Source organism: Ornithorhynchus anatinus, chromosome 7, assembly GCF_004115215.2.
Source record: "Ornithorhynchus anatinus isolate Pmale09 chromosome 7, mOrnAna1.pri.v4, whole genome shotgun sequence".
Lineage (NCBI taxonomy): Eukaryota > Metazoa > Chordata > Mammalia > Monotremata > Ornithorhynchidae > Ornithorhynchus > Ornithorhynchus anatinus.
In genome coordinates, this window is record NC_041734.1 from 41663269 (window position 1) to 41728936 (window position 65668).

Below are 65668 nucleotides of genomic sequence, written 5' to 3' on the forward strand. Positions count from 1 at the left end.
TCAAATCCCAGTTTAGCCACTTAGCAGCTGTGTGACTTGGGGCAAGTCACTTCTCTGCATCTCAGTTACCTCATCTGTAAAATGGGGATTAGGACTGGGAGCCCCACGTGGGTCAACCTGATTACCTTGTATCCACCCCAGTGCTTGAAACAGTGCTTGGCACATAGTAAGCGCTTAACAGATACCATCATCATCATCATCATCATCATGAGCTCCCCCCACCTCTTTAGCTGGGAGGGTGGTCCTGGGTAGCCAGCCTCGGAATGGAAAGCCTCCTGGCCAGGTGACAATCAGTTAAGCTGCAGATGAGGCTCCAGTTTCATCATTATGCAATAATAATAATAATAATAATAATGGTATTTATGAAGCGCTTATTATGTGCCAACCACTGTTCTAAGCACTGGGGTAGATACAAGGTAATCAGGTGGTCCCACGTGGGGCTCAGTCTTAACCCCCATTTTACAGATGAGATAACAGAGGCACAGAGAAGCAAGTGACTTGCCCAAAGTCATACAACTGATAAATTGGTGGAGCCGGGATTAGATCCCATGACCTCTGATTCTTCCAAATGCTTAGTACAGTGCTCTGCACATAGTAAGCGCTCAATAAATACTATTGAATGAATGAATGAATGAATGACTCCCAGGCCCGGGCTCTTTCCACTAAGCCATGCTGTTTCTGAAGCAGTTTATGTAGCACGGCATAGTGACATTACTGGTCATAGCCATGAATCCCAGACTATCCGGGGAGGATAAGTAAGCGCTGCCAGAGGAGCGGCATGGCTTAGTGGAAAGAACACGGGCTTGGAAGTCGGAGGTCATGGGTTCTAATTCCCGCTCTGCCGCTTGTCAGCTGTGTGATTTGGGTCAAGTCACGTAACGTCTCTGCGCCTCAGTTACCACATCTGTAAAATGGGGATTAAGTCTGTGAGCCTCACGGGGGACAACCTGATTACCTTGTATCTACCCCAGTGCCTAGAACAGTGCTTGGCACGTAGTGAGCGCTTAACAAATATCATCATTATTATTCTTATCCGTCCTGGTGTTTAGGAATGTGACACTTCAACATCTTTAAATCCCCTTCCATTGTGGATCACTCATCCATGAAATGATCAAATCACTGTTATTGTCTGCCTACGTCAACATATTCACGCACTTTCCGTCGGCAGCATGAAGTGTTTCCTTTGGTGTTGAACCCAGTGAACATCATGTGGGACTGTGTCCAAACTGATTATCTTCTGTCTACCCCAGTGCTTTGTAAAGTGCTCGGCACATAGTATGGGCCTAAGAACCACCGTTTTGTTTGGGCTTTTTTAAGGCTCAGTTTGGATCTCTTCAACCCGATGTTGTGTGATGTGGTGAACATTTCTCCGTACATCTTGTCCACCTCATTCATAATTTTATAGACTTCAGTTATGTTTTCACTTTCACTTGCCTTTGTCTTCCCAAAGCTGAGTCCTAACGCTTTTAGCCTGTGCTCATAAGGACCTCATCTGTCAAATGGGGATGAAGACCGTGAGCCTCCCATGGGACAACCTGATGACCCTGTATCTCCCCCAGCGCTTAGAACGGTGCTCTGTACATAGTAAACGCTTAACAGATACCAACATTATTATGGTCAGAGACAGAACATGGGGCTGGAAAGATCATTATGGGTGTGAACATGGCATTACTAATGTTTTAATAGTCTAACAGTGGCTATTTCCCCAATAATGTCTCCAGAATTGTTTATGTGTCTGTGCGTGTGTGCCTGCCATATTCCTAATTACTTACTCGAATGGAGTGAAGAAAAAGTATCATTGGTAAAATTTCGATAATGTTTTTGTTTCTAGGCAGATGTTGAGATTTGCTTCTCAGTGTAGGAAATTCAGCAAGCCGGCAGAGGTTGACACACCAGGACCAGAATCTAGCATATTTTTTGCTCCTTACCAAGTAGTTGCTCCCAGTTCTCAGTCTGCCTTCAGTCTTTTAAGTGGTTTGTGGTCTTTAAGTATTTGTGGTCTCACTCCCAAGGAACATCTGAGAACATCCCTGGGGGTTGATTACACTGTTAATGGGAAGTGTGTTCTTATAAGCGCTCAACTTCAAATCGGTTCTCTGAGTCTGACTGTAGAAAGGTGGAAAGTATCCTAGGGTCCCTTTCCTTCCCAAGAAAGGAAAGACCAACTCTGCAAAGATCCATGGATTTAAATGAGTGGAGAAGACAAGAATTTCTTCTGCATTTTCCCCAGCGTGTGAACTCCGAGTGGGCTCACAGGGACATTGCGGGTGGGGTTGGGCCAGTTTCCGCTTGCTGGAAACCATCCTGTTGCTCGGTGTGGGCAGGGAACGGAGCCGCTTGTAACGTACTCTCCCAAGTGCTTAGTATGGTGCTCTGCACATAGTAAATCCTCAATGAATACCACTGATGATCATGATAATGATTTTGCCAGTTCTTTAACCAGCAAGACCTTCTCCCCAAATGGCTCTAACCACGTGCCATCATCCAGGGCCGCGCTGCTAAGGACAGTTTCTGGGTCCCATGACACACTTATGTGGTTCAGGCTCCATCATTCAGTAGTATTTGTTGAGCACCTAGTGTAGACCCACGTGTTTTAACGGTTAGAGCACGGGCCTGGGAGGCAGAAGAACCTGGGTTCTAGTCCAGACTCCATCACTTGTCTGCTGTGTGACCTCGGGGAAGTCACTTCACTTTTCTGTGCCACAGTTACTTCATCTGTAAAATGGGGATTATGACTGTGAACCCCTTGAGGAACGTGAAATGCGTCAGCCTGATTATCCTGTATCCATCCCAGCTTTTAGAGCAGTGCCTGGCACATAGTAAGCCCTCAACAAATACCGTAAATAATATACGATAGAAGTAGAAGGCTTGGCAGTCAGAGGTGGTGGGTTCTAATCCCGGTTCCGCCGCTTGCCAGCTGTGTGACTTTGGGCAAGTCACTTAACTTCTCTGTGTCTCAGTTACCTCATCTGTAAAATGGGGATTAAAACTGTGAGCCCCATGTGGGACAATCTGATCACCTTGTATTCCCCAGCGCTTAGAAAAGTGCTTTGCACATAGTAAGCACTTAAATACCACCATTTATTATTTTTTTAATTTATCCCTGTCCACCAAGAGGTTTTTTCTTTGTTTGTAGGGTTTTTTTTTTGTATTTGTTAAGCACTTACTAAGTGCCGGGCACTGTACTACTGATTTTTCTACTAGAGAACTGAATAGGATTTGCAGGAACATTGTATTTCTCTAGTGAGTTCCTAAAGGTGTTTTTGCTGTAGTTCTCAGCACCACCTAGGGGGAAACCAAGTTAAGCATCACTTTTTTTACACATTAAGAGACTGAGACACTTCACAGGATGATTCTACAGTGGCCAAGTCAGAAGTCAAAATGGAACCCCTCACCCCCGTCACCCCCGCCGATTGTTCCGGACCTTTAACTCTCTCCTTAGGCCCCCTGTTCCTCCCCCTCCCCCATCTCTCACCCCCAATGATCTGGCCACCTATTTCCTCACGAAAATCAACACGATCAGGTCTGAGCTCCCCAAAGTCACCCCTCCGCCTCTCCCCTCCCCCCCACCGACCCCCTCCCCTACTTCCCCATCCTTCCCTGCAGTATCCTCAGAGGAGATCTCCTCCCTCCTCACAAGTGCCACCCCCTCCACCTGCGCCTCGGACCCCATTCCCTCTCACCTTCTTAAAACCGTCACCCCTGCCCTCCTCCCTTCCTTAACTTCTATTTTTAACCACTCGATCTCCAAGGGCTCCTTCCCCTCTGCCTTCAAACATGCCCACGTCTCCCCCATCCTAAAAAAACCCGCTCTCGACCCCACTTCCCCCTCCAGTTATCGTCCTATCTCCCTACTACCCTTCCTTTCCAAAATCCTAGAATGAGTCGTCTACAATCGATGCCTAGAATTCCTTAACTCCCATTCTCTCCTAGACCCCCTCCGATCTGGCTTCCGTCCCCTCCACTCTACCGAGACTGCTCTCTCTAAGGTCACCCGTGACCTCCTTCTTGCCAAATCCAATGGCTCCTACTCCGTTCTGATCCTCCTTGACCTCTCTGCTGCCTTTGACACTGTCGACCATCCCCTCCTCCTCCATACCTTATCTCACCTCGGCTTCACGGACTCCGTCCTCTCCCGGTTCTCCTCTCACCTCTCTGGCCGATCATTCTCGGTCTCCTACGCTGGAGCCTCCTCCCCCTCCCATCCTTTAACTGTTGGAGTTCCTCAAGGGTCAGTTCTCGGCCCTCTTCCGTTCTCCATTTACACTCACTCCCTCGGTGAACTCATCCGCTCTCACGGCTTTGACTACCATCTCTACGCAGACGACACGCAGATCTACATCTCCGCCCCTGTCCTCTCCCCCTCCCTTCGGGCTCGCATCTCCTCCCGCCTCCGGGACGTCTCCACCTGGATGTCGGCCCGCCACCTAAAACTCAACGTGAGCGAGACTGAGCTCCTCATCTTCCCTCCCAAACCCGGTCCGCTCCCAGACTTCTCTATCACCGTGGATGGCACGACCATCCTTCCCGTCCCTCAGGCCCGCAATCTCGGTGTCATCCTTGACTCGTCCCTCTCGTTCACCCCACGCATCCTATCCGTTACCGAGACCTGCCGGTTTCACCTCTACGATATCGCCAAGATCCGCCCTTTCCTCTCCACCCAGACGGCTACCTTACTGTTACGGGCTCTCGTTATATCCCGGCTAGACTACCGTGTCAGCCTTCTCTCTGACCTCCCTTCCTCCTCTCTCGCCCCGCTCCGGTCTATTCTTCACTCCGCTGCCCGGCTCATCTTCCTGCAGAAACGATCTGGGCGTGTCACTCCCCTTCTTAAACAACTCCAGTGGTTGCCTATCGACCTCCGCTCCAAACAAAAACTCCTCACTCTAGGCTTCGAGGCTCTCCATCACCTCGCCCCTTCCTACCTCTCCTCCCTTCTCTCTTTCTACCGCCCACCCCGCATGCTCCGCTCCTCCGCCGCCCACCTCCTCGCCGTCCCTCGGTCCCGCCCATCCCGCCGTCGACCCCCGGGTCACGTCCTCCCGCGGTCCCGGAACGCCCTCCCTCCTCACCTCCGCCAAACTGATTCTCTTTCCCTCTTCAAAACCTTACTTAAAAATCACCTCCTCCAAGAGGCCTTCCCAGACTGAGCTCCTCTTCCCCCTCTACTCCCTCTGCCATCCCCCCTTCACCTCTCCGCAGCTAAAACCTCATTTTCCCCTTTTCCCTCTGCTCCTCCACCTCTCCCTTCCCATCCCCACAGCACTGTACTCGTCCGCTCGACCGTATATATTTTCGTTACCCTATTTATTTTGTTAATGAATTGTACATCGCCTCGATTCTATTTAGTCGCCATCGGTTTTTACGAGATGTTCTTCCCCTTGACGCTGTTTAGTGCCATCGTTCTCGTCTGTCCGTCTCCCCCGATTAGACCGTAAGCCCGTCAAACGGCAGGGACTGTCTCTATCTGTTGCCGACTTGTTCATCCCAAGCGCTTAGTACAGTGCTCTGCACATAGTAAGCGCTCAATAAATACTATTGAATGAATGAATGAATGAATGAACCCCTCTCTCCTGAATCCCCCTCTACACTATAGCTTGTTGTGGGCAGGGAACATCTCCCAACTCTATTTTGTACTCTCCCAAATGGTTAGTACAATGCTCTGCATACAGTAAGCGCTGAGTAAATACCATTGATGGTGATGATGAATCCAGTGCTCATCTTTCCAGCCCAAGAAAGCCAGTTCCCGTGACTTTTTTGGATGGGGTTTTAGGAGTAAAACTTCCATTTTGTTTTGGCAACAATGCAGCAAGGAGAGAGTTCAATTTCCATCTCTTGCTCGCCAATCTTTCAGCGTCAGATGGCTAAGTCTAAACAAGGTTTCGGATTGCTTACTAAAAATAAATTAAAAGGAACCCATTTACCTGCCGGCCACATGATTATTACACAAAAGCTATGTTTAATCAACATAGCACAACACTGCCATTTGACAGGGAAACGCGATACCGCCCAGCAAACCCAGATGGTTAAAGAAGGGGGGGTATGCAAGAGGAGATCCTAAGGAAAGTGTCTTCTACATTACGGGAGGGGTGCCTCATTCATTCAATCATTTGTACTTATTGAGCACTTCCTGTGTGCAGAGCACCAGACTAAGCGCGTGGGAGAGTATTTCTGAACAGTGTTCATGAAAAAGTGTTTATGCAAACGTCAGACATTTTAAGCCATATGTAGAATTAAACGGATAGAATGAAGACTTCAGCTAGTTTGAATTTTAAGGCTATTGACTACATGATCGGTTTTCAGTAGGCATGTCCATTTTTGACCCAAATATTTATGAGGAATCCTATCAAATGCTAACCGTATGCTAGTGGAGATTGTGCCCAAACAGAAAATGATTAAGAGTCTTTAAATCATGTACTAGTTCTGCCTCCAAATCCAGAAAGACATTCATCTAAATGAGACCATTCCTTCCAATCGTAAGGGTGGGGATCTTCTTTAACCAGCTTCCTCTGTCTAATGGGTGACATTCCATTTGGACAGACACCACCTTCTATAATTTAAAACCATTCTGATCACTAAACTAATATCACTAAACCCTGTTTCCCCCGATTTCTCCCCCAGCCACCCCCCCCCCCACCTTCCATAGACAAAGATTTTAAAAGGCGACACCAACAGTTTTCAGCTTATTGCTGCCTACAAATGCTGTTATTTAGCTAATGAATGAAGGCATTTACTGTATGTCTTTCCCGGAGGAATTCCCTGTAATCTTTTGATACTATCTAATGGAACAATATCACCTTCCTGAGAACACCTCCTCCAAGAGGCCTTCCCAGACTGAGCTCCTCTTCCCCCTCTACTCCCTCTGCCATCCCCCCTTTACCTCTCCGCAGCTAAAGCCTCATTTTCCCCTTTTCCCTCTGCTCCTCCACCTCTCCCTTCCCATCCCCACAGCACCGTACTCGTCCGCTCAACTGTATATATTTTCGTTACCCTATTTATTTTGTTAATGAATTGTACATCGCCTCGATTCTATTTAGTCGCCATTGTTTTTACGAGATGTTCTTCCCCTTGACGCTGTTTAGTGCCATCGTTCTCGTCTGTCCGTCTCCCCCGATTAGACCGTAAGCCCGTCAAACGGCAGGGACCGTCTCTATCTGTTGCCGACTTGTTCATCCCAAGCGCTTAGTACAGTGCTCTGCACATAGTAAGCGCTCAATAAATACTATTGAATGAATGAATAATTTTTTTTTAATGGTATTTGTTAAGTAGCTATTATGTTCCAGGCTGTTATAAGTGCTAGGGTACATAAAAAGTAATCAGGTTGGACACAGTCCATGTCCCACATGGGGCTCATAGTCTTAATCCCTATTTTACAGGTGAGGGAACTGAGGCACAGAGAAGTTGTGACTTGCCCAAGGTCAAAGAGCAGAGAAGTGGCAGAGCTAAGATTAGAACCCAGGTCCTTCTGACTCCCAGGCCCATGCTTTATCCACTAGGCAACACTGCTTCTCAGTTGGCATTACCTCCATCATACAAATGGAGAAAGTTGAACTTCTTAATTCTCCTCCGTTCTATTTCAATCTACTCTTCACTAGACCCGTTATCTTTCAGATTTGGCAGCGTCATCTCTCTAGACTGTAGCTCGCTGTGGGCAGGGAACATGTTTACCTATTCCGTTACATTGTACTCCCTCAAGTACTGTCTGAAGAGGGCCTGTCCATGGAGTCAGAAACTACACGCTGGCATTTGAAGATTTGAAGATAGCCATCATGATGCTCTTATTTTAGTCCATTTTTGCTATAGGGCTATGGAATTTTAATGACTTGCAAATTTCACCTTGGCTTAACCCCATCCCCTCCCTCCCTCGAGGTATTTTGACTGACTTAGTAGAATGATTAAAGCCCGTTTCAATTCAATATTAGACCATGACATCTGGTTAGCATAGATTGTGGTAGAACTTTTAATTCCAGCTATCTTTGGGCTAAACAGAATGTGAAAGATAATGGTTTTAAAATTAAGTTCTGTATTTCCACATGTTTAGAAAAATTCTAATTCAAAATCTTTGGTTGCTAGCACATATTCACCAATAAACACAATTTATTTTGTTTTATAACTTTTAATATATATATTGTTTCGGTCAGTATTTTGGGATTTTAGTAAGGCATTAATGTACGTCACATTATTTCCTATGGAAAACTATAAGTCGGCACCCTTTCACTCCATTTTCAGGGAACCTTTGAAGTGTGCTAACCAGAATATAGCAGTAGAGTTAGTCAATCAGTAGTACAGAGAACTGTACTAAGCACTTGGAAGAGTACAATAGAACAAAGTTGATAGACCATCTAGAGTGGGAGATGGGCATTAAAATAAATTCTGGCTATGCACACAAGTGTTTTGGGGTTGAGAGTAGGGTAACTATCAGTTGCTTAAAGGGTAATGTCAATATTAATATGAAATATTTCCTAATGGTTCATGTTAAAGGATCAATCAGTCAATGGCATTGAGTGCTTACTGTGTGTAGAGCACTGTACTAAGTGCCAGGGAGAGTACACTCTAACTACAACAGAATTAGTCGACATGGTCCCCGCCCACAAGGGGTTTACAGTCTCCACACTCTTCAGTAACTTTCCAGGGCAATCCTGGAGCCATCACAGTGTGGATGGGAACTGGGCCAGAACTGAACTTGCTTCACAGGGAAGAACAGAGAGGATCCTTTTTATTTCTCAGGTGCATTTGCCGTCTGTAGAATTTCTTGTTTTCTTGACAGACTAGTCATTCCAAAAGGTAACGAATGAACATTTCCAAAAGGGTGGGGTAGTGTCTACCTTTCTCTTCTCGCAGACCTCCTTCTCCCTCAGAGGACTTCCCAAATATGTAATCAATGTAAATAAGGTTTCTGGACTCAGTCTTTGTTGAAGGATATGACTGATGATAAGCTTTCATAGATTTAGAAGAAAAAAGAGATTCAAATTCTGATTTAACAATTGCCTGAGAAGCCCTTATCGGGACTAGGCTAAATTTTCTCATTCAGTCTTGCCTCATAGCACAGTATTCGTGAGGACATCAAAAGGTGGGTGTGGCGAATAGTGTTACAGAACTGTAATTGCCTTTTTTTGGCATGGTTTTTAAACAGCCGGCCAGGTTAACTATGCCTGAGGTGTGGGTGTAAGACTGATGCCTCCATTTATCAGATGTACAGTTTATGATTCTCTAAATGGCCTTGTCATTCCCTGAGGCTATATGTTTGTTGCATGTCTAAGAATAGACATTCATTATTTTTTATATCAAAATTCAAGCCCCTAAATAACACTCTGATTGAAACTTGGAACACCCAAGGCATGAAATGCACAAATTAAAGTTCTCGTTAATTGACCCTTTACCAAAAATATGCTAAACACTGTAGGTGCCTAGCAATGGTAAAAATAGCACACTAACAATCTAAATTGAACAAAATTGGTAACTGAAGATTAAAGCGTTTTTTGTTGTCGTTTTTGTATTGTTTCACCTGAAACCGGGACCTGATCACATCTGCTTCTCAATGATAGTAATAACTGTTGTATTTGTTAGTATTTGTACTTATTAGGTACCCATACTGTACTAAGCACTGGGAGGGAAAAATGGCAATCTTAGACACAGTGCCTGTCTCACATGAGCTCAGAGTTTGTGTAGGAGAGAGGAGAGGTATTGAATTCCCATTTAACAGAGAAGGAAATTGAGACACAGAGTTCATTCATTCCTTCATTCAATCTGTATTTAGTGAACTCTTATTGTGTGCGGAGCACTGTACTAAGCACTTGGGAAAGTACAATATAACAATAAATAGTGGCATTCCCCACCCACAGTGAGCTCACAGTCTCGAGGGGGAGCTCACAATCTAGAACAATGATAATAATAATAATAATTACTATTATTATGGTATTTAAGTGCTTACTACGTGCCAGGCACTGTAGATACAAGAAACTCAGGTTAGACAGTCCCTGTCCTTCGTAGGGCTCACTGTTTTTATCCCCGTTTTACAGATGAGGGAACTGAGGCACAGAGAAGTGAAGTGCCTTGCCCAAAGTCTCACAGTAGGCAAATGGCAGAGTCAGGATTAGAATGCAGGGCCTCTAACTCTCAGACGTGCTCTTCCACTAAATCAAGAGAGTAGAGTCAACAGGCACGATCCCTGCCCATAGGGAATATACAGTGACAACAGTCTGTTCTGTGCCATTCTGGGGATCTTATCCTGAATGTTTCATGTACCAGATGCCGACGAGCATACTGCCCAGGCTACCGTTCATCTGAAGCTCTTGAAGTAGTTCGCGGTTTTTCTGCAAAGATTTTTGTGGGTGTATTTTCAGAGCACATTAATCACAGCGGGGAAGCAGTGGGGCCTAGTGAAAAGAGTACGAATGGGAGAATCAAAGGACCTGGGATCTAAACCCTACTGTTTCACTCCTTTGCTGTTTGACTTCGGGTGATCACTTATCTTTCTGAGCCTGTTAGCTCATCTGTAAAATGGGGATTAAGACCATGAGCCCCCCGTGGGAGAGGGAGTGTGTCTAATCTGATTATCCTCTATCTACCCTAGCACTTAGAATAGTGCCAGGTACATAGTAAGGGCTTGAGAAATACCATTAAAAAAATCGCGGGAGATTCCGAGTGAGACTTTGAAGGACTTTCGAAAATGTTACCCTCCTTTTGAATTGAAAGAGTTTATTGAAGGAGCAGACCTGTTGACGTGGACATTTTGATTCCTCGTAGCATTCTCATGTATGGCTTTACTGAAAAGATTGAACAAGACTGTCTTTAAGGAATTAGTACACAGTCCTACCTTGCTCTGGGGTGATGGGGAAAGGATCATTCATTCATTCAATAGTATTTATTGAGCGCTTACTATGTGCGGAGCACTGTACTAATCGCTTGGAATATACAATTCGGCAACAGACAGAGACAATCCCTGCCCACTGACGGGCTTACAGTCTAATCGGATCAGACAAGGCCTCTCCAATTCTGACCTGGCTAGTTGTATTAGGATCTTTATAAAAAAAATTCTCAAGGCAGCCAAACCTTTTGAGTACTTGCCTGACCCCAAGCCTGCTTATGCTTTTCATATTCCTATAAATACAATTTAGAATAATAATAGTAGAAATCCTTATTAAAGATTATGCACCGGGCTGATTTGTCATGCATAAGTCCCTTGCAGACAGAGAATGCGTCTACCATTTCTGTTGTATTGTACTCTTCTGAGTGTTTAGTACAGTGGTCGGCACACAGTAAATGCTCATTCACACCACTGACAGGTTGATTGATAAGATCGATCTGACTCTTTCGGGAAGATAACATGCAATCCGACAATCCAGGAATGACCCATCTTTGGGATGTGTTTGGCACAGATCTACGTCCTTTGGACATTCTGTCGGAAGTGGTCCCTTCTAATGGAAGAACAACTGGAATAAGGATCATCCAGACCCAGGGAGCCCGCGGATTCCAGTTCTCGGCGTCCACTCCCCATACCCTCAGCTTTCCCGCCTCACGGATTTTCCTCCACTGTGACCTCTTCCCCGAGGAATTTTCCATCGTTGTCACCTTGAAAGTTATGAAGCTTCCGCCCAAGGTAAGTGAATTCTGGACATGGAGTCTGGTAAGCGCAGGTTGACACTGGACAATTACTGAGTTCAGATTTTAGTATCCGGGCTAATGGTTTAGAGCTTGGTTCCCAGGAGAAAAACAAAGTCACTCCAGCTGTGGTTCCCTAATATTGTCATAATAACTTTCATCCTCCAGGATCATTAGTAAATGTTACCAGATAAAATGAATACGCTCTCGACTTCTGTGAGTAGAAATTCTATACTTTAAAATATTGTGGTAGGATCGTACCGTAAAATACCCGATCAGGATATGGAGGATGAGTCTGGGGAAACCGTAAAATTAAGGCCGGAAGTAATAGTGCAAGATTTTGGTTATCTGCAGCATATAGACTGCAGAATTACATATCAGAATGTGAAGAGGTAAGATTTTGGGGTGGGATTCAAAACCTGGAACAACTAGCCCTGGAACCCACCCAAAGATGATAGATTGAATTCTGATCAGTGGACAGGAACTGAGGCAGAAGATAGATATTAAAGAACCATTCTGCAATATTACATTCAACATTTTAGCCGAGAGGGGATGACTGAAAAAATCCCCAACATACAGTATTAACTTTTAGTAAAGGCCACTGCTGAAATGGAAATTTTAGTTGAGAGAGAGGCTGAAGATACCAACTAAAAACAAAATATAGCCGGATGTCTACTTAAATCTATAAGCCTATAGGGCGGAAGCCTATTTAAAAGTACTAGATTAGAAGCTCAGGTAAAATGTAGACCAGAGTCGGACAAATCTAGGCGATCCAACAGAAACTAAATAGCTCATCGGCAAAGTAGCAGTGTGATTACTACTAATATTACAATTATTACTAGTAGTACTGTTACTCCATGAGAAGCACTGTGACCTAGCGGAAAGAGTACAGGCCTGGGAGTGAAAGGACATGAGTTCTAGTCCTGACCCCATCACCTGCCTGCTGTGTGTCCTTGGGTAAGTCACTTCACTTCTCTGTGCTTCAGTTAGCTCATCTAGAAAAGGGGGATTAAGACTGTGAGCCCTATGTGGGACATGAACTGTGTCCAACCTGATTAGCTTGAATCTATCCCAACCCTCAGTATTGTGCCTGGCACATAGTAAGTACTTAAATACCGTAAAAAAAAAAAATACAAAAGCTAATGAAAAATTCCTCAAATATATTCAATTCCCCTGTAATGCAGGGGTTACCTTCCTAATGAATCCCACTTTAAAGGGATAATTGCTCTGTGATATACATTTGTCTAATGGCACAGCACAACCACTCCTTCCAGGCTTGTGCTGTCAGAAGTCCCACTGAGAAGCAGCGTGGCCTTGTGGTTAGAGCGTGGGCCTGGGAGTCAGAAAGACCTGGGTTCTAATCCCAGCTCTGCTACTTGCCCGCTGAGTGACCTTGAGCAACTCACTCTATTTCTCTGTGCCTTGGTTACCCCATCTGTAAAATGGGGATTAAGATTGTGAGCCTCATCGTAATGTTGGTATTTGTTAAGCGCTTACTATGTGCCGAGCACTGTTCTAAGCGCTGGGGTAGACACAGGGGAATCAGGTTGTCCCACGTGGGGCTCACAGTCTTGATCCCCATTTTACAGATGAGGTAACTGAGGCACAGAGAAGTGAAGTGACTTGCCCACAGTCACTCAGCTGACAAGTGGCAGAGCAGGGATTCGAACTCATGACCTCTGACTCCAAAGCCCGTGCTCTTTCCACCGAGCCACACTGCTTCTCTAAATACCTGTCTCATGTGAGACAGGGTCTGTGTCTAACCTGATTACCTCGCACCTACCTCGGTGCTTAGGACAGTGCCTGGCACATAGTAAGCGCTTACAAATATCATAAAAAAAGTCCCTCGTTCCCCAACAGCATTTTATAGAAAGCAAGAAATAAAAATGAAGAGCGTGGGCCTAGGAGTCAGAGAACCTGGGTTCTAATCCCAATTCCACTACTTGTCTAGAGTCTCACCACCTTGGGCAAATCACTGAACTTCTTACCTCATCTGGAAAACGGGGATTAAATCCTCCTCCCTCCCTCCAGTTTAGACTGTGAGCCCCATGTGAGACAGGGACTGTGCCCAACCTGGTTATCATGTGCTTACTGTAGTGCTTAGTATAGTGTCTGGCATCGAGTGAAGCACTTAACCTGTACAGTTAAAAGAATGAGAACTGGATAAAGTTCAAAAGTAGGAAGCACGTAAAGAGCCACATAATGACCTTGTATAAAACTATAGCTCGCTGTTCACACCTGGAATACTGCATGCAGCTCTGGTCGCCACATGATAGTAAGACCAAGGGCCCCCTATGATACGGGGACTGTGACCAACTTGTAACTAACCCAGTGCTTAGAACAGTGCTTGACACATAGTAAGCACTTCACAAATATCATTTTTTTTAAAAAAGACATTGTTGAGCAGAAGGGGTACAGAGAAGACCACCCAAAATGCTCCAGGGGATGGAGATGCTTTTTTATGATAATCAGCTAAAAAGATTACCGGGTTCATCCTGAAAAAATTGAAGGTTGAAACGGGAAGCACGATGGAGTCTCCAAAATCATGAAGGTCATAGACAGGACGAGCAACAATTTTTGTATTCGCCAAATCCCACAACTGGATCAGGGGCTACTTTGAAGGTGGTAGATTTCAAACAAAGAAAAAGCAACACTTCTTCACATAACTTGAGTGGGAAGCATTTGGAATTAGTTAGGGTGTGAAGCTCTGCAAACAGAAAATACCTATAGGTGACGAGGGGTACTCTGGATGAATTTGTGGATGAGCAGTTCATAGTGAGTTACCAGGGAAGTTAGATGTATGTCACATCCTGAAGCATTAAGATCAGTATCAAAGAGGGCATCCATTACATGGTACCCCCTAATATCCAGATACTACTTTCGGGAACCGAAAACCACAGATACCACCGGCTGGAGGGTTCTTTGACCTGAGCCAGTAATGATATTTACTGCTTCCTATGTCGTTAGAGCTTATCAATCAACTCATTCATCATTTTCTCAAATTCCTACAGAAAAATGAATACATCTTTACTGTGATGGAAGAGCAGAGCAACACTCTGATTCTAGGACTCCGGTACTCTCGAAATAAATTCCACTTTCTTTTCTGGAGCAAAGAAAGTTCCGGTGGTTGGCAGACTCGGGTCACTTTCCGTGACATTACCTTGATGGACAACCAGTGGCACACGCTGATTTTGGCCGTGTCCGAAGGGTCCTTTTCTCTCACTGTGGACTGCGACTTACCCACGGACATGTAGGTACAGTATAAGTCTCGAAGAAATAATGCGTTGAAAAATGTTTTCCTATCAAGCAGGAGGGCTTGAAAGGACATGACTTCTCTGTACTAGACACCGCTCCTTTAAAGCTCAGTAAAGGACTGCATTTCCAATGACTAAATCTATACGGGGCAAACTAATGCTCAATTTTGGGGGGGGGGGGGAAGAGCAAATCCAGGCTTCATAGGAACGCCAGTGGAAGAAGCCACATAAAAGGGGCGTAGGCCACTTGCTTTTTTGTTCTCATAAATTTTCCAGGGCAATGAAAGCCGTTTGTTTGAGCCTGTGGAGACCTGGATTGCGTATGAGCAGCTGCTGATTGGTTCATAAGGCCTCTGAACTAGGGGGTGTCTCCTGCGACTTAAAAAACAATATCCTTAACTTCCGTTTAGTTTAATGAAGATCATTCCTGTTATTGCTGAACCCTCCCTGTGAGACGGTCAAGTCAGTGAGGGCAGGAATTGTGTCTACTACATCAATTGCATCGCCCAAGCACTCTATCCTAGAACTATTGTTTATTGTTGGTGAGCTTGATCTCACAGTTAACCGGTTTATAGATATTTTCTGGTCATGTCGATTCTCTAATCATCATCTGGACAATTTGGGGTTTGAATTATCCAAAATGACCACAGATACCAATCAAAGATACTAATTATCCAGTCAATCTGGATGATTCAAACCCTTAAATTTACCTAACCTCCACTTCGTATTATGATAAATAGGTCTAATCCCAGGGAACAAACTATTGGAATGTTAAGTCTTATTCAGCCCAATTTTTCCCAACTCACAGGAAGCAATGTGTGTTTCTTGATTTTAGAAAGAGCAAACCCTAATCCTTTCCCATTCCAGTACTCTCATTCAGTGCTATTTATTGAGCACCTATTGAGTGATAGGCTTTTGGAAGAATACAACACATATTATGGTATTTGTTTAGTTGTTAAAGGTATTTGTTAAGTGCTTATTATGTTCTAGGCACTGTACTAAGTGCTGCGGTAAATGCAAGATGATCAGGTTGGACACAGTCCATGTCCCACATGGGGCTCTCAGTCCTAATTTCCATTTTACACATGAGGGAACTGAAGCACGGAGTAAATTGACTTGCACAGGGTCACACAGCAAGCAAGTAGCGAAGCGAAATTAGAATCCAGGTCCTTCTGACTTTCAGGCTCGTGGTCTATCCACTAAGCCACACTACTTCTCTTAATGCTTATTCTGTGCTGAGAGCCAATGTAAATACAAGTTAATCAGGACTGTGTCCCTGTCCCACATGGGACTCACAGTCAAGGGTAGGAGGGAGAACAGGAATATAGGCTCCATTTTCAGATGAAGAAACTGAGGAACAGAGAAGTTAAGCAACTCGCCCAAGGCCATACAGCAAACAGGTGGCAGAGCCGGCAATAGAACCCAGGACGTCTGACTTCCAGTCCTGGGCTCTTTCCTCCAGGTCATGCTGCTTTCTCAACGTTCTTTTTGTTCTTGAGGAATTTATAGTGTAAAGGGGGAGTTGGACAGAACAAAATCTCCAAATAGGGGGAGCAGGAGGAAGAACGAGATACGGCAGGAAGTAGAACAGTGAAAAGTTCCAAGGTGCAGGGGTATGTAATGATTGAAATACAGCATTTGGCAAGTTCAGAGAGCCTTGAAAGGCAATATGTCATCTCAGTCACAAAGAATGTGCTAAGTGAAACATTCCGGAAGCTTCACTCCCCCCCCCCCCCCGAAACTCCTGGGCAATAATTCCTATTTCCAAGATTGAGATACCCCTCTTACGCTAATCCTGATGATATTTGTCAGGTCAGGGCTGGAGAGGTGGACTTGGGAGTCATCCACAAAGAGTAGTGATAGTATTTATTAGTGTTTAGTATTTAATAGGGGCAGGAGATGAAGAGATGGTTCTGCAGCCTATCTTTCCGTTTTCTTCTGAGCTAAGAGGAGTCCCGGCGGCTCTGGAGTGCATCTTTTCATATAATAATAATAATAATAATAATTGTGGTATTTGTTAAGCACTTACTTTGTGCCAGGCACCTGTACTAAGCGCTGGAGTGGATATAAGCAAATCGGATTGGACACAATCCCTATCCCACATGGGACTCGCAGTCTCAATCCCCATTCTACAGATGCGGAAACTAAGGCCAAGAGAAGTGAAGTGACTTGGCCAGCACCACACAGAAGATAAGTGGCAGATAAATGGATTAGAGCCCATGACCTTCTGACTCCCACACCCATGCTCTATCCACTACTCCATGCTGCTTCTTGGCCCCGGCCTGGTGCCCAGCTCACCCCTGCTTACCTCAGCGCGTGCGTCGCCCATCACCCAGGGTGGGGATGAGCTATATCCCCTTACCCACCTGACCGGGCCGACCCACCTCAGGGCCACCACCACTGCTTACACAGGATTCAGGAGTCGAGGAGGGAGAGGGCAGCTCCAGCCCTCCCTGATTTTGATTTTGGGGGAGGGATGGTCCCCGGGCAAAAAGGGACCCTGCCGGTTCGGCCGGCAGAGACCAAGGCGTGGACCCACCGTCTGGACTCCCCCTCAGCTCCTTTCCGGCTCGGAGGGACAGGACCAGTTAGTTACATCCAGTCCAGAAAGTAGAGAGGTGGAAAGGAATGGCATAGACTTCGTGATGCAGAGTCTCCTCACCTGTAGGTTCCTATAATTCATTCATTCATTCAATAGTATTTATTGAGCACTTACTATGTGCAGAGCACTGTACTAAGCGCTTGGAATGGACAATTCGGCAACAGATAGAGACGATCCCTGCCCAGTGATGGGCTTACAGTCTAATCGGGGGAGACAAGACAACATAATTACGATAAATAGAATCAAGGGCATGAATGCCTCATTAACAAAATAAATAGGATAATAAAAATATACAGAAATGAGCACAGTGCTGAGGGGAGGGGAAGGGAGAGGGGAAGGAGCAGAGGAAAAGGCTTAGCTGAGGAGAGATGAAGGGGGGAAGGGGAAGGGAGCAGAGGGTGGAGGGGGAGCAGAGAGGGATCAGAGGGAAAAGGGGACGCTCAGTTTGGGAAGGCCTCTTGGAGGAGGTGAGCTATAATAATAATAATGTTAATAATAGTGGTATTTGTTAAGCACTTACTTTGTGCCAGGCACTGTACTAAGTGCTGGGATAGATACAAGCTAATCGGTTTGGACAGTCCCTGTCCCACAGAGAGCTCCCAGTCTTAATCCCCATTTTACACATGAGGTAACTGAGGCACAGAGAAGCAAAGTGACTTCCCCAAGGCTACACAGAAGAAGTGGCAGAGCCAGGATTAGAACCCATGACCTATGTCTCCCAGACCCGTGCTAGGATTATTCTCCTCACTCCAAATGAGGAAGTTGCCCTGAAATTTGCCAGCTTCAGGGAAAATAATCATTTGGTCATGGAACAGAGGTACAGAACAGTAGTCGCCTATTGCCTGCCCGTGAACTTCCCAGATACAGAGCTAACTGTGGCTTTGAGAAAAACCAGGTTACCTAATGAAGAACGATTTCTTGAGAGAGGTCCCGGAGTCATCATTTTCTGAAAAGGTCTCCTCTCTTCAGATGTTGTCTGTCAGTTTCGGGATTTGCAAGCAGATTTAGGCACAAGACTCCCAAATAGACCCAGAGGCATAAATAACGAACTGAAAACCTGTCTCTAAAACAAAAGTACTTTCCTTTTTTTTAAAAAAAATGGTGTTTGTTAAGCACTTACTATGTGCCAAGCATTGTTCTAAGCACTTGGGTAGATATAAATTAGTCAGTCTCTGTCCTACAGGGTGCTCAGAGTTTAAGTCTTCCAACATCTGCACGTTTGTTTCCACGATGATAAATACCGGCCAAAGCAGAGGCAATTTCTCTAAGAAGCTGGATAGGCTAATCACATCTGAATCACTGAAGCAGCGTGGCTTAGTGGCAAGATCAAGGGCTTAGGAGTTAGAGGTCATGGTTTCTAATCCTGGTTCTGCCCCTTGTCAGCTGTGTGACTTTGGGCAAGTCAGTTAGCTTCTCTGTGCCTCTGTTACCTCATCTGTCAAATGGGGATTAAGACTGGGAGCCCCCCCGTGGGACACCCTGAGAATCTTGTATCTATCCCAGTGCTTGGAACAGTGCTTGGCAGATAGTAAGTGCTTACCAATACCATCGTCAGATTATTATTATTATCTGACACCTACGTTCTAAGGTGATTTCAGTTACAGATATGAAAAGTAACTGAAACTTGAAAAAATATCACAGAACTGCATGGGACTCTGAATGCGCAAAATAGCAGCTTCAATTACCAATGCTATTTTTCACCTACTTCCTAAGAGACAGACGTGGATACACCCCAGTTCTAAACAATGGTATTTCTCTGATTAGAGAGCACTGTCTCGGCAGCTTGACCACAGTGGAAAAAATACAGGTCTGAGAGACAGGGAATCTGAGTTTTAACCTGGGCTCTGCTACGTGCCTGCTGTGTGATCCTGGACAAGTCACTTAACTTCTCTGTGCCTCAGACTCTTCATCTTTAAAAGAGAGTTAAGATACTGTTCTCCCTCTACCTTTGACAGTGAACCCCAAGTGAGACAGGGACTGCATCTGGCCTGATAATCTTGTTTCTTCCTTAGTGCTTAGTGCAGTGCTTGGCACGAGGTAAACATTTAATAAATACAATTATTTTTATTGGAGGAAATCAAAAGTGAACACCTCATTTGAGCCACGGAAGCTGCAGAGTGGGACTCGGGGCATTACAATACTCTACAAATTTGCACTAGGACTTCAACTACGGATCTGCCCTTTGTTTTTGAAGATGAAGGTGAAGCCCTACATAAGCACGTGTGTGTGGCTGAAAAACAAAACAAAAAAGAGTGTCTGTTGTTCTTTGCCACATTATGTGCACAAAAAGATAGGCCCTTGACAATAATGTGTTGGTTCTATTTAGGGCCTAGCTCTCTTTTGGAACCTACCTCTTTATTTTCCAATCATCACAAAGACTTGGCTCAAGAAGAGCAGCCCCTCTCCCACACATTCATCGGGCAAGCAAATCGGTGAACCGCAATGCCTTACCAACTGTCCTCTGCTATGTCACATTGCTTGAGACTGTGCTTCATTATGTCCTCAAATCATTTTCCTATGGTATTTGTTAAGTGCTTACTATAAGCCAGACACTATACTAAGCATTGGAGTAGATACAAACTAATCAGTTTGGACACAGTCCGTGTCCCATATGAGACTCACAGTCTTAATCCCCAATATTGTGGTAAGTGAGGCACAAAGAAGTAAAGTGACTTGTCCAAGGTCACTCAGCAGACAAGTGGCGGAGCCAGGATTAGAACCGGGTCCTCTCGCTTCCAGGCTGTGTTCTAATAGGCCAAACTGCTACTTGCATGAACACCTTTTTAATTTATCATTAAACAGCTTCTAGATATTCTGTTTTTATCCATTCTCCTGACATTTCAGCCCATTGAAGATGTGCTTTTGTGAGCATTATCTCAACACTGGGAGAACATTTCTGGACCTCATTATTTGTAATCCTGGTCCACAATTTGATGTTGAGTATGGTGTCACTATTGAAACTTCTTAAGAAACTGGATGCATCTTCTGTAGTAGGTCCCAGTCCCATCAGCGCTTAGAACAGTGCTTGGCACATAGTAAGCGCTTAACAAATACCATCATCATCATTATTATTATTCTATATGGAAGACTGGGGACCAGAACAGTTGTATAGACCTTCAACTTGGATCTTGATGCCCGTATAATCACCAAATCCCGACTGTTTCTACCAAAATCCATAGTGCCCTCTTGGATTCTTTTTTTCCACTTCTCTGTTTCCTGGAATTTTGAATAATGTATTGTCTAGGTAGCAGAATTTGGTGATGGAAAAAAGTTCTGGGTTGCCAGGGAAGATTTTTGGTTGTCATTTGGTAGAGCTTCCCAGTTGCAGGCGAGCTTTTCTCTAGAACTAATTGACAGTCTACAGTGCTGTGCAGAGTCCGCAAAGCAATCTGCAATCATTTGCCTGCCTTCTTAAGTAGGTACAGGAGAACAATTGTCAATGTAGAGTAATTGCTAGGTATTTATCTCAAAGACTTTTGATAACCCTCAAAGCCTGTTGAACTATAATGCATTACAATTCACCAGGAAAATTGGGAGGTTTCCTTGGGAAAGGTAGAGAACCCAAATGGGGTGTAGCGAAAAAAAGCAGATAAATAACAGAGAGAAATGCTGATGAAGAACCTACAAGCTAATGATCAGCTTTTGGCTTATGCAGAAAGATTTGGAGCTTTTGGAAATTTTGGTCGAGAACATTGATATGCTCCAGTGAGTGATTTAGAAAAATGGTACCTGCATCTCTGTGTGAGAGATAGATTGAAGAGGAGAGAGACTGGAGCTAGCAAAGCCAGTAAGGGGACTCTGACAAGAATCCAGGTGGAGATGATGCTACCTTGAACCAGAACTCATACTGGTGACATAGTTGAAAAGACGGGGAAAGGAAGATGGAAAAGAGCAGAGATTCCACGTTACGCCCCTGGGAGGCATCTAGAGAAGAAGTGAGTGAAACCAGAGTAGGAAATATTCACACTAGAGAGTTATTTTAATTGTTCTGAACGAATTTCCCTGAACCTGCCCCAGTGCTTACTACAGTGGTTGGCACAAAGAAAGCAATTGACAAATACCGCAATTAATAATAATTATTATTATGATGGACTCATTCAGGAAACAGTGATGAGAATTAAGTGTTTTTACATATAGTCAGCCCAACTTCTTGTATTCATGTAATTCCTATTTTAACATTTTCAGGATTGTTGATACACCCTTTCCAATGACACTAAGTATGAAAGGATCCAGGTTTTTCATTGGAAGCAGGAGACGAAAGAAAGGCTCCTTTACTGTAAGTATGATATGAGGATATGGACTATTGAAGTATAAATTTCAGAATGCAAGAATGAGATTTATTCTTACTCGTGACCTGCACCACAGTCCCTGACCACCTCTTGTGAAGGCAGGCGTTACAAGAGAAAGGATTCAAGCCAAGTGGGATGTGGTGTTTCCATTTTCCTATCGTCACCACCTCTTGACTTCAAAATAGTTGTTTCCCCGCCACCTCCTCCACCCTCCAGGTGAATGGATCAAGAGGGATTTCCACTTTCTTAAGTAACTCCTAGGTACATTTCCTTGGTAACCCTTGGGGCCCGAGTCCTTAACTTCGGAAAGACCTTAAGTCTGTTTCTCCAGGCAAAGGTAGGGCAGCTTTTAAGAACTGGCTTCCCAATCACCTTCCCGCCTAACAGAGCAAAGGAGCTGGGAATTATAAAACATTTTAAGAAATCAAAGATACTTGAAACTATAATCTTCCTATGAAAGCCAGAAACGTGAAATCATTCCAAAGAGAACTGCCCAGTTTCTGTTCTAAAATGTTCTCACTTCCTCGTTCTTGGTTGTTAGCCCGTTGGGGAGAGGGGACAGGCAACAAGATGTAAGGAAAGGGGAAACAATAAAATCATAAAAATCACATAAAGGATAAGGACAAGGATAAATTCAGAAAACAAAAATTGCAGTAGATTACAGAGGCAAGAGAAGCAGAGGTCCAGGCTTTTGGCAGCTCAGTGTTCAGAAGTCACAACCACAGCAGGACCCAAAGTCACAGTCATCACCATAATTCTAACATTTTGGGAAAAGCATACGCAATTCCAAGAAGCACTCAACTTTCACTCTTGCTCCCGAATCCGGCCCGCTGTGAAGGTGGCACTTCCCATGAAGAGTCGGTTTCATTTTTTATTCTTTCTTCCTCTTCTTTTTAGGGTTTGTTAAGACAACTGGTTCTGTTACCAGGCTCCGATGCTACCTCGATAATGTGTCCTAGCATGAACCCCAAGCTGGCTGTGCTCTCCATCCCTGCAATTCTACAAGATCTCCCAAGGAAACAGGAGGACAATGAGGTGCTAAAATATCCTTATGGTTAGTAAACCGGAATGACGATCCTACACCAATCCTGGGAGGGGTTATGGTGAATTTGGAAGGGTTAATTAGAGAACAGTGAAGAGAGAGGGTTGGAAAATTGGAAATATGATGAAAGGATAAAACACTGTGACAGTTTATTGTGGAGAAAAAGTTGGTAAAGGGGTCAACTGTAAACTTGCTCTGGGCAGGGAACATCTCTGCTTATTCTGTTATACTGTACTCAGTGCTCTGCACACAGTAAGCGCTCACTAAATGCCACTGATTGATACTGGGGGAGAATTAACCGATGTGTATGAAGGTAGGAATTTGTTTCTTAACAGGGGCATATAGTTCTATCCCAAGAAACATGTCTCGAATTATATGTCTGGTTTTCCACCCTCTCCCTTAGTGAAGAGCACTGATACAGAGGAAGGAAAAAACAGCATAATTTGATCCAAATGATATAGCATGACTGAAAAATTCCTGTTTCAGTCAGGCCAAGTTTTAGCAGCATTTTAAAACGTAAAGAACTCTATGGAGAATGTCCTGCTATCCAGGGACAACCCTCCAAGCTCACACAGGAAGAGCCTAAAATATCAACAAAACCCCCAAAGATTTGGGTTAGTTATAAAGAATTTTCCAACTGAATGTTATCATACTCAGAAAAGGCATTTTCTCGATGTGTGGCAAGATTTAATCTATCAGGTTTTCAAAATGTCATAAACTGTGTGTTTGATGATCAGAAACACTAACGGACAGTGAAACCGCCAGAAGTGAACTCACCAGAGAATAATCCTCAGGTTTCATTTTGCTCATCTGCGTCCGATGTCTTCACATAGTGGCCAAGATCAAATTTTTAGTCAGGTTTGAGTTGGAACTTCTTGTACCGTGTTACAGACTTGGAGATATTTTTGGAAGAAAACGCTGTGTATTTTTTGGGCTACCTGGAAAGGAAATGGCCTAAAAATGATCTTTTTCATAGACTACTTTTTATAAGCACACCACATATGGGCAGTGATTATGGCCAGATAATCTGCAGATTATTGAGGTGCAGAAGGAGTTCATACTTAAGTCCACCTTGTTTGACCTTTCTGATGAGAACTTTGGGAAGAAGCCAGCTCGACTCCACTGTGTTTCTGGACCGGCCCAGATAAAGTCAGTCAGGAACATATAGCATTTATGGCTATTCCAGCCACACCCCACTATTCTATCCGTGCCCTGCGATTCCGTCTACACTCGGCTATTCCGCCCACACTCATGTCCTCGGCTTTCCGGGACCTGCATCTGGAGCTGGCTCGTAGCCGGATAGGAGCCCCATGGGCAGAAATGTCTGACTTAGAGCCAGACTGGAACCAGCCCACACAGTTTTAAGGCCCAAATGGTGATTTACGGAGGTTGTGTGATAGTCCAAGGAATGTACTCTCCAGTGTCTCCCAGTTGAGAAATGGAGCATCTCTGTTTCATAACTGCTAACCTAAACCTTCTCAGTGAAATTGCTTGATTTGACTTTCCTCAAATCAAAAGAAAGTCTTGAAATAATGCATACTGCCTTTGGATGATTCTCGTAGGAATTGCGGGATCCTCTAATTCACGGTCAGATGTATTCCTAATTCACTCTTTCTCCCATGTACATTGAAAAATAAGATGGTTTTTGCTTTGATATTGTATTTAGAAGCTGATATGAAAGTAACCCTTGGATCCCGCCCTCACTGCACCAAAATGGAAAGTGCCCAATTTTGGTTTGATGTTTCTAAAAAGGGGCTGTATTTATGTGATGGAAATGAGTGGATTCCCATGATAGAAGGTAAGCAGAGCAACTCATTTGGCTAACAAGTCAGTTTGAGGTCTAGGGCTTCTAAAATGTAGTTACACGCACAAACCCTGACGTGACCAGGCCCTGTGTAGGTCATATTAGTCAAATAGTTATTCCCTGCTAAGTTACTAAAGGGAAAGCACAATTCACTGTCGGCTTCTGGGTTTATGAAATCTTTCCGTCATAGCTATGACTAGGCCTGTACCTGTTATGCCCTTAAAGCCAGTAAATAGGAGATCTGTGTATGACTGAGAAAGATTCCCAGTGAGAGAAGTGAATTTTACATTAAGGTGATAGTGTTAGATCCAAACTAAAGATTTCCATTTTTCTCTGTGCTTGCTAGGAGCTTCAAGTGTCTCCTTCTCCCTCTTCTTTCCCTCTCCCTCTCTCCCCCATCACTCTTTTCTGTCTCCCTTTGTTTTTATCCCTCGCTGTCCTCCCATTTTCTCTTTCCCTCTCTTCCCCATCTCTTTCGTGCTATCCTTAACTGCCTTTGCAAAGGAAGATTCTGTTGCCAAATACGTATTTACCCAAGGAAAGTTAAGTTTATTCTCTAATCATCATCTCTAAACCTTTAACCTCCTTTCATTTGCCTTAAAAGTGGAATGTAGTACTGGTTGACAAAATTGAAATTTTGCAGGGTGTCATCTTGTTTGTAGAAAGAGAGAAGCATTGATCCACTGAGGTGCCAGTCAGTCTTCTGCTACTCTTTCTACAGGGTCAATAGCTGGAGCTGTATCGTAGGAATTGGTACTGAGGGTCACCGAACTTTTAGACAGGGGCCGTGGGAGGTGGAAAGAGGAACCTTAGAGCAGCTTGTGGGCCGGTAGGAAGAAAGGCAAGACGGACCACCTGCCCAGCCTAAAAATGTCGGCTTTGCCCAGGTCAGACTGAGCTCCGGAATAACGGGTTCTGGTTGTAGCTCAAGGTTGGCTAGAACTAAAAGAATCCGAGGCCTCACTTCCTGGGGAGGTGACTCATGCTGTAAATCGATACGTGCTCGGTTAGCCCCCGTGGCCTGCTGAGCCTGGTAGTTCCGGCAACCTTGAGGAACGATTGCACCTGCTCCACCACACTGTGTCCATCCCAGCCCTCAGAGGCCCGAGAGGTGGAAGCACAAGAGGGAGCCTGAGCCGTCACCCATGGGACCCAAGAACTGACCAAGCTAATCCAAACTCCATAATAACAATAATAATAATAGTGCTTGTAAAGCACTGTTCTAAGCCCTGTAAAGCACAGCCCCCGGCCCACACGGGGCTCACAGTCTTAATCCCTATTTCACAGATGAGGTAACTGAGGCCCAGAGAAGTTAAGCAATTTGCCCAAGATCACACAGCAGACATGTGGCAGATAGAACACTTGGTCCTTGCTCTTTCCACTAAGCCACGCTGCTTCTCAGCCACAGAGGAGCCTGGGTTTGGGGTTCAAGGACTTATTGGAAGCACTAGAGTAGGGGTCAGAAGACATGAGATGCATGGTCCCAGAGTAGATGGGGAGCGAGTGGGGAACCAAAGAGGAGGGCAGATAAGGCGGGGAATGACTCAGCGCCGGAGAAAGATGAATTGTCCCAAACTTCCAGTCTTTTTATCACTGGGAATCATACCGATTTCCTTGCAAAATGGTTTGGCTCCAGAAGACGTCTGTGGTGGTAGTAACTGATATCTTTTGTTCAAATTCAAGCCAAAGAGAAGTTGGACTATGTGGAAGAATATCAGAACCTGGTCACTAACTCTGAGACCATGGGCATTGAGGTCTTCATCATCCCCAAGGTGGGGCTTTTTGCTGCAGCAGCCAATCGACTCACTAGTTCAGCCATCTATAAATGGACTGATGGAAAGTTTATTTCTTATCAAAACATCCCCACCCACCAAGCCCAGTCTTGGAGATACTTCACTATAGGAAAAAAGGTAATCCTCTTTTTAAGAGACTTTTCAGTTCCATTTGAATTTTGTCACTTATTGCAAAGTTTGAGCCAGAAAACATTGCTTTGACATCATTATAAGCTTCTGAAGCCCCATTTTTGAGTGTTGTGGGAGGTGAGACTAGGGTAGATTTGGAATTTTGGAAAAATACAATATTTAAAAGGACAACTGTAACTCCCACAGATGCATGAGTCCCAAATTTAGTCCAACAACAAACAACTGATAATTGTTAGCACTGAGTGAGCGTGTGGCTGTGTAATTTTAAAACCTTCAAGAAAAGGAGGGTAAAGACTCTGACCGTGAAAGGACCCAGTATCCTGACTGAGTCATTCATAGTGTTCTCCCACCCTTCAACTCCTCTTCTTCCTTCCCCCAACAAGCTTTTCAAAGACGGCTCCAAATTAAAAAAGTAATACCTTTAAGTATTTTTTTTAGTGTTACTTAGATATTAGCAGAACTTGTGTATCATTTGGAAAATATCCAGCTCTGCCCTCACTGGGAATCTTAGTACCCACATTGTTCATATACTCCCTTACCGGGTCCCAGGCTTTGTTCAGTCACATCAGTGGCTTTCAACCTTCATCTTCTTTTTAATTAGAATTGTGGTCTAGGTCATTAATCAGTCATGGGTATATTAACAAACAAAAAGAGAGTTTCTTAATAGAGTACATCAAAACAACACATACCCTAAAGGAGCAGGGAGATTTTGGTGTGGGGAGGGGAGATGACAGAGAACACTCAAAGATAAATGGTGCTTTGTTTTTTGATGTGCATTTTTCAGCCCCTTTATGCCTTTTAGGTTCATGCATTCAAAGGCTCCTTGGTCTGGAGGAAAGAAAGTAGATTTGAAATCAGCAGACTTGAATTGATTTCCTATCTTTATCAGTGTTAACTACCTCTCTTTAGTCTGTTCCTACCACATTGAATCAAAAGTGACAAAACCTGCACTACATTATAAGGTATTGGGGCAGTGCTATCTTTTTCTAAATTGGAAAGTATGTTTAAAAAATTAGGACATTCGTTGACCTTATCTCCATTCACAACAGCGTTGCCTTAAAAACTGCAAATGGGTTTGTTAGGTTGAGCCCCAGGAAACTCTTGTAAAAGCTGTTGTTTCTCACTGTAAACAAATCACTGTTTTTAACTACAAGATGGAACTGGAACTACAAACTGATGTATTTTATAGGTAAGTAGCTGTACCTAGTTTTTGAAGGTGACCCTACTGACTGTGAAGTCCTATTAGGGGCAACAAATGTGCTCAAAAAGTATGCTTTTCAAAAACAAACAATTGATTCCACTGTGGAGCCCATGAAAGAGGTACATGAGTACAAAAGACTAGGGGCCCCATTTGGGACAGGGATTGTGTCCGATCTGATTATCTTGTACCTACAGTGCTTAGAAATATGCTTGGCACATGGTAAGTATTTAACAAATACTATAGTTACTATAAAAGAAGGCATGAAATGTTCAAGGTCTCCCTCTCATTGCTGGACATCTAAAAAGAGCAGTACAAGGCACTGAAATTCTTACAATCCTCGATCTTACAATCCAGTCTTTGAGACCAGTGAGGTCATTACCCTTTCACTGAACCAACCATCTTTTGGCTCTCTTTTCCTTTAAATACATTAGTATATTTAAAGTTCTCTGTTGTTATTTCTCATCTTGCCGTGAAGTCTTTTATCCATGAGCAAACATTGTTTTCCCTCTTGTCTGTGTTGGAAAAATGATGATCATTATTATGAACACCATTGAGGACCTGTAGTATGTAGAGCACTGTACTATAGGTACTTGGGAAGCATACTGATAAAGTGAAAGATGCAATTCCTGCTTTCAAGAAACCTGCAATCTAAGGACTTTCAATCTCTCAGTGGCTCAATCTTCATGTTGAGTTAATATAAACAAAGAATAAGTAGATTGCTTAGGAGTTACAAGTTCACCTCCCCTTGAGAGGGGCAGGAAAGAAAGGAAAGGCCAAAATGGGAAAAGAAAAGCAATAAAAAGAAACACTCCTACCTTTCCCTTACTAAAATTCCTAAGAATTTTAAAAAAGGTCATATGATTTTTTTTTTTTTCAGGTAGGGCTGGAATTTTTTTTTCCTTTTTCATCATTTTCCTTTGATCCGTTTCCCCGGTTTCCTTCACGAAATCCTCTTTCCCTAACCTTTTCACCTTGCCTTCCCACTTTCGTTTACTGATCCTGCGGACCCCAACTCTCCCTCTTCACCTCCGCTCTAACTGCTCTTTGGTCCCCCACTGGTGTACAAAATTCATCTCTCAGGCATCTTCTTTCTTCTTGACTTTCTAAAAATGGCATGGCATGGGGGTTCTAGCATGCCAACCGCCATCTGAGGTCAGTCCACTGCACTCAACTCTCGGGAAGCTATACCGGAAGCCCAAGACCCATTCCCTGCCCACAAGGGAGTTCCTTGAGCAGCTCCAACAGCTGCATTTACAGATTATCTTCAATATCAAGTAGCAAGGCGGGATCACAAACAACCAAGTCCTGGAATACAATCTGTCTCTTACCATTGGCATTTTCCTGGGTGTAGCACAGCTTCTTTTGGTGGTACTTGGGAGAGTATAGCGCATCAGAGTTGGTAAAAACATTCCCTGTCCATAACAACCTCAGAGTCTCAGGGGGATACAGACCTTTATATAAATATTTTGTAATAGGTATTGTATAGATAATAATCATGGCAGGCGCTGAACTAGGTGCTGGAGTAGATACAAGTAAATCGGGTTGGATACAGTTCCTGTTCCACGTGGGGCTCACAGTCTTAATCCCCATTTTGCAGATGAGGGAACTGAGGAAAAAAGAAGTGAAGTGACTTGTCCAAGGTCCCACAGCAGACAAGTGGTAGACCTGGGATTAGAACCCAGATCCTTCCAACTCCCAGGCCCGTGCTCTATCCACTAGGCCATGCTGCTTCTCTAATTCCATAAGTATGTACAAAAGTGCCGTGGGACGAATATCAACTGCCCAAAAGTCACAGATCTAAGTGGATCCAATAGTTGACAGTGGGATAACAAAAAGCTGCTGTTTGTTGAGCTGAAATTGAACGAGGAAAACAAGGGAAAGATCTTAAGGATGCAGTAAGGCAAAACCTCAGAAGGCATCACATCTCAACTGCAGTAGGCAGACAGTCATGACGGAGTCCGATCAAGAGGAAGTGTCTCTCTTTGAGCTGAAGCTTCAAGAGTATCGTGAGACAAAGGAGCAGAATTGAAAGCAACGTCAGGCAGTGCAAATGAAAAACATGACTGCACATTCAAAGGACAGTTGAGTTTACATGGTGTAGTCGGATTTGTGGATCCCTTATAGGGCTTTTCAGCTAAACTCACCCCATTTGGTTAATTCTTCACCATCAGTGATGTTTTTAGGACACCTGTACATACAATAAATCTTTGTGGGTGCTGGCAGGCTTGGTCATGGGTTTTTCCAAACGTTTCTCTGCCTACTGCCTCGTCTTCCTGGATCTGTGTTGTTCCCAAATGTGTTTTTCAGAATGAGTGTAGCCATTTCTATTTCTCTTCTTAGTGTTTTTGTTTTCTAAGTGAATGTGGCTAAGGCTTGTAGCTTGTGTCCAGTCTCTCACTCTGCCTTTTGCGATTGGATATGTACAATCTGGACTGGAGGTCATTTTCTACCTCAGCAGTTATTCACCTCAAGCAGCAATAGCTGTTTTGAGCTTGTTCCCCGGGAGCCTGAGTTACTGGACACTTCAGTTGCAGCCACACTTGGAGTTCACTCTGGGGTTCACGTCGACCTGCTTCTTGGGGCCGGTCCTCTTCCCAGCTATGTCACAGCCCTGGCTCCCAGACCCCAGGACCTTGCTTATATTTCCTGGCTCCAAATCCCCACCCCATCCTACGTCCAAGCTCTTGGCCTCTTCCCTTTCTCATCTCCTTGCATCGCACTTTATTTTCCAGCTCTGACTGAGTCCCTTCCCTCCTGGACCTCCAAGAACTTTGGCGGCCAGTGGTTATGGCACTAGGTTGCCTTAGGTTTCTGTCTTTTACCTCCTCCTGCTCCCACGTTGAACTCCCCAAAGATGCGCAGATAGGCACAATCACTATGACAAAAAAGTAGAACTTTTGTGGATCCCAAAGGTGTTTTGGGTGTCAAGACCAGAGAGCTTAATTTGTGGTGGTTCTATGCAATGTGGGACAGACAGCCACATTACCATTAACGTGCTTTCCAAAAGAAGCTCCTCTAATGAAAAAAAGTTCAGGTCATGTGAGCTAGTATCCTGTGTACTTGTCTGATAGCCAGGGGGGATAAGCAGGGTATTAAAAGTAAAATATAACGAATGAACAGGTAGAAGCTTGCTAAACCCATGGGCACTTTACGGTCTGCAAGTTACTTCAGATGCAGAGGGCGGCCTGAAATGTTGCCTCAGAGTAAGTATCTCCCGCGTCGGTGACAGGCTGTAACCCAGAAAAGTCTCATGCCAGGGCCTCTCTGCAGGACCTTCTTGCTGCTGTAACCCTGGGCCTGGCTGCCCAGAACTACAAGATAAAAACCCTGGGATCCCGGCCTACCAGCCGACCTGGAGACCTACCAGTCTCCAGCAAACAAATTAGAGATAGCCAGCACCTGCAAAACAATTCTGAATCTGAATGGAAACATCGTGAAATCCATCAGAGAGCTGGGGGACACAGCGGTGGACATCAGGAGACTGACAGCAGAGCACATAGGGGGCGAGGGAAAGAAGTAGAGGATGGCACTCTTCCCCCCTGGCATCTAGGTGAACTGCTCTTCTCTCCCCTCAGACTTTTCTGTGGAGAAGCAACATGGCCTAATGGGTGGAAAATGGTCCTGCGCGCCAGGAGGACCTAGATTCTAATCCTGGCTCTACCACTTGTTTGCCGTGTGACCTTGGGCAAGACACTTCACTTCTCTGGGCCTCAGTTACCTCATCTGTAAAATGGGGATTAAGACTGGGAGCCCCGTGTGGGATAGGGACTGTTTCCAACCCAATTTGCTTGTATCCACCTCGGTACTTAGCACAGTTCCTGGCACATAGTAAGAGTTTAGCAAATACAATTATTTTTAGTATTATTATTTTCCTGTGTCCCAGCTTTTCTACTAGTTCCATCTTCTCATGGCCCACTTCCACCCTCCCCCTCCTTCCCAGAATTCTGAGCCTTTCTGCCCTTCAAATTTCTTGTCAGTTGTTGACCATTTACTACTTTCTGCTGCTCCACCAAGGTGCGAAAGCAGCACTTCTTGATTCTAATCCCCACTTGGGTGGGCCACTCTCTGGACTGTGATCTCAAAAGATGAAGTGTATTTCCATGGACTGCCAAAGACTTAAGTAGGTCATGTGTACACGGTGCTCATCCTTCACTGAAAGATGTGGAAAATCAAGGCTAAGTTTCATTTTAAAAGCTTTCCATCATCCTGGCACTCTTTTTAAAACCTTTTCAGGATCCTGGCGCTAGGATCATACTAAGGCAGGGTGTGACCATGGCTGCTCTCTTGCCCCACATTCAAAACGATATCCAATGTTGGAGAGAGTCAGGTTGGGGCAGGCAATCATTTGGAAATCAGGTTTGCACATGGAGACCCTCAGGTTGGAAGAGGAGTGGGAAGCATGGGCAAACTCTTGGAAACTCTAAAGAGAGTTTCCTCTCCCTTCCTTTTTGGAAGACTCTTTAGAGATGCCTGGCTCAGCATGATTTCAAAGATCAGGTCAAGTTCTGGAGAGGAAGAATGATTCTTCACTGGACTGGCATAGGTACGCACTGCATTTTTCACAACATTGCAAGCGTATGGTGAAACATGAGGTCAGTACAATTAGCACCTGCATTTAGATGAAAGGGGGGCTTCTTTTTTTCTAATTTGGTGGTACTCAATCGAATTTCGTGGCTCATCAGGTTTGATGGAACCTAAACCGAAACCTGTGTACTCCAAAATGCTGAGGGAAACAATTACCCAGTGACTGTCTCACTATCTGATCTAGGCCAAGCATGAACTGGGCTTTAAAGCCCTGAGAAAAGTTCATTTTGTAAATGGACAATGAATTCATCCATCAGGGGCATTGGATGAAGGCTCAGGACTGAGATTATAAATTCGTCGTGGGCAAGGAACAGGTCTACCGACACTTTTCTATTCTATCAATCGATCGTATTTGTTGAGCACTTACTGTGGGTAGAGCACTCTACTAAGAACTTGGGAAAGTAATATACCAGTGTTTGGATGGGAGAGTACAATATACCAGTGTGTTGGGAGACCCTTATCCTACCCACAACAAACTTGAAGTCTCAAGGGGAGACAGACATTAATATAAGTAAGTGAATTACGAGTATGTACGTAAGTGCTGTGGGGCTGAGGGAGGGGTGAGTAAAGGATGCAAATTCAAGTGCAAGGGTGACATAGAAGGGAGTGGGAGAAGGGGAAATGAGGGTTTAGTCAGGGAAGTCCAGGTGTGCCTTTACTAAGGTTTTGAAAGGTGGAGAGACTGCCTGTTTGATATAAATAGGGAGGTCATGGCAGAATGTCGGCGAGAGGTCGGCAGCAAGATTGATGAGATCAAGGTACGGTGAGTAGGTTGGCGTTAGAGGCGTGAAGTGTGCGGGCCGATTGGTAGTAGAAGAATAGCAAGGTAAGGCAGAAGGGGACAGGGTGATTGAGTGCTTTAAAGATGATGGTAAGGAGTGTCTATTGGATGTGGAGGTGGATGGGCAGTTACTGGAGGTTCTTGAGGAGTGGGGAAACATGGACTGAATAGTTTTGTAGAAAAATGACCCCGGGGAAGAAGAGTGACGTATGGATTGGAGTGAGGAGAGACAGGAGGCAGGAAGGTCAGCAAGGAGGCCGATCCAGTAATCGAGTCATGACGGGTGCTTGGATTCATGTGGATTCGGTCCATGTTTCCCTACTCCTCAAGAACAGCGTGGCTCAGTGGAAAGAGCACGGGCTTTGGAGTCAGAGGTCATGAGTTCGAATCCCAGCTCTGCCACTTGTCAGCTGTGTGACTGTGGGCAAGTCACTTCACTTCTCTGGGCCTCAGTTCCCTCATCTGTAAAATGGGGATTAAGACTGTGAGCCCCACATGGGACATCCTGATTCCCCTGTGTCTACCCCAGCGCTTAGAACGGTGCTCGGCACAAAGTAAGCGCTTAACAAATACCAACATCATTATTATTATTATTAACCTCCAGTAGTTGCCCATCCACCTCAGCATCAGAAACTCCTTGCCATCGTCTTTAAAGCACTACATTACCCTCTCCCCTCCTGCCTTACCTTACTGCTCTTCTACCCAGCCCAACAACCCAAAACCTCGGTTTGGATGGAGAGGAAAGGGAGGATTTTAGCAGTGTTGTGAAGGTGGAATGAACAGGATTTGGAGACACTGAATAAGAGAGATGAATCAAAGATAACTCCAAGGTTACAGGCTTGTGAGACAGGGAGGATAGGTGGTGCCTCTGTAATGATGGGAAAGTCAAGGGGAGGACGGGGTTTCGGTGGGAAGATAAGGAGCTCTGTTTTGGACATGTTAAGTTTGAGGTGTCCAAGAAACCCACAAGCAGAGATGTCCTGAAGGCAGGAGGAAACACGAGACTGCAGAGAAGGAGAATGATCAGGGCTGGAGATGTAGATTTGGGAATCATCGCGTACAGATGACAATTGAAGCAGTGGGAGTGAATGGGTTCTCCCAGAGAGTGGGTGTAATGGAGAATAGAAGGGGACCCAGAACTGAACCTTGAATGACTTCCCCATTAAGGGGGTGGGAGACAGAGGAGGAGTCCACAAAAGGGTCTGAGAAGAGGCAGCCAGAGAAATAGGAGGAGAACCGGGAGAGGAGTGTTTTTACTCTCCCAAGCACTTAGTGAAGTCCTCTGCGTACAGTAAGCTCCCAATAAATGTCGTCGATTGACCGATTGGTTGATTGAGACCCCGCACAGAGGAATTGATCCTAGAGCTAATGGCCAGCTCAGTTCCACTCACATTCTCACTCCTCTACCAGTCACTTCAGCTGGGGCACCGGGTCCCATGAATAGCAAGGAGTGCCACGCATCGTAAGTGCATGTGTGATCTTCACCCGCATTATTCAACTTCAGGCGGAAGCAGAACTAGAACCCAGGTCTCTTGACTCCCAGGCCAGCGTTCCTTCACTGGACCAACAGCAGGACTCCAGAATTAGATGAGGAGGAAGCGAGAGGGAGATTCCATTAGCCTCTGGTTTTCATGAACAATACTGAAGCTGGTGGCTCAGTTTAGGAATGAGAGAGACAATCGTACGTGATGAAGTGTTCTAAAAAGTGCCACGTGATATTTTAAAAATCAGAGTTGATCAAATCAAACAGTATTCACACCAGCATCAGAATGCCCCTCGCAGACAGATACTAGCTACACTGCATAACCCTTCTAGATGGTGTGATCTAACCCAAAGGATATATTCTGCCGGTCAATGGCAGCACCTATAAAGTAAACCCAGGATTCTTCAAGGCCCCTCTGCTCTCCTCTTTCAGTTAGGTCTAGTTGAAACGCTTGCCGACACTCGGAAAGATTCCACACTGGAAGAATACTTTCAATAAAGGATTTGAGATGACCGGATTCATTATTTTTCAGATCTTCCTGGCAGTGGCTAATTTGGAGCAGAATGGAAAAGGTCAGGAGTTCTCGGTAATTTACAAGTGGAGCCACAGAAAGTTGAAATTCATCACCTACCAGAGGATCAGTACCCACAGCGCTAGGGATTGGGAGGCATTTGAAATTGAGGGAGAGTTCTTTCTGGCAGTCGCAAATCACCGAGAAGGTAAAAGAGGCATTCTTAATGGAAAAGAAAAATGGATTTAAGTTTAAAGTGGACAAACTCATTTGGCAGGGAATGTTACATTTCATATAAATAAATAAAATTGTTTCTATAGGATCAACTCTTTTTTTTTTTTTTCCCCAGGCCTACACCCATGTTTAGATGCCACTGGCAAGAATTATTTTGAAAACTCTGCATTCTCACATTATTCTTCAGGAACTAGATTTGTCCAACTTATTGGTGTCATTTGCAAACTTAAAAAGCATGCTTCTCTTTTTTTATACAAAGAATAGATAAAATCTGTTCATTTGACGATGGTTATATAAGTAACCATTGCCCAAGGCTATGCCCTCTGGAAAACAACTCGATATTCACCCGTGTTTACTTACTGTATTCTCTCAAATTGAATAGCTGCATTTTGTATATTAAAAATCTGAGCTGTTTAGAGTTTGTTCCGAGTGAATAATAGGTCCCTTCTTCTATGAGCTCATACTGTTAAAACTAAACTTGGCTTCTCTCTGTATTTTTAAAGCATTTGTATTTAAGCCAAAGTTAACAAACATGGAGTTAAGAGATACACATGTACATGGAACTGTAATTACAGAAAATGTAGACAAAGGATTATTCTTAGATCAGGTCCTAATTGCACAGAAATGAAATAATAAGAAAATATTACCAGAGTGAAAGGTCATGAAAGCTCCTGATATAATGAGTTTGTGAATTTTTGTACCTACATGAACGCATGTGCTTTGCATCTAAAGTTAATGACGTAGCCAATAAGACCATCTCTCCCCCCTCTAATGAGATTCTCGCTCTTGGCCAATGCTTGTCATTTTGGAGCTTCGTGTGAAAGAAAACAATGTGGAGAAAGTTATAACCTGTTAGTTTAATATTACTGGTCTCCTTTTAAAATGAAAAGACCTTTCAATTTCCCCTGAATTTACAAATGTTCTCCCTTCCAGGAGATAACCATAATATCAACAGTGTCATCTACAAGTGGAACCCAAGAACCGGGCTCTTTGAAGCTAATCAAACCATTGCTACCTCAGGAGCTTATGACTGGGAATTTTTTACTGTCGGACCGTACTCGTTTCTGGTTGTTGCTAATACATTTAATGGCACCTCCACTAAGGTCTACTCTCACATGTACGTCTGGCTCATCGGATCCTTTCAGCTTTTCCAGTCATTTCTGGTAAGGAAGCGTAATGAATAGAAGAAGTACCCTTAGGTACAACTCCGTAAAGTCGTTCTCCGTCTCGCCTAAGAGAGGTGCCAAGAATTAAAAAAAAAATCCTGATTATATTTCATGCCGAATAGACAGTAATTGGAAAATGGGCATCTACTTGATATAAATGAAAGCAAGCATTTCTGTAAGTCAAGTCCTCAAGCTAATACAGGCTGTTGCACTATAGGTTTACTTTGTGTTTTGGTTCATTCATTCATTCAATCGTATTTATTGAGCGCTTACTGTGTGCAGAGCACCCTACTAACTGCTTGGAATGTACAGTTAATAATGTTGGTATTTGTTAAGGGCTTACTATGTGCAGAGCACTGTTCTAAACGCTGGGGTAGATACAGGGTAATCAGGTTGTCCCACATGAGGCTCACAGTTAATCCCCATTTGACAGATGAGGTAACTGAGGCACAGAGAAGTGAAGTGACTCGCCCGCAGTCACCCAGCTGACAAGTGGCAGAGCCGGGAGTCGAACCCGTGACCTCTGACTCCGAAGCCCAGGGTCTTTCCACTGAGCCACGCTGCTACAGTTGGGCAACAGATAGAGACAATCCCTGCCCAACGGGCTCACAGTCTAAACGGGGGAGGCAGACAACGAAACGAAACAAGTAGTCAGACATCAGTACCGTCAAGATAAATAGAATCGTAGATATATACACATCATTAATAAAACAGAGTAATAATATATACAAATATGTACAAGTGCTGTGGGGAGGGGAAGGGGGAACAGCAGAGGGAGGGAGTAGGAGGAATGGAGGGAAAGGGAGGGCTCATCTCAATCCTCTCAGTTGTCACGACTGTTTTGAGTAATCAGTCGATCACATTGATTGAGCGCTTACAGTCTTCAGAGCGCTGTCCTAAGCACTTGGGAGAGTACAGAAAAACAGACAGTGCTATCCCAAGGGAGGGTAAACATCGGGTAAGCAGGTGCCTGTGTTGAACTAGAAGTTTGTCCAGAACCAAAGAGGCCGTTCCTATTCTCTGCATTCATCTAAAAATATATAAATGACTGATTTATATATATTTATTTATATATAAATATATAAATGCTGGACTTCTCTTGGAAATTCACTCATACTCAAGCTGTAAAACTAAAATGATTAATTACTGGGCACACAGGAAGTATGATTTCATGAGTTCTATTTCTGATCATTCAAATATATTTCCTTCTCCGTTTCTTTCCTCTGTCTTGACTCACCTGCACCCCAAAAGAGTGAGGACAAAATCTTTCAGGATAATCAGACGGATTCTTCCCTCCTAGCTCCAAAAGGGCCCAACCAACAGTGACCTTTTTTATGGTATTTATTAAGTGCTTACTACGTGCCAGACACTGTACTAAGCGCTGGAGTTATACAAGCTAATCAGGTTGGACACAGTCCGTGTCCCATATGGGGCTCACAGTCTTAATCCCCATTTTCCAGACGAGGTGACCGAGGTACAGAGAAGTTAAGCAACTTGCCCAAGTTCACACAGCAGACAAGTGGCAGAGCTGGGATTAGAACCCATATCCTGCCTACCCCCAGATCCGTCCTCCATCTACTAGGCAACGTTGCTTCCCCTCCTACAAAACAGGGAGCAGTCTCCTTCCTCCATCCTCCCTTCATCAACCCTTCAAAGAGCTCATCAAATCATGCTTCCTGATTGCGTGCTCAGTATTTAATCGTTTTCGTTTTATAAATTGAGTATGACTGATATTACAAGAGAAAAAGTCCTTCATTCATTCAATAGTATTTATTGAGCGCTTACTAGGTGCAGAGCACTGGACTAGGCGCTTGGAATGAACAAGTCGGCAACAGATAGAGACGGTCCCTCTGTAAGTCCAGTAAGTCCCTCTGTAAGACTCTAAGTCCAGCAGAGCCCTCAGTCTTTTCACATTTTTTGGATGAATGTGGGGAAAAGGAGTGTCCTCTTTGATGTTGCATAAATTTTTAGTTCTCCAAATCACCGCCCGGGGAACTAAGACACTATAAGGGAGGTGTCAGACGCGGAACATTTTAGCAGCTGCTGATCTCCCCGCAGAATCGCCAGGACCCAGACGGTTACTCTCCCCCCCGACCTTCAAAGCCTTACTGAAGGGACATCCCCTCCAAGAGGCCTTCCCTGACTAAGCCCTCCTTTCCTCAGTGGAAAGAGCATGGGCTTTGGAGTCAGAGGTCATGGGTTCAAATCCCAGCTCTGCTGCTTAAATGGTGGTATTTGTTAAGCGCTTACTATGTGCAAAGCACTGTTCTAAGCGCTGGGGGAAACAAGGTGATCAGATTGTCCCACGTGGGGCTCACAGTTTTAATCCCCATTTTACAGAGGAGGTAACTGAGGCACAGAGAAGTTAAGTGACTTGCCCACAGTCGCACAGCTGGCAAGCGGCGGAGTTGGGATTCGAACCCATGAGCTCTGACTCCCGAGCCCGGGCTCTTGCCACTGTACCATACTTGTCAGCTGCGTGACTGTGGGCAAGTCACTTCATTTCTCTGTGCCTCAGGTACCTCATCTGTAAAATGGGGATGAAGACCGTGAGCCCCACGTGGGACAACCTGATTCCCCTGTGTTTACCCCAGTGCTTAGAACAGTGCTCTGCACATAATAAGCACTTAAATACCAACATTATTATTATTATTCCTCTTCTCCCTCCTTCTGCCTCTCCCTGATTTGTTCCCTTTATTCGTTCTCCCTCCCAGACCCATAGCACTTATGTACGTACCTGTAATTTATTTATTTATACTCATGTCCTTCTTCCCCTCTAGACTGTAAGCTCATTTGATTGTTATATTGTCCTCTCCCAAATGCTTAGTACAGTGCTCCGCGTACGGTAAGAGCTCAATAAGAAGCAACATAGCATAATGGGTAGAGCTTGGGCCTGGGAGTTGTGGGTTCTAATCCCAACTCTGCCACTCGTCTGCTATGTGGACTTGGGCAAGTCACTTCACTTCTCTGTGCCTCAGTTACCTCATCTATAAAATGGGGATTGAGACTTTGAGCCCCACGTGGCAGCGTGGCTCAGTGGAAAGAGCCCGGGCTTGGGAGTCAGAGGTCATGGTTTCGAATCCTGACTCCGCCCCCTTGTCAGCTGTGTGACTGTGGGCAAGTCACTTGACTTCTCCGTGCCTCCGTTCCCTCATCTGTAAAATGGGGATGAAGACCGTGAGCCTCACGTGGGACAACCTCATTCCCCTGGATCTACCCCAGCGCTTAGAACAGCGCTCTGCACGTAGTAAGCGCTTAACAAATACCAACATCATTATTATTATGTGGGACAGGGACTGTGTCTAACCTGATTTGCTTATATCCACTCCAGTGCTTAGGACAGTGCCTGGCACGCTTAACAAATATCATTATTATCATTAATGAATATTATTGAATGACTGAACGAATGACCTTGACTCTGCCCGCTAATGGTGAGGACCAGAGAAACACTCCAGGTTTGTGTGGTTCGTGGTGGTTCGTAGAAGTTGAATGAAGGAGGTAGACAGTTTTCCCCGTTGTTAGGGATTTTTGATGGAAGCCCAATTCAAATATTCACTTGGCCCACCCCTAACTGATGTGTGAAACCAGGGAAAATGTCTCCCTTAATAGGGACACAAGCTCAGGATGGTTTAGAGGGAATCCACCTCTCAAGATAAAACGGTTTGTTTTGGCTGCCGTAGCTAATGATGAGTTCGAACTGCCCCGGATTCCTTATTCTTACAGCTCTGCGTAAGGAGGAAGAACCTACTTGTTAGGGCACGGGAGAACTGTTTCTCCTTTGTTTCTTAACACCGGTACTAAAAGGGCCTGATTGAATGTGGTGGCGATTCTCTTCTGTGATGTTTTAAACCGGTGATGTTTCCTTGGCAACTTGATTGAAAAAATGCCCTTAGGTTGGATATAGAAGTGGAAAACCAGTTAGTCTTTAAATCTTTGTGGCCGAGCAAATTAAATGGAGGGTATTAAAAGGACCGTTAAATGAACTGTAATGGACGGTTCCTATTGTAGAAATGAAGATTTCACTTCTAAAGGTTTGGACTTCTATCAGATAATTTTTAAAGTGAACTTAACATGCTCTCCATAAACTAGTGTTAACATCTGTTTGACTTGTCTATTCTCCAGTGAATGGTGATTTGCGAGTTTATAAATCTATTCAAAGGAGCCACTTGGTCGCCACTTCCCTCCACTGAGCATAGCTTTGACTCCAGGAAAGCGGTGTGGCCTGCTGGAAAGGGTCCGGGCCCGGGAATCAGAGGACCTGGGTTCTAATCCCAGCTTTCCCACTTGTCTGCTGTGTGACCTTGGGCAAGTCACTTTATTTCTCTGTGTCCCAGTTACCTCATCTGTAAAACGGGGATTAAGATTGTGAGTCCCATGTGGGACAGGGACTGTGTCCAACCTTGAATCTACGCCAGTGCTCAACGCGGTGCCTGACACACAAAAAAAGACAAGCAACCTGCTTATAAACGTCACGGAAAATTCAAAGCACCCCATCTAGCAGAGCTGTATTTCGGAGTCAAAATTCCATCTATTTATCAAGCAATGGCAATTTTGAGTGCTTACTGATTGCAAAGCACTGTACTAAGAGCTTGGGAGAGTACAGAATTGGTAGACATATTTCCCGCCCACAAGGAGCTCACGTTCTAGAGAGGAACTCACAGTCAGGGTTTACGAGGGCAATAAGGGGAAATCAGGGCATATCCCATAATGATATTTAATTTATTTCTGTTCACCCTAGTTATCCCTGAACCTGGAAAAAAACAGCTGAAAAATTGCTGCTTTTCCTCTCCAAAATTCTCCTCCAGCTGCAGAAAAACAGATCTGCAATTACGGGCAAATCAAAAGAGTTATTTCTATATTGCTTTAAAATAAGATAGAGCTCCCCCCGCTCCCAGAAAACTCCCCGGCAATTTTTTCTGTGGTTGAAGCAAAAGGAAAACTGTGCTTGGGGAGCTTTGGGTATAATTGGGGCGATTAGGTTTTAAATCTTGAATTCTGAGACATCTCTTTGAAAATGCTGCCATAGTCTAGTGTGAAGAGGAATAGGGAGTGGTTGGTAGCTGTGGACATGGTTTGTCCTGAGGGATGTAGCAAGATTTTGACAGCTGGGAAGGGTTTGGGTGGAGAATTCTTCTCAGTGGGGTGTGGGCGTGTTTGGCAGTGGAACAGGAACATTCATTCAATAGTATTTATTGAGTGCTTACTAAAAATAAATAAATAATGTTGGTATTTGTTAAGCGCCTACTATGTGCAGAGCACTGTTCTAAGCGCTGGGGGGGGATACAGGGTCATCGGGTTGTCCCACGTGGGGCTCACAGTCTTCATCCCCCTTTTACAGATGAGGTCACTGAGGCACAGAGAAGTTAAGTGACTTGCCCACAGTCACACAGCTGACAAGTGGCAGAGCCGGAATTAGAACCCATGACCTCTGACTGCCCAGCCCGGGCTCTTTCCACTAAGCCACGCTGCTTCTCTGTGTGCAGAGCACTGTACTAAGCGCTTAGAATGTACAATTCGGCGACAGATAGAGACAATCCCCGCCCACTGACGGGCTCGCAGTCTGATCGGGGGAGACAGACTAAAACAAGACAACTTAATCACGATAAATAGAATCAAGGGGATGTACACCTCATTAACAAAATAAATAAGTAATAAAAATATATACAAACGAGCACAGGGCTGACAATCTTAATCCCAGGACCGAGACCTCTGGGAGACATCCTGTGGGAGGGATGGGGAGGAGGAGGGAGAGAGGTTGAGATCTCCGTAGTTACATTTGGGAAGATGATCATAGTAACCCCTATAAGGGAGCAAATATTAATAATCCTAATGGTCATATTTGTTAAGCACTTATTATAATTTTGGTATTTGTAAAGTGCTTACTGTTTGCCAGGGACTGTACTAACTGATGGGGTGGATACAGAGTAACAATAATAATAATAACGGTATTTGTTAAGCACCGACTCTGTGCCATCACTGTTCTTACCGATACGAGGTAATCAGGTCGTCCCGTGTGGGGCTCGGTCTTAATCCCCATTTTGCAGATGAGGTAACTGAGACACAGAGACTTGAAGTGACTTGCCCAAAGTCACACAGCTGATAACTGGCAGAGTCTGGATTAGAACTCTCGACCTCTGACTCCCAAGCCCGTGCTCTTTCCACTTAGCCACGCTGCTAATCGGGATAGACACAGTCCCTATCCCACATGGGGCTCACAGTTTAATTAGGAGGGAGATGTTTTCAGAATATCTGTTTTTCCTGCAGCGTCGAGGATTTCAGCCTATTCTTGACTGACTAAAAAGGAGATTTGCTACTAGTACTTTTGGTCATAAAATAGTAAGGAGGGCTAAAATCTGCCAGGTTTATGTTAAGGTTTTTTTCTTTGCTTTGTTTTTTTAATGCGTGGAAAGAGCGTAAGCCTGGGAGCAAGGAGGTCATGAGGTCTAATCCCTGCTCTGCCACGTGTCTGCTGTGTGACCTTGAGCAAGTCACTTTACTTCTCTCTTCCTCAGTTACCTCATCTGTAAAATGGGGATTGAAGCTGTGAGCCCCATGTGGGACAGGGACTGTGTCCAACTCGATTTGCTTTTATCCACCCCAGTGCTTAGTACAGTGCCTGACACATAGTAAGTTCTTAACACATACCATTATTATTACCGTTAATACTGTAATATAATACGAAGAATAATAATGAGGTTGTATCCCTGTACTTAAGATTCTGACTGGCCTGAAAATCTGCTCACCTACAACCCAGAGTGCTGTACTTGGCTTTTGACACTGTATCATGGCATAACATATATTAAGTATTGTGTCACCTAAGGAACAATCCCTTACACCGCATAGGTGGATACAGACTATTTAAAAAAAAATCATAGAATCTCTCAAAGAAAAACCCCAAACCAACCCTAAGATCTCTGAAAATCTAAATGCTCTTTTTGCCTAGCCCTAAAAATGCTACCAGATAAATAATTGAAACACATCCTTCTGGTCATATGCAGGTATACTTGTTCTGATTTTCAGTGGTTTCCTCACTGGGTCTCACTGGTAGAATATCTCAGACCACTATCTCTTGGGGCGATGTTATCAAAAAATATTTTGATGTTGCCTGGAGGCTAGTTTTAATTCTCTAATTGCTACCTCTCGGGAAGATAGTTGAAGTGTGCAATTAATGGGTGTTAGTGTAACAGGAGATTTCTACTCACCGTTATGAAATGTTTGAGTTAAAATTAGCCATCGCCTCATACCTCACTTTACCCTTGAGAAAGCAGAGAAAGTACACGCATACGCACGGACACACATGCACACACACACACAAAACCTGGATAGCCTAATCTGTTTAAACTTTGCAGGAAAGCTGACCCACTTTTTTCTAGTTCACTCCTCTCTAAAAGTACATTATCCTAAAGCCCTTTAGTAAATCCAAGCAGAGCCCTTCATTTAATCTGTCTATTGATACATCCGTAGCTAGCCTAGCCCCACCAAACTAGCTAAAAAGGTTTCTAGTGCAACAGGTTAGCCCAAGGAGTGTCCATTATTCTAAAATGATCCATCTGTCTTTATGGACAAAATAAGACTTCTCTGCTTGTGAATTAGACCTACCCATGACCGAGAAAAGGTGGTGACTTCGCTGTATGTAATTTTCACCATAAATACAGCATCTCTAGACGAGATGCAGCTGCCTTTTGAATGTGATTTCCAGAAAAGCAAGCATCAGGCGTAACAAACGATAGGGAAGGTGCTCTTGGAAAGCGTGCTAGTTCTTTAAAGTTCTGTGGAAAGCAGGGTTTTGTGACAGGCGAACCCCAAACCCAGGTGACATGCAATGAATCTCACTGAAGAAAGGTATTATACATGCCTATAATAATAATGATAATTGTAGTATTTGTCAAGTGCTTACTATGTGCCAGGTACTGGGGTGGATAAAAGCTAATCGGGTTGGACGCAGTCCCTGTCCCATATGGGGCTCACAGTCTCAATCCACATTTTATAAATGATGTAACTCAGGCCAGAGAAGGCCCTTCATTCATCCTCCGTCCCATTCCCACGACACATATGTGAGAGACTGTGTGTGGAAATGTTTATAGGGTAATTCTCTCTACCGTACATATAGCCGACAGGATTTCATTTCGTCACTATTCCTCCTACTGACTCCAGCACCGTATGTCCATTTGGGAGATCAATTCTGTACAGATCTAAGTCCGTGATCATTCAGGGTGTGATTTTCTTTTCATCTGTGAGATCGTGTTCTGTTTCACCTGTGCGGTATTTTAAAAATAGAGATCTGCTGCCTCTAGCTTGTGTTCTTTTTATCATTTATCGGAAGTTGTTTGGCCCAAGGCCGCGCTTTTTAGGGGAGATAAATGTTCTTTCAAAAACAGGATTTTGGAGACAGTTCACCGAGCAAACCAGCTAAATGTTCTTTCAAAAACAGGATTTTGGAGACAGTTCACCGAGCAAACCAGATATTAAGTGCTAGGGCAGCATTGACAGTCCTCGAGACATGATCTCAGAGCCAACTTTAGGCAAGCAGGAAACACTAATGCCATCTCTGAATCCATCCCAGGAACACAGGCACCTGCCTAACTGAGAGAGGGTATTATATGCCTTCCCATTTCTTCCCAGTCCTGTCTCCCGGCCCCATTACCATCCCAGGTGGACTCAGAACCCAGGCGTTGAGCTGAGGCTGAAGGCAGGAAGTCCAAGGTCGTCATTACCACAAGCAGGCTGACAATTGAACTAACCAGGAGACTCTTAGGGATAATAATTGTGGTAAGGGATGCCATACTCATTTTAAATCCATACATTCCCGGAGGCATTTTCTGGTTCAGCCACCCTGAGTAAATGCGGTATTTGTTAAGCACTTACTATGTGCCAAGGACCGCACTAAGTGCTGGGGCAGATACAGGATAATCACATCTCACATGGGGCTCACACTCTAAGTATGAGTCAATCCAACAATCTATCGTAATTATTGAGCACTAAGTGGTTGGGAGAGTACAGCGTAAAAATATAACAGAGTCGGTAGACACGTTCCCTGCCCACAGTGAGCTCACAGACTAGAGGGGGAGATTAGACCGTAAGCCCGTCGATTAGACCGTGAGCCCGTCAAAGGGCAGGGACTGTCTCTATCTGTTACCGATTTGTCCATTCCAAGCGCTTAGTACAGTGCTCTGCACATAGTAAGTGCTCAATGAATACTATTGAATGAATGAATGGACATTAAGATAAATAAATCACAGAGAGGTACTTCAGTGCTGTGGGGCTGAGGGAGGCGTGCAGAAAGGGAGTAAATCCAAGGGAAAATGTAGGACGGAGAACAGGTAATGAATCCCCAGTTTGCAGATGAGGGAACTGAGGCACAGAGAAGTGAAGTGATTTGCCCAAGGTCACCCAGCATTTTAATTGCCGAGCTGGGATCAGAACCGGGGTCCTCTGACTTCCAGGCGTGTGCTCTTTGTAGTAGGCCTGCTGCTTCCTAAATGAACGACTCTTTTTACAAAAAGTGGTTTTTCAAGCTTTCTTCGGTTGGGTTAGAAACAAGACTGCTACTTTTTATGTCATTAAGAAACACTCTGGATCCTTTAGCTTGGTTTTTTTAGCTCCATGAACTTCTGCTCATGCGGCCTCTCTGAATAAGTCACTAGAAGGGGCCGTACTGGATCCACATGTCCCGGTCACAAATGCCAGCCCACATGGCTGCGGGACTTTCTTCTAGCTGTCTGAGGAAAGCTCTCGGGGCTTTGCAGGCAAGAGATTCGCCTGCAAAAACTTGCTAAGGTTTCCCTTAACAAGAGAGGGAAAAGCCAGATTATTGTGCTCATGTTAGCGTTACCTCATCTCCATTCATTCATTGCCACCGACGGAATGGTGAGTCGAATCACTTAAAATGCTGTTTTTCAGCTCTCGGTTGTGTAGTCTCGGTTATGTAGTCGCAGCACTTAATACGGTGCCTGGCACATAGTAAGTATTTTAACATTATTATTGTTATTAGTCATTTCTAGCCTCATGAAAACCAACCTTCAGATACTCCCTGCTGAAGCCCTAGTGGGCTGATCATTTTCGGGCGGAAACCGTCTCGGGGGAGCGTTTAACCGGAGGGACTCTCAGGTGTGACCTTGCTGCCATTATCCCAGGTCTGACCAAGTCTGCCGGGAACGTGATTTTTCTAGAGGTGCTGTTCTCAAGTCATTTTGCTGTGTTTTCTTGTAAGTAATTGCTGCCGTGGGATTTTGAGGGCAGGTTTCCAGGGAAATTCCAGGTTGACTGAAATACCCTACATAGGGAAAGAACCATTTTGAGGTTTCAGAAAGCTCCCTCGCTTAATCAACCCTCAGAAGCAGTGTTGCTTCAGGCAATTATACGTGGTTGCTTAGTGGAGGTTGGTTTTGCCAAAGCCGTTTTGATTGTTGGGATTTATTCCCCTCCGTCGATTAGTATCTAATAAGCTTTGAATTACCAAGAGTGACATGCGATTGCCATGAGCTTAGGACCGGATTCATTTAAATCGCAGGTTGCACGGATAACCTTCGGTAACGTGAGTCGCGGAAATTGGGACGGCAAATGCTTCTCTGCTTTACCTCCAACTCTCTGTTTGTGAAAATCACTAGCGCGGTCTCACAGTACATCAGCAGATTAAAGGGGTGGCCCTGTTTGAGGTTGGCTTCAAATACAATTAACTAGAAAATTGGACTTGGATAGAAATGAATCTTGAACCTTCAGGGACAACCTATTCCCTAAATGATATGTTTTACAATACTAAGATACCCTTACAAAAAATTCATATACGTTCAAATAAGATTTCGTATAAAAATTCATTTCTCAGGGTGATGTAGACAACATAAACACAGACATACTTACAAACGTATCATCACTTATGAATGTCTGTGCCTCAGTTACCTCATCTGTAAAATGGGGATTAAGACCGTGAACCCCACGTGGGACAACCTGATTCCCCTGTGTCTACCCCAGCGCTTAGCACAGTGCTGTGCACACAGTAAGCGCTTAACGAATACCGACATTAAGGGAAGCAGCGTGGCTCAGCGGAAAGAGCCCGGGCTTGGGAGTCAGAGGTCATGGGTTCGAATCCCGGCCTTGTCACTTGGCAGCTGTGTGACCTTGGGCAAGTCACTTAACTTCTCTGTGCCTCAGTTCCCTCATCTGTAAAATGGGGATGAAGACTACTGGGAGCCTCCCGAGGGACAACCTGATGACCCTGGATCTACTCCAGCGCTTAGAACAGTGCTCTGCACAGAGTCAGCGCTTAATAAATGCCAACATTATTAATGCAGACCCTGAGCGCAGGGTGGGCAGGAAAGATGTCTGTTGTATTGTACTCACCCAAGCGCTTAGTACAGTGCTTTGCACACAGCAAGTGCTCATTCGATACGATTGAATGAATGGAGGCAATCTTCATAGTCTGTGGAGGACGGAATAACCTAACGGCATGTCCTGCGGGCAACAAGTTGTTGGGTAACTACTCTGACACCCCCCAACCTGCCTGCCATCGCCATACATTTCGTGGTATATACAAGCATGGCATAGTGGATAGAGCATGGTTCTGGGAGTCTGAAGGTCATGAATTCTAATCCTGACTCCTCCACCTGTCCGCTGTGTGACCTTAGGCAAGTCACTTCACTTCTCTCTGCCTCAGATACCTCACCTGTGAAATGGGGAATAAGACTCTGAGCCCTATGTGGTACAGGGACTGTGTCCATCCTGATTTGCTTTTCTCCACCCCAGCGCTTAGGAATAATGTTGGTAGTTGTTAAGCGCTCACTACGTGCAGAGCGCTGTTCTAAGCGCTGGGGGAGATACAGGGTCATCGGGTTGTCCCACGTGAGGCTCGCAGTTAATCCCCGTTTTCCAGATGAGGTAACTGAGGCACAGAGAAACGAAGCGACTCGCCTCTTTTTCTGAGATGTAGTTCAATATCATAATTTGTATTTTGGCCTAGCCCGGTACGTTCTTGTGCTATTTAAAAAAAAAAAAATCATTGATCTACTTAAAGGCTGCAGAGAGGAATGAATCTTCTGCCCTGATATAGACTATTTAACTAATTGATCCCGAAAATTGTGGTGGAGACTGTCGTCGTCACTCTTCCCACCGCGTCTTGAGGAGTGCTGTTCTTAGGGGGAGATGGCAAATAGAATCCAGGTCACTCATCTCCTTCGAAAGGCGTCGTGGGTCTGACCCAAATTCCAAACTGGCTAAATCTCCGCAGCCTAAATAAAAGCTGCATTTTAAGCGTTCATTTTAAGTGTACAGTCATGGGAAGCAGCGCGGCTCAGTGGAAAGAGCCCGGGCTTCGGAGTCAGAGGTCATGGGTTCGACTCCCGGCTCTGCCACCTGTCAGCTGGGTGACCGTGGGCGAGTCGCTTCGCTTCTCTGGGCCTCAGTGACCTCGTCGGTAAAATGGGGATCAACCGTGGGCCTCACGTGGGACGACCCGATGACCCCGTATCTCCCCCAGCGCTTAGAACGGTGCTCTGCACATGGGAAGCGCTTAACAAATACCAACCTTATTATTATTAAGTCTTTTCCTTATTCCCTGGTTTTCTCCATTTAAAATAATAATAATAATAAGGTATTTCTTAAGTGCTTCCACTGTGACGAGCACGGGGATAAGCTCTGGGATAGATATAGTCCCCGCGGATCCGGTACGGTCCCTGTCCAACTGTTAGAGAAGCAGCGTGGTGTAGTGGATAGAGCCTGGACCCGGGAGTCAGGAGGTCATGGGTTCTAATTCCCTCCTCCACCACGTCTGCTGTGTGACCTTGGGCAAGTCACTTCACTTCTCTGGGCCTCAGTTCTGGCTCAGTGGAAAGAGCCTGGGCTTAGGAGTCAGAAGTCACGGGTTCGACTCCCGGCTCCGCCACTTGTCAGCTGTGTGACTGTGAGCGAGTCACTTCGCTGCTCCGTGCCTCAGTGACCTCATCTGTAAAATGGGGATTAACTGTAAGCCTCACGTGGGACAACCTGATTACCCTGTATCTACCCCAGCGCTTAGAACAGTGCTCTGCACATAGTAAGCGCTTAACAAATGCCAACGTTATTATTATTTGTAAAATGGGGATTGAGACTGTGAGTCCTATGTGGGACAGGGACTGTGTCCAATCTAATCACCCTGTCTCTCCCCCAGCACTTAGAACAGTGCTTGGCACGTAGTAAGCACTTCACAAATATCATCATGATTATTATTTACTGTTTGAGGGGTAGGGGCAACGGATGTTTTAATGCCTGTTTTATAGATAACAAAACTGAGGCATGGAGTAGTTAAATGACTTTGTCCAAGGTCACACAGCAGGCAAGTAGCAGATCCAGGATGAGGACCCAGGGCTCCAACTCCCAGACCCAGAGTCTTTCTGATGAATCAAGCTGCTTCTCAGCCACACATTGATAAACAGATGATATCTGTAAGCTGTCTGGAGATCCTTGCCCAAAGGTGGTCTGAAAGTGTAAAATACCGTACAAGTAAAACTATATCTTGCGACATAAAATTCTCAGTATCACACCGAGCAACTCGTGTTCTATTTCAAAGACTCCCCATTCAGGTCGAATTGGGCCTTACTTTAAAGAATTAAAATGAATTCTCGTGTTTTCTGCCCTCCGATTCTTTATCACCAATCCGTTCAAACCGGAGGAAGATTATCTTTCAAGCGTAACCCCGTTCTGTTCCCTGTTCTTCGCCTCTCATCTCAGAAAAGTTGCCTCTGCCTAGGAATTCTGGGTAACAGCACCCTCTACTGCAGCATGAGAAAAACTAAAACTTTTTCTTGTCCAAAATTTACATTTCCTGATTTCACCGGGGTCGGGGCTTCACCTCCTTTTGGGGTATATCTATTTTTATTGCAGAGAGAAGAGTAATGGATCACAGCCCTCCATGGCCAACTTTCATTCTCAAAGATGTCACTCCTCAGGGAGAGAGCCTCTCCTCATAGGTTGGTCGTCTTCGTAAAGGAGAGCAAACCCTTTCCCGCGTGCCGGCCTAGCGAGCTGCATTTCCCCTGCTCTCTACGGGCAGGGAACGTGTCCGTTAATTCCGTTGCATCGTACGCTCGAAATGCTTAGTACAGGGCTCTGCACACCGTAAGCTCTCAGGAATAGCCGTGATTGATCGACTGATCGTAATTTACCAATGGGTTCTGAGCAGCGTTCACTCCAAGCGGCCAGAAGGTGCGCACAACGCTGTGCAAGTTTGCAAGGGATTCCCTCTTGGTTACGTTCAAGGATCTCATCTCTCTGTTAGCTCTCCTATCTATTAATTAACCGTTGCTTGGCCAAATATGTGCCAAGCACTGTACTAAGTCCTGGGGTACACACAAGACAGATTGAACACAACCCCTGTCCCACATGGGGCTCACAATCTAAGTAGGAGGGAGAACAGGTCCTGAGTCTCCACTTTACAGATGAGGAAACTAAGGCCCAGGGAAGTGAAGTGACTTGCCTAAGATCATACATCGGGCAAGCTGCAGAGACAGGATTAGAACGCAGCTCCTTCGACTCCCAGGCCTTTGCTCTCTCCACCAAATGAAAGACAACCCTACCTGCCTGCTGACTTGGAGTCCTTCGCCATTCATTCATTCAATCAGTAGTATTTATTGAGCGCTTACTACGTGCAGAGCACTGTACTAAGCGCTTGGAGTGGACAAATTGGCAACAGAGACAGTCCCTGCCCGTCGGCGGGCTTACGGTCTAATCGACGGGCTCACAGTCTAATCGAACCACACCACATGAACCGGCGTACGCGACTGGGCTTTAAAATTTGTTCCGCCCCCTCTGCTAGCTTGGGGCTGTCCTCGCTGAAGCTGCCTGGGTAAACCGCCATCATTCATCCTCCAAACACGGGTCACTCAGTGAAGCTGCGGGGCTCGGTGGTCTGCTTCCATCCCAGTCTGCTCCGGAGTCTGAGATCACCCGGGCATTTAGATTTTTTTCATAATGGATACAACGAGTTAACTTTTAGATGTTTCCATTTTCCTCCAGTCCACTTGAATTCAGTTTCCATTCTTTTGGGATGAACTGGCTCTGTGAAAATTGCCGTTTTCAATTTTTTTTCCACCATATCTCCATCTCCATTCTCTTCATTTCGTCCTCGACCTTTGGTGCGGCAGACTGGGAAGTCTTCTACGTTGGAGACAGAATCTTCCTGGCTCAGCCACAGTGATGACAGGGAAACGCTAATAAAAAATAACTCCTATGCTGTCAACTCAGTTATCTATGAGCTTAACATCACTGCATAGATTTTGTCAGATTTCAGGATATTCGCACCTACCGGTGTCCCAGGGCCTCAATGTTCATCATCTATCCTCCGGTTTTATCGTTTGTTGTTGCTTACGGTTCACAAGCAGTTTGAGCAAGGGAACAGAACTGGGAGGGAAGCATCAAGGGGTGTGCTACTGGAGGTTGGGATTTGAAGGGATGAAGGAGAAAAGGAGGGAAATAGTGGAAAGGAAGAGAAGAGAGAAGTAGGTAGGGGAGAGAGGGAGCAGGAGTAGGAGAGAAAGGAAAATATGCTCACTGGTGCTTCTCCTTTTCACCTTTGGTTATATTAATATTTTTCCCCCCTTTCCCTCTGCTCCTCCCCCTCTCCCTTCCCTTCCCCTCAGCACTGTACTCATCCGCTCAACTGTATATATTTTCATTACCCAATTTATTTTGTTGATGAGATGTACATCACCTTGATTCTATTATTTTGTTAATGAGATATACGTCGCCTTGATTCTATTTATTTGTTATTGTTTTAATGAGATGTTCATCCCCTTGATTCTATTTATTGCTAGTGTTTTTGTCCGTCTCCCCCGATTAGACTGTAAGCCCATCATAGGGCAGGGACTATCTATATCTGTTATGGATTTGTACATTCCAAGCGCTTAGCACAGTGCTCCGCCCATAGTAAGCGCTCAATAAATACTATGGAATGAATGAATGAATTAATGTCTGTCTCCCCCTCTGGACTGTAAGTTCACTGTGGGCAGGGACTGTGTCTGTTCTACTGTACTCTCCCTGGCTCTTAATACCGTGCTCTGCACACAGTAAGGGCTCAGTAAATACGATTGACTGACTGACTGACAAGCTAAGTGCGGATGCCTCAGGGGAGAGGGTGGAAATGGCACTCCAAGGCTACCAGATTATAGGCACCATTTCCCTTTCTCCCAGCCTCAAAATTTCCACGGGGAAGCGTTCTCCACTCTCTTCGCTCCCAAAGGGATGTCCCGGAGATCCGGCGTTACCCAGGTCGGTGACGTCTGTGAGGCCCTGCGGGCAGGGGGTTGCTTCCTTGCTGTGCCCCCAGGGAGGGCGTGAATATGGGGAAGCAGCTAGATCTTAAGGAATTGGGAGTGTTTCTTTTCCTTTTCCTGTTTGGTGTCTCATAGATACTAGTGCAAATACTCTGGGACAAATCTGAAATCACCTGGGCATTTAGATTTCTTTCATGCTGAATCCAACAAGTTAACTTTGAGATGTTCCCATTTTCCTCCAGTCCACTTGAATTCAATTTCCATTCTTTTGGGATGAGTTGGCTCTGTGAAAATTGCCATTTTCACTTATTCCCCCCCCCCCCCCCAATATTTATTATCCATGTTCATCTTCGTCTAATCTCTTCATTTTGTCCTAGACTTTTGGTGCTGCAGACTGGGAAGTCTTCTACATTGGAGACAGGATCTTTCTGGCTGTGGCCAACAGCCACAGTTATGACAGTGAAACTCTAATACAAAATAACTCCTATGCCATCAACTCAGTCATCTATGAGCTTAACATCACCGCTCAGATGTTTGTCAAATTTCAGGACATTCCCACCTACAGGTATCATTTACAATTTGTTTGGTAAAACTGGCCTTGCTGATTCTCCAAACTCTTTAAGTTCTCTTTGCATAGTTGCTTATTATTATTTTTGTGTTTCTTCCTCATTCCTTACATAGAAAATACTGTGAAAAGGAGGTGCATTCATGATGAAATAACGATTCAGATTAAAGATGAACAGGGCTTATAGGATGAGCACGAGAAACAATTCCAACTCTGCCTCCCGTTTATGTGATCCGACGACCCGTTTCGGTTTCTTTGCCTACAATAAGGTTTCTGTTTCTGGGGTCTGGCACCTGACAACCAGAAAGCTCGGCTAATCGGTATATCGGATATTCTCTACACTTGGCTAGTCTGGACATTATTAATTCCTTGTGCAGAAGGACTACTTGATGATTTATCCCTCCCCATAGTTATGCCACTGCCCTGAGGCATTTGGGTAAAATCTGAATAACAAACTGCTTCAGCTCCTTGCCCAACCCCAAGATCCTGACTGATGTCAGTCAATCAGTGGCATTTAATGAGTGCTTACTGTACGAAGAGCCCTGTGCAAATACTTGGGGAAAGTACCATTCACTAGAGTAGGTAGATGTGGGGTCCCTACCTACAAGGAGTTTGCATCTGCAGGGTGGCTTAGTGGAAAGAGCCCGGGCTTGGGAGTCAGAGGCCGTGGGTCCTAATCCCCGCTCCGCCACTTGTCAGCTCTGTGACTTTGGGCAAGTCACTTGCCTTCTCTGTGCCTCAGTTCCCTCTCCTGTCAAACGGGGATTAAGACTGTGAGCCCCCCGTGGGACAACCTGCTAACCTTGTATATATCCCAGTGTTTAGAACCGTGCTTGGCACAGAGTAAGCACTTATTACTATTATTATTAACTATCATTGTTATTTTGCAAAAACTTCCCACCTTCTCTCAGTCCTTCATAGGGTTTATTCACGCCGTCGGTGTGATTATGCAGTGCCCCTACTTGGTCACTCCAGATTCTTAGAAAACCAGCCTTTTTAATCACCTAACACCTTCCGTTCCCCACTTCTTTTGAAAAACAAAGTTTGGGCTGTATTTGGGATTCTACGTGCAACTGACTAAAGCGATTCATAATCTAGATTTCTATATGCTTTGGGGTATCTGGGAATTAAGGAGAAATTTGTCAGATTTTGAGAATAAAGAGCTATCGACTTAGAAAAAATGTAACCAAGTTTTGTTACTTAATATTGGCCTCTAATCAGTCCTTCATGCTGATATGAACCAGAGTAGTTGTAATCCTGAATTGAGCTCTTTGCACGTTGTTTTCTTCCCTAGTTTTGCCAGGTGACTTTTTTTTTTAATGGTATCTGTTAATAATAATAATGTTGGTATCTGTTAAGCGCTTACTATGTGCCGAGCACTGTTCTAAGCGCTGGGGTAGATACAGGATAATCAGGTTGTCCCACGTGAGGCTCACAGTCTTAATCCCCATTTTACAGATGAGGTAACTGAGGCACAGAGAAGTGAAGTGACTTGCCCACAGTCACACAGCTGACAAGTGGCAGAGCCGGGATTCGAACCCACGACCTCTGCCTTCCAAGCCCGGGCTCTTTCCACTGAGCCACGCTGTTAAGTGTCTACTTTGTGTCAAGCACTGTTCTAAGCGCTGATGTACTCTCCCAAGCACTTAGTACAGTGCTTCGCACACAGTAAACACTCAATAAATACGATTGGATGAATGAATAAGCGCTGGAGTAGATAAAAATTAATCAGGTCATACATAGTTCCCATCCCACATGGAGTCAAGAAGGAGGGGTTACAGATATTGAACCCCATTTTACGGTTTAGGAAACTGAGGCCCAGAGAAGTTAAGTGACTTGCCTAAGGTCACACAACAAGCAGTTGGCAGATCTGGGATTAGAACCCAGGTCCTCTGGCTCCCAGGCCCATGTTCTTTCCACAAGGCCACGCTGCTTCCTTATGACTGTTGTTGTTATATGATGTTCTTTGGCTTCTACAACTATTTTGAGAAAATGTGTAACACACTGGAGTGTAAAACCACTTATCAAACTTGTTTGTATAATAACCGTAAGTAATTAAAGTGTTGACATAAATATGCACAGCTATTTTAATTAGGTTTATACAGATGATTTATAGCAACAATATTCATTATATGATAGATGCACACATATTACTGTATATACCTAATACACACCCACATTAGGGGAAATCTTCAAAGAATTTGTGCAGAACTAAAAGATCCTTGCTTTCTCTCCTCTATCTACTTGCCCATTTTCATGCCTCATGGTTTTCTATCTCTCCCCAGCCATCTTCATGCCAGTTCTTCCCCCTCTTACGCTGATCTCCTCTTCCGGCTTCTTTTCTCAGTGTCTCCGAGCTCTCTCTTCTACTCTGGACTCTTTACACTTTGGTTTTAGCCTAGGTTCTCCACCACCCCCTCGGCTCCCTTGCATTCTCAGCAGCTCTTTCTTAGTTCATTTCCTCTTCTTGCTTGCTTCAAACCCGGTTCAAACTTCCAACTGGCTCTAAACCAAGTTACCATACCTCCAGAGCCTTTGCAATCCTACGGAAGGCCAGTTCCACTAGCCCCCGTGGGCCCTTGGACTAGCCGTCTCATTCCTCTTTGTGATTCAAACATTCTCAGAGCAGCCGAGGCAGGATTCCTAGGGTTATATACACGAATATGTGTAGGCACACATCAATCAGTGGTATACAGTGAGTGCTTACTATGTGCCAAGCTCTGTACTAAGAACTTGGGAAAGCACGCTGGTGTTTAGAGGCTTCGTTTTTTCTGTGGGTGGCACATGGGAGCTGCTCCTTGCTTGGTTCAAATTCTTCTACATTTTGGGGGGAAGGTTGTCTGTCCACTGCCTTGGCTTTAACCTTGTCGTAAATGAACATCCGGGAAGCGGGGAGGGTAGTGGCCAAGGTTATTGTCCCCAGGAGCCACTCTCAATTGATCTTCTCTGCGAGATTATATAATTAGTAGATCGATCAATGGTATTTATTGAGTGCTTACTGTGGGCACTGTTCTAAGCACTTGAGAGAGTACAATTGTGTACGGTATGAAGTGGAAATGTTTGTTTGGCATTTAAGCTCTGGGATGAGTTACCTACCTTCTCCAGGCTCCCCAAGCTCTTCTTGGTTAGCCCATGAAATTATGGAAATAGAAGAGGTGCCCGGGAGCTGCATCAGATTCTCCTACCAAATCATCTATAAACTAAGGACCTACAGGGGTTTCTAGAGTCATTTTAAATTGTTTCCTCCTGTACATCTTCATTTTTATACCTGGTTATTTTGCAGTGCTCTGGACTGGGAGTTTTTCTCATTTGGAGAAGATTATTTTCTGGTGGTGGCCAACTCCTTTGATGGTGATTCCTTCTTTGTGAACAGTATTATATACAGGTAAAGATTCTCCACCCCTCTCAGGGTCACACCTGGAGAGTTTCCAGTACTCTACCAGTCTCGGCTACGGGAGGGAGAGCCAAGCAGAGGCTTATCCTACCCATTCCATTCCTAGCTCGGCCAGTGGCTAGTGAGTGGAAGGCAATCTGCTACAAGTCAAAACTCACCCTTGCCGGGCAGCAGCGGCATGGGAGAGAGTCGAGGGCAGAGAGTCGAGTGTACTGCGCGGAAGGCGGCAACAGTAAACCGCTTCCGTGTTTTTACAGAGAAAAAACTCTGTGGATAAACTACCAGAACGACTGCAGATGAAGAGCGGGATGTTCTGGGAGAGAGTGGTGTCGCTATGGGTCGGAAATGGCATAAGACAAGACAGAAGATTTTCCTGGGACGTGTGACCTTATTCTTCCTCAGCTTTCTACACCATTCTAAAATGAGCGAATCCAGACACCCCTTCAGGAAAACTAATTATTTACGATGAGTGAAAGGCAAAAGCAGTCCGATTTCATTTAGGCTCTAGAAGGGTTTAGATCAATTTCTGAACAGTTGGTCCAAGACATATGACTAGAAGGAAAGGTCGGTAATCTTAAAATGCTTATGAAGGATTAAATTGGTTAAAAGGTCTAAGTTGGGTTAGGAATGGCCAGGTTTGGGATGTTCAAAACCGTCAAGATGGATGTCAAAGAGAATTAACTGTTCGTCCAAGTTCTCTAATGTCACTGTCCGAGATAAAATATTGAACTGGATGAAACATTGAGCTGGGACAATTACTTTAGTATCGGTCTAGCTCCTTAGGACAGGGGAGGTGAGTGTCAGAGAATCGTCCAGCGGAAAAAGCCAGGATCAGAAAACCTGCGTTCTAGTATCGGTTCTGCCGCTTGCCAGCCGTGTGACCTTGGGAAAGTCACTTAACTTCTTTATGCCTCCGTTTCCTCATCTGTATTATGAGACTAACGATTCCTGCCTCTTGCTGCCTCATAGGGATATTGTGATGACAAAAACGAGATAATGTGAAAGCAATCTAATGCAGAAAAATACATGAAAAACCACGTATAAACTAAATTTGGTGGGCATTTTTTTTTAAGTCACCCATCCACTGCCTCTCCTACATGACCACCTAATCTAGAAGTGGGAATCTGGTAGTAAATCTTGAAATTGTTTGACAGCCTGCTAAGAGACCCGAGATCTGGAATGATCATGGGGAGATTGGGCTTGAGAAGATGGTGAAGGTAGAGGCAATATTCCTGGATAACTCAAAATTTTAGTTTCAATTGATGCTTATCTACTTATAGGGACTCAGAAATATGTTCCCGCTTCCCCATAGACTGGGACAGGAACTGTGTCTGATCTAATTATCTTCTATCTCCTCCTCCACTTAGCACAGTGCTTGGCACATAGTAAGCTCTCAACAAACACCGCATTTTTATTATCCCTTTGATGTATTTCAGTGTGATTAGCGAATGATGTGAAATTTGCCCCATCCAATAATAATGTTGGTGTTAGTTAAGCGCTGACTATGTGCCAAGCACTGTTCTGAGCTCTGGGGGAGGTACAAGGTTATCAGGTTGTCCCAGGTGGGGCTCACAGTCTTCATCCCCATTTTACAGATGAGGTAACTGAGACACAGAGAAGTGAAGTGACTTGCCCAAGGTCACACAGCCGACAAGCGGCGGAGCAGGGATTAGAACCCATGACCTCTGACTCCCAAGCCTGGGCTCTTTCCACTAAGCCACGCTGCTTCTCTCCACTAGAGCACGGTACTTCTACCCTCCACCCCCCACAAAAAAACCCCAAAAACCCTACAGTTCCTCATATCACTGGACAGTTTAAAAGCATAATTGTTATCATCTAGCATGGACCAAAAACTTAACACAGTCCCTATTCTTCTGCATTTTATGCATTCAAGAAATTTAGGGTTTCCTCCTCTATATTAAGCCAAGGAACAGAAAGATGAAAATTGCTTAAATGGTGATACAATGGTCTTTGCCATTGGAAACTGGTATCAATCAATAGGAGAGAGCCAAAAAAAAAAAAAAAAAAGAAACCACACGGACCGTACGCTGGATAGAAGAAAGATCCGGCCTTCCTCTCCCTTTTAGCCTCGTGTGGGAACTGTTGACTCAGAGGGGGTCGTTGTCATCCTTTGGAGACTGACCCCTGCTCGTTCCTCCTTCAGGTGGCAAGGCTACGAAGGCTTCGTAGCAGTTCACAGCCTTCCAACGTTTGGATGTAGGGACTGGGAGGCTTTCAACACAACCACGGGCTCTTACCTCATGTACTCCAGTGCCAAGGAACCGCTCTCCAAGGTTTTGAGACTGAAAACTGTCTGACGGCGGGGCGGGGGCGATGGGGTGACATTTGCCACCCACACACTGAATCGGATGGACTCAACACAATCCCTTCAGGGTCAAGCTTGTCTGGTTACTCTGGCCATACGTTTCACCACTGGAACTATCTAGAGCACCAGGGGACGCTCAAGAAGGGCAACCGGTTTGCTGGAAGGTGAATTCCGGGTGGAAACAAGTCGGCCGGCTAACCACTTGAAATGGGATAACACTGATGATCTGAGAGGATCTGGGTCCTGCCCCTTCTACGTATTTCCTAGGAAATAGCTATGGTGAGGTTTTAAAATGCTCTTTCCTCTTCCAAAAATATTGGGCCGAGGCATCACAGTGCTGTTATCGCGTCAGTTTGGGCCCTTTGCTAGAAATCACAGCAATTCTCAAAAAACGTTAAGCCTAAGAAGAAGATACTTGGAGCTCGTATACTACCTGGCTTAAAATGACTCAGACTAAGTTGAATAACTTAACCAGTTAGATTTCTGGCTACTTTATTTTCTTGATGGCAAGGGAGATTCACAAGGTCTCACATTCATGTACATTTGAATTGGCCTTGGGTGATTTTCAATCCATATTGGTCTAATTTCATGTTTACATAAATCACCTCTTCTTCCCACCCCTTGTCATGCCCCTCCCCTCTACCCCCCACGAAAAAAAGCACCCTACAGTTCCTCATATCACTGGACCAAGAAACCAAAATGATTGACTATAGCCTATAAACTCTAAAGTACTTCTACACCATAAATTCTCATAAAAGCCATATAAAGAGGAAAGTTGGAGGGTTTATCAAATTTCTACTGTCTGCTGCCTTTTTTTCTTTGGCCTCGTCTGATTTTTTTTTTTCTCATGGCATGTAGGTGTGTGGTAATTTATATGGCTGATTTACATGCTAATTCACTGTGTGGCTACTTGAATGCAAAGCATTGTAGGCCTGGCTAAAATTAGGCTGGAGTTTTTTTCTCTTCAATATAAATTTGTGAAACTACTAGGATTTGATGACATGATTATTGAGAGAAAATGTCCAATTTTGCTCTATGCCGCTTAAAAAAATGATTATGCATTTGGCTTATGGATCTCACGAATCTCTATCTTAGTTCTTACTGTCTTTGCCTAACTTTCTCTACTTTGCTTGAATTGTTTCAGATTCTAATTAAGCAGATAATTTCTAAGAAAAATTTTAATCGAGGAAACAGATGCAGTTTGGCCAAAGTGCACTTCCTTCTAAGAGGGAAAGATCCCCATCAAAACATTTCTGTACATTTAGCTGTCCTTCATTTTCAGAGGTACCGCAACCAGTGATGAGATCCAACATCCCCTTCTGCATTGCTATCACATGAAGATAGAACTTATTCATTCATTCAGTGTATTTATCGAGTGCTTACTGTGTGCAAAGCACTGTACTAAGCACTTGGGAAGTACAATATAACAATAAAAAGTTGCATTCCCTGCCCACAATGAGCTTACATTCTAGAGATCTTAAAAAGATAGATTAATGGATTCGTCCCATGCAAAATCTGATTGTTTTTCAGATTGCCTCTTAGTGTTCTGATCTTTAAATCTCCCTAGAATTAACTAGCCAGTGAGTCAGATATCATCAGTTCCATTATTATTATTAGTAGTAGTAGTAGTAATAATTGATAAGAATTGAATCCTTATTTTACTGATTAGGGAACTGAGGCATAGGGAAGCTAAGTGACTCACCCAAGGTCAAACAGCAGACGAGCGGTGGAGCCAGGGTTAGAACCCGGGTCCTCTGACTCACAGGCCTGTGCTCTTTCCACAAGTCCATGCTCCTTCATTAGGATGTAGGGGCATTTCATAAAAATTATGCCAACTTCCATTCCGTTTCCCTTACTCAGATCTGGTCTGTTGACTTCATTGGAGAATGTGGATGAATTTCTGATAGGGGAATGAGGTCCAGTGGCTAAATTGCTTTTGGATTCTTTTTTTCTGAAGCCACATAATGGTTAGAATGAACTACAGAAGGTTTAGATGTGATAGTGGGAAACTATTCCTTCGTGACATGGGCTAATGGAGGCATTCAGTGCCTCTTTTACTGATTCAGTTAAATTTATGGGCTGAAATGAGGGTGATTCCAGAGCAAATCCCTGGAGGAGGCCTTCCATTAAAGATTGACCCTCTTTATTGCCTTGACATCTGTATGAGAATTGCCTGATGCCAAGCTCTGTGTCTCAACAAATAACGCCGCTTGGAGTTTCCTCCTTATCTGCCGTTTGCTGACCCTTTTGCTGACCCTTTTGCCACCGTTTGATGGCTAAGGGGGAGGATTTGATCAAGGAGGACAGTTGAGGATCAAAATAAATATCCTAAACCATGATGGTTCAACTGTTTGCTTACCTAAAACAAAATAAGGAGTTGGTTGTGTTCTTGACAAATCCCGGATTAAGAAAAAGGTGCACTGCAGTATATGTGCCTTCCCCATATCCTTGCACAAGCACACAACCATCACTTCCAGCATCGTATCACATTCTACTCAGGTAGAAATGCATTACTGGAAGGACATTCCCAAATTCTCCAACAGTGTTATATCCAAGACAGTAATGAAAATATCCATTTTGGGCAACTCAATTTCTTCACGTCTCAGTTTCCTCATCTGTGAAATGTGGATTAAGACTGTGAGCCCTATGTGGGATTGGACCTGTGTCCAACCTGATTATCTTGTATCTATCTATGCCAGCACATAGTACAGTGTGTGGCACTTAGTATAGGTTTAATGAACACCCCAATTATTATTGTTTTAATACCCATTATTTTCCCAGTGGCTCCAGGAATATTGTGCTCACCTGACTTGTGTTCACTTTTTCGGTTCTGACTCTGTCTCTCTAGCTTCTCAGCTACAATCTCCTCTTGGTGCTTCTGCAACTTCTATCTGTTCCACAGTTCTGTGCAGTTTTCCACAACTCCAGAATGCAATGGACAATTTTTTTCTTCCCTAGGTACTTCTGCTTCTCCCTTGGAGAACTGCAATTCATCATTTGTTCTTTGATTTCTGAATTTATGGGTGATTTTGTTTCAGATAATTGTAGAGTTTTCAGATTATCCACCTGTTTCAGCTGTACACTCAGTGAAATTATAAAAAAGGTGCTAAGGATTATTACTCAACTGTTTAAGCAGATGTACATTTCTTATGGACTCATTTTATGATTTTTCAGGCAATAAACTATGGAGAAGGGCCTGGGCAGTGAAAACTCAATCAAAGGTGTTCTATTTTATAATCTCAAACCCTCCTCCCGTATGGTCTTTTTTGATGTTCATTGTCATGTTGCTATTGTTTTTATTCATTATTGAGACTGTTTCTATCATGCTTTTAAAGGGGGCATTTATGTTTTATCAATGAGTAGACATGTCTAAAGAGTTTTACATATGTAGGAGTGCCTATTTATTTTATTGACCTGTAGTTTATTATATATTTATAACAACAGTTATGACTCATGGTACAGCTGACTGTAAATATTGTTTTACACTGGTAATAATAATTATGTTCCCATAAAGAACTGTGCATTTGGGCCTAGTGGTTCTTCATGTTCTGCCTTCACTGTGGAGAGTGTTTTTATCCCAGTTCTGTCCTCTAGCTTATCCCTGGAAGAACAGAAAAAGATTCTCACTCCTTAGTTTTCCATTCTGTCTTCGATCAAGGAATCAGACTATCATATTTATCGAGCATTTAACTATGTGCAGAGCACTGTATTTAGCTCTTGGGAGAGTACAAAATAACAGAATAGGTAGATACACTCCCTGCCCACAAAGAGGTTAGAGGATAGAGGAGGTACAGGCTGCTGTTTAGCATAGCTTTTTGCTGCTGCAGAATTTGCTGTGATGATCCACGCAGATATTTCACTCAAAGACTTCTGTTGGGAAAACAGGGAGAAGGAAGGCAACAAACTGCCAGAGTTCGGTATCTTGAAGACATAACAAAGGATAAAGGCCAACTTAAGTGACAGTAAAGTTGATTCTGATTACAGAGGCCGAACCAAAAGGAATAATTCCAAGTCTGCATAATAGTCCCCATTTCTCCATCCTGTAACCGCTGCAGTTATTTGTCCTTGTTCTGTTTTAGGGCTTTATTATTTCATGTGTCACCAATCTTGTGAGCATCTTGGGAGCCAGAGACCCTATCTAATCCCCACCCATGTATTTTTTGCCAACACTTAAGCTTAGTTCTCTGCATAGAATAAGCACATAATAGGAACTGTGGATATGACAACTGTTACTTTTTCTACACCTTGAACCCTCATCTCTGATAGTGGTCACCAAAGTAAATGTTTCGTGGACATAAGGTCACTAGAGCTCCAAAGTCCACCTGTGTTCTTGTTGTGAAACTCTTCTAGCATTTAGAATCAGAGGGCCCGGCCAGGCACTCTGGAGCGATCCCAAATGATCTTTAGACGACCCCCTCAGAAATAGCCCCAGCACAGGGGTGACTGGACCTGGCCAATAAAGGGAAAGAAGAATCACTGATCACAATAGTACTAGGCACCATGTTGTTATTCAAAGGTTCCTTCTTTTCTCTTTTCCTTTCCTTGCTTCCTTCCCTTCTAGACCTGCTCAAGTCAAGGCCTCGGTCACTCGTAAGCCATCATTAACATCAGCAAACTGGCTCTGAGAATTTGCAGGTGCCAATAAAACCACTGGCTCACAGTTCAGACATGTCCAGAAATCGAAGTGCTTCATTTTATTGTTTCTATTCGATTTCAGGGACTAAAGCCACGTATACAGGTATTCCTACATTTAACCATCTTGTCAGCGGCAGGAACATCTGCTGCAGTCAAATGGGTCCCGTCTGTCTTTGTGTGCACTGCATAACATCCTGCATCCTTCCCCCGACAGAAACATGACTGGTGGAAGTCAGAGGGTGGGAGTGGAACTGCCCAAATCATTCTGTCTACAGTCGAATCCTTCATTAGACTTCAGGGCCAAGCCTGGTCCATTATTCTCGGCGTGGAGAATAATCCAACTACACCATCCAACTACAGGATATTATTACTTCCTAGGGAAGAGTACCCCTCTCAGGATCGCGCCTGGAGAGTTTCCAGTACTCTACCAGTCTCGGCTATGGGAGGGAGAGTCAAGCAGAGGCCTGTCCATTCCATTCCTAGCTTGGCCGGTGGCTAGCGAGCGGAAGACCATCTGCTACAAGTCAAAACTCACCTGTGCTGGGCAGCAGCGGCGCGGGAGAGAATCGAGGGTGGAAACTCAACCTTACGAGAGGAAGAAGGCAGTGGTAAACTACTTCTGTATTTTTACCAAGAAAACCCTGTGGCTACATGACCAGACTGATTGCAGATGGAGAGTGGGGTATTCTGGGAGAGATGAGTCCATGGAGTACCTATAGTTAGAGACAACTCAACAACGTAAGACAAGACGAAGGAAAAGTATCGTCGGAGACCAGCTTCCCTCTGGCACTGTGTTCTATTTAATTTAACTATTTGCACAATAATGTCATTCTGCAACTCTTATCATCGCTGGGACAGGGAACTAGAGTAGCTCATAATAATACCACTTCCTTCCTCTCTCCACTCCTTTGGGTGAATGAAATTGCTCTTCTCTAATTTTTTATAATAATAACTGTGGTGTTTGGTAAGCATTTACTAGGTGCCAAGCACTGTTCTAAGCACTGGGGGGGGATACAAGGTGATCAGGCTGTCCCACGTGGGGCTCACAGTGTTAATCCCCATTTTGCAGATGAGGTGACCGAGGCACAGAGAAGTTAAGTGACTTGCCCAAGGTCACACAGCAGACATGTGGCAGAGCCAGAATTAGAACCCACGACCTCTGACTCCCAGGCCCGTGCTTAGTGATGTCGAGTGCTGGGGTGGCTGAAGTGTGATCGCCTTTCAGGAGTGGATTAACACTCCAAAATGTAGGGTGAGTATCCAAAAGTCTTGTTATAAAGCCCCAGCAACCAATTAGGTAAGTCTTTCGGACCACACTCACCTGTGCTGGTCCTAGGATCCAGGTTTCTGTTTTTTCTAGTAAATGGGAATAATTTATTCACTCCTTACGTTGGGATGGTGATAAGAAAAACGAATGCAGCTATGTTTATAAAATGCTTTTATTTCTTTGGAGCAGGGTTTCGGCAGAGTAATCAATCCATGGTATTAATTGAGTGCACTGTTCTAAGTGCCTGGGAAACTATAAAAGAACACTAGTCGTGGTGAGACGTGATCCCTGCCTACAAGGAAATTACTGTCTCCAGGAGGAGACGTTCATGAAATTAATTAGGGAAAGGGGAAAGAGTAGACTAGGCTTCTCCTAGAAAATGTTCAGAAAATGTTCCTGAAATAACACGAGGTGCCCCATGTCGGACAGGGGCTGGGCCCCCATCTGTTCATAGTCTATTCCAATGCTTAGTACAGTGCTTGGAGCATAAAAAGCACTTAAATACCACAATCAGTATTATTATTATCCTTCTGACAATAGTGCAGCCGAGCTCTCGAAAACCAGGATCCCTGAGTTCGCCAGTAAAAGCAAAACCAAAATAATAACTACACTAGTGGCATTCGGTAGATGATGTCTCGATTACTTTGTATCTACCCCTGTGCTTAGAACGGCGCTTGGCACATAGTGCTTAAGAAATAAAAGACCACAATTATTATTGCTATTATTATTAATAATGAGCACTTATTATATGCCAAGCACTGTGTACTGA

General features: G+C 44.4%; 1 protein-coding gene and 2 non-coding genes across 3 annotated transcripts; all 3 read left to right on the forward strand.

Annotated features, from left to right (window-relative positions):
* Positions 1-11326: 11326 nt before the first annotated feature.
* Positions 11327-59792, forward strand: TSPEAR (thrombospondin type laminin G domain and EAR repeats). The gene is made up of 11 exons (XM_029069549.2): positions 11327-11599; positions 14613-14851; positions 21643-21733; positions 22644-22800; positions 24455-24586; positions 26276-26502; positions 35096-35282; positions 36242-36471; positions 53090-53277; positions 56561-56662; positions 58836-59792. The coding sequence occupies exons 1-11, from the start codon at positions 11327-11329 to the stop codon at positions 58987-58989; spliced, it is 1980 nt and encodes a 659-aa protein (XP_028925382.2). The 3' UTR covers positions 58990-59792.
* Positions 56677-56819, forward strand: LOC114813643. Its single transcript, XR_003761360.1, has one exon. It is a non-coding gene; the product is annotated as a small nucleolar RNA SNORA7 (small nucleolar RNA).
* A 4227-nt stretch (positions 59793-64019) lies between the features above and the next one.
* Positions 64020-64157, forward strand: LOC114813635. Its single transcript, XR_003761352.1, has one exon. It is a non-coding gene; the product is annotated as a small nucleolar RNA SNORA7 (small nucleolar RNA).
* The last annotated feature ends 1511 nt before the right edge of the window (positions 64158-65668 follow it).

Bases quoted from the DNA above. Each gene is read 5' to 3' on its own strand.
- TSPEAR (XM_029069549.2), top strand. From the start codon at position 11,327: ATGCAATCCGACAATCCAGGAATGACCCATCTTTGGGATGTGTTTGGC. The intron at 14,852-21,642 runs GTAGGTACAGTA...TAACATTTTCAG, and splicing joins TGCGACTTACCCACGGACAT to GATTGTTGATACACCCTTTC. The intron at 56,663-58,835 runs GTAAAGATTCTC...TTCCTCCTTCAG, and splicing joins GTGAACAGTATTATATACAG to GTGGCAAGGCTACGAAGGCT.